General features: G+C 38.2%; 2 protein-coding genes and 1 non-coding gene across 3 annotated transcripts; 2 read left to right on the top strand and 1 right to left on the bottom strand.

The window, feature by feature from the left end:
• Positions 1-17,152: 17,152 nt before the first annotated feature.
• On the top strand, positions 17,153-17,259 carry LOC111909546 (small nucleolar RNA R71). The gene has a single exon (XR_002856231.1). It is a non-coding gene; the product is annotated as a small nucleolar RNA R71 (small nucleolar RNA).
• An 18,135-nt stretch (positions 17,260-35,394) lies between these two features.
• On the bottom strand, positions 35,395-35,850 carry LOC111909543 (uncharacterized). The gene has a single exon (XM_023905343.2). The coding sequence runs from the start codon at positions 35,848-35,850 to the stop codon at positions 35,395-35,397; it is 456 nt and encodes a 151-aa protein (XP_023761111.2).
• Positions 35,851-50,753: 14,903 nt separating this feature from the next.
• Positions 50,754-54,993, top strand: LOC111909544 (uncharacterized). The gene is made up of 11 exons (XM_023905344.3): positions 50,754-51,098; positions 51,320-51,367; positions 51,747-51,914; positions 51,985-52,051; positions 52,642-52,706; positions 53,464-53,539; positions 53,843-53,961; positions 54,108-54,187; positions 54,384-54,453; positions 54,583-54,660; positions 54,764-54,993. Exons 1-11 carry the CDS (start codon positions 50,877-50,879, stop codon positions 54,830-54,832), a joined length of 1,062 nt encoding a protein of 353 aa, XP_023761112.2. The 5' UTR covers positions 50,754-50,876; the 3' UTR covers positions 54,833-54,993.
• Positions 54,994-72,089: the final 17,096 nt, after the last annotated feature.

The raw sequence follows: 72,089 nt of genomic DNA, 5'->3' as shown, positions 1-72,089 counted from the left end.
GTGGATATGAAGAATGTAGAAAACGGAGCTCGTAAGCAGAAGATACGGACGAAACTTAGCGGCTACTTTACTATCAAATCCCTATAAATAAAGGGTGAACCCTTCATTATTTCTTCACACCATAAGCATTTCTTTCTCTCTCTAACTTCTCTATAACCTCCCTAAACCCCTCCTAAGTCTAGGGCACCTCCCTAGCACGAGAAGAAAGCCCCGGAGCGCCCGACGGCTCCGAGAAGAAAAGCTTTCGGCTCGGAAACGCTGCTCCAGCGAAGCCCGGTTTTTAATAAAAACCCGCTGTAAGTGAGCTACGCCTATACTATATTTAATATAGCTTTTATTTAATTATATTAACATTATTAGGACCTTAATATATTTATTTGGGCTATTATTATGAGTTATATTGAGTGTTATTTAACGCTTATATAATAGTAATAATAGCTAGACTATTAATTAATCTCGGCGAATAATAGACTAAACTTTACTGGTAATGATACTAGGTTTCGTCGAAGGAAATTAATTTTTTTAAGAAGCGAAGCGCTGTATGAGTTCGGAATCACCACCTTTTCAAGTGAGTGCATGGTCCATTTCATCTTACACATAGATATGAAGTATTTTATATAAACTACGTGCTATGTGTGAAATTTATCAGTATAATTGCTATCTATGCTGGATGGACGATTTTATACATGTTTTAAATGATTTAAACTGTATATGTATTTTATATCTACGATAATGTTGGGGTAAAACATGGGTAGATGTAATAGATGGAGTATGAGTTGGATGATGAGTTGAGAGGTGAAATAGACCGTGAGGTGAGGGTGAGAGGTGGATGATGTGAGAAGCCTTTTTCCTAAATGATGGGCCCGTCATTCAGCAGAGTATGGATGACAACCACAGACTATTCTAGACGGTCCAGTGGAACACTAGCAGGCTCGCAACCTGTAGGTGTTGTGAACGATGTGTTCACCGGTGTACTCTAAAAACCCATTGACATGTATTGCGAGTGGATACTGTCGATAAACGAAATAGCCCTGGCAGCTATGGATTTAGTGCCTGTTGAGAAAATCCTGGCAGTTATGGATTTAGTGCCCGTTGAGTAAACCCTGGAAACGATGGATTTCGTGCCGATTCCTTAGGACAATCCTTAGGAATGAATTAACGAGGAGTAGCTGACTCTTAGGGTAGAGCCTTAAGAGTAAAGAAGATAATGGGGATGGGTAATTGGGTTAACTGTTTGACGATTAAACATAATAATTATATTATTGTGGGTTGAAAACCCTATGTACTCACCAGGTTTCCCAACCTGACCCACTCAGTTCATTTATATCACAGGTGTTGATATGAAGTCACATTACACTGAGCGATTAAGGAGATATAGATCACTAGTGATAATGAATGTAGGTTCTGTTTATGCTTATGTTTATGTATTGACGATGACATCCCAAATGTTTTAAAATGAATAAAAATACATTTCTTCATAAATGCTTCGATAACATATTTATCATGTTTTACTGGGAACAAATTCCACAACATTTTTATTAAAAGAAGTACTCTGATTTTATAAAGCATAAACAAAATCGGTCTTTTCTGGCCGTGAAAAATGGGGATGTCACAGTTGGTATCAGAGCATTAGTTTAAGCGAATTAGGAATATGGATTTATTTCTAGACTTAAACTGAGAATGCTAAGCAATGATTGTGAGGAGTGTGTCTAATAGATTTAGGTAATACACCTGAATGGACACAAGCACTAGACTATTTTAGGAATGATACCTAAATTGCTTTTACGTGCTAAATGATTTGTTATGCTTTACGCTGTCGTTTGATCGGATCTATGGTCTGTTGTCGACTGGATCTGGAAACCTTATGTGTTCAGGATTCTAAGCATATGATTACGATATTAGAACTAGCATGTAACGTTTCGGAGGAATAAGGAGATTTATATGTCCGTCGTAAATAAGATCTTTCTTATCTTAAATTCTCGTCTCGGTACACCGAACGTCTGCTTGGGTGTACAAAATAAGAGGAAGATGACACCCTGAGCCTAAGAATGTGATGGGTCATGCATCGGTCGTTGCGCCTGCACCCGAACCTATCACAATGGCAGAAGATCAGGAAGTGATGTGAACCATGATAGACTGAGAAAATAGAGGAAATGAGATGGCTTACGATAGTGAATGATACCTATCGGAAGATATCATAAGAGAGGTATGTTGCCTTTAGAATACGTCTGATAAAATAGCAGTACGTCTATAGAAGTAGGGTACATCTGAATGTACACATTTGATTGGCGGGATGATATAACGATTGATGTAATTCCTAAAGTTTTCCTATCATCTGGAATGTCCATCACCAACCGAGGTGAAGCAGAATTGATGATTGAAGATATGCATGGAAGAAGTCCTAGTAGAGTCTAGGGAAATTTTTATGATTATTTGGACACACTCGTATGTGAAAAATTGTTTTGTGATTTTAGGACTTGGGGACTGCGAGACAATACTTGGGACGAGTATGAGTAGGTGTGAAAGGTAGTAGATGCATATACTACCGGAAGCACATGACTCACACTTGGATCAGGGAAAGTCACAAGGTTACCAAGAAGCTAGTAATTGATACCGTTTTATTCAAATATGTTGTTACCATTGTTTCGGTAAAGACTAAGAAGATGATTGTTATTCCGACCCTAGTGGTCATATTGAATTGAGTCCGACTACAATAAGTATGTTACGTGGTTCAGAGAACCAAGTTCGATGTAACATCTGACTTAAGCCATAGGATTGAAGTAAAAGATAATCAAAGTGATCGGTAGAGGTATCGCGATGGTTGCTTGTAGCTAGAAATGCTATCTTTTAAAATGTGGTCATCTCACATTAGAACATGAAGGCAGGTATAGTCTGTTCTGGAAATTCGACTCTAAAAGACCTGAGTCTAAACGTTACAACATACGATGTTAGGTTATTACAATACGACACATCGGTCCATGGTAGTAACCCTAAGATTGTTAAGAGGAAGAAGCAGTCTCTAGTAAGGATCGAGATTGTGACTTGAAGGTCATAATTGGGAGTCCAACGTGAGATAGGGAGCGGGTCCAAGATCAGGCACCGCCTGTAGTCAGGAAATCTTAGAGTTAGATACTCGTTTGAAAAAACATCAAAGTTACGGTTATTACTTAGGATGAAGAGATAACGTATGGAGTCATCATGTGAGCCCTGTTTTTTTGATGATTCCGGGATGTAATCATCCTAAGGGGAGATACTTGTAACACCCGTAAATCCGGGCTAGTCAATTTAGAGATAATAGGGGTCGAAAATGACTTTTCGGAAAAATATTATTTAGAATAAATAATCTTAACCAATTTGTATTATATTTTACAAGGTTTTCGTACATATAAAGAGCGCCGAAATCCGAGTTATAACGAAGAAGTTATGACCCGTCGAAGTTTCGCGACGGAACCGGCACGGCACCGGGATAGTGTAAATAGTGAATTTACGATAGAGTGACTTTTAGCCTTAACGATCTAAACAAAATTCATAGAAAATGTTCAAGCGAGAGTGTCCATAAAAAGAACGTCCAAGTCTGACTTCGTATGAGGAAGTTATGATTTTTCTTAGATTTAGCATAGCAGTGCACAGCCCGAAAATTCGAATTTTAGATCGGTCGATTTTCAGCCAAAATAATCTAAACGAAAAATGAAGATATCGTTAATAGGAGTTAAACGATAAAAAGACAGTAAAAAACGGAGCTCGTATGCGAAAGTTATGGACGAAGCTTAGTCTCTACTTTTCGGGAGCGACAAATTCGATACAGTTTTGTAAATACGAGATAGATTGAGAATTAGCCAACGAGGTCTAAATGAAAGTTGTAGTACTCGTAAATACCAACGCATGGATATAAATAATGTCAGAAACGAAGCTCGTATGCGAAAGATATGGACGAAGCTTAGTCGCTACTCTTCGTGCGCGATAAATACGATACAGTTTTTGTAAATCGGAGATAGAAGGGGAATTAGCCGACGAGGTCTAAATGAAAGTTGAAGTCCTCGTAAATACCAATGCGTGGATATGAAGAATGTAGAAAACGGAGCTCGTAAGCAGAAGATACGGACGAAACTTAGCGGCTACTTTACTATCAAATCCCTATAAATAAAGGGTGAACCCTTCATTATTTCTTCACACCATAAGCATTTCTTTCTCTCTCTAACTTCTCTATAACCTCCCTAAACCCCTCCCAAGTCTAGGGCACCTCCCTAGCACGAGAAGAAAGCCCCAGAGCAAGGCAAACTTGTTCATCAGATGAAGGTGAACTCGACGAGTTGTTCATACAACTCGGTGAGTCGGATGAAAGATCATTCGATGTTATTATAGAAGAGGAACTCGTCGAGTCATCGCCAAAATCGACGAGTCGAGTCTGGGATAAGGACGTGTGAGGGCTAGGGACTCGACGAGTTGACAGCCCAACTCGGCGAGTCGGGTCAACTTGAAGTTGACTTTGACTTGGACTGGATTGGGGGTAAAATGGTCATTTTACCCTAAGAGTAGATGTCAGTTTTTGACTAAGTGTTTTGTGGGGATTGTAGCCGGAGGATTTCCGGAGCAGCAGCAGGCAGATACTTCTCACACGGATTATCAGCAGCTACTTGTTTGAGGTGAGTTACCTTCTAGTAGCGGTGGGTCTACGGCCACAATATCGGCCCACCAGTAGGAGTTGTATGATTAGATGATTGTCTTTGTGATATCATCTAGGTTTGCTACTACCTGATATGTTATATGTTGGCATGATATGTTATATGTGATAGTAATTGAGTTCGGTTGTTACGACCGAAGGGTAGGTCAGACACCCCATATATGTTTGATGATATGTTTATATGCTGGCATGATATGTTATATCTGATAGCGGTAGTAGGAGGCGAATAGTCCCCAAGTTCGGGTTTTAGGACCGAAGGGTAGTTCGGACACCCCATATATGTCCGATAGTATGTTTTTGTTATGATATATGCGATAGTAGCAGTAAGGGGTGGAATAGTCCCTGAGGGTTGGTTGTTAGGACCGACGGGTAGGTCAGCACCCCAGAATGGATTGACATGGATAGGATGGCACCCCATAATGGCCGTACAGGTGGGTCGGCATCCCAGAATGGCTGTACCAGGTAGGTTGGGCTCCCCAGAATTGCCCGGCAGTATGTATGCTATGTGATTGTGTGGTATGTGGTACGATGGGGGAACTCACTAAGCTTTGAGCTTACAGTTTACAGTTTTGGTTTCAGGTACCTCTTCAGCAAAGGGGAAGGAGCTGGCGTGGTAGCGGCATATCACACACACATGTTGGTTTTCCGCACTAGAGTTTCTTGGGATTGTACTCTGACATTATTCTTACTTTCGTGAATGGTTTCAGACATGAGTTGTGGTTTTTATGAAAAGTTATGTTTAGATGGTGATTCCTTATAAAAAATTTTACTGGTCAATTAATTAAAAACGAAATTTTCGGACATGAAATTTGGGTCGTTACAAGTTGGTATCAGAGCCCTGGTTTGAGGGATTCAGACACACCCTTGGGGGTGTCTGGACTCACATCGAGGGATTAAAAGATTTTTTTACAAGAAAATGATTTTTTTTCTAAAAGCTAAGTGAAAGAGTTTTAAGAAAGATCAAAGTGTGTGATGTGCGCAACCGGCCGAGCTCAAGTAAGTATTCCCCAAAGTACCCATTCAAGTTTATATTATGTTTATCAGTTTCAGTAGAACAACATGCTAGAATAGGAATAAGGATCTAGGAATGATGCCTTATGTGCCTACTTTATGTGCTCCAGCTTATGAGAATTGCATGCTAGTATTGAGCAGACAGTAATAGGATAGCCTGTTTAGGTTATGCCTGGTAGTATGAGCTCAACATTGTATGCTAGTACGATTTCTCATTATGAGAACAGATTCGCTTGAGTAGTTTTCCTGCGTCCAAATGCTGCTTCATTTGTGCTTGGTGGGACTCTGAATGATGAGAGTTAGCCATTAGGTGAACACGTCACGTCACATGTGATCAGGGTTGAATAATCTCAGAGTGCTGGATTTGGCACTATTGCGCAGCTCTCGTTTGAGTCTAACCGTTGTAGGGACGAGTCTTTTACTCGAAGGATTATATGAGCCTCATTACATGTGATGGTATTCAAGTAATGGCTAATTGACATTACAAGGAGGCCTTCAGTAGCTGAGGACCGGATTGGGTGAAGTCAGAGATTTTCCATAGGGTAAGCCTAGGATGGGAATAGCAGAGATCAACAGTAGTAAAAGGGACCTGGTGGAGTCGAGGCAGTTCTTGAGGATGGTACGGATAGATGTGGAAGGTAGTATGGGCCCGTACTACTGAAAGCAAAGGATCCGTACCCGAATTGAGGAAGGCTGAGGCAAGGCCGGGGAACTTATGGTGGATGTGATCCCTCTGGATATATCAGTATCACTAACGGTTGTCACTATTTGTTCGAAAATGGTGGTACTACGCCAGATGCCAGTAGTTGGTAGCTCAGGAGAGGGATCAGGTTCGGGTTCGGGTTCAGGCTCCGAACCAGTGGATGAAAGGTTACGCGAGTTCATCGCGTCTGAGATCACCAGAGGCATCCTTGATGTGACCCCGGTCATATTCGGGTCGATCAATGAGGGGATTGTCGAGCTGATGGAGGATCGCCTTAGGGCGTTCAGGAGTGACATGGCGACCAGCCAGTCGGGGTCCCGCACACTGTCCTTTAAGGAATTCGGGGGCAATGTTGTGCCTGATTTCCATGGGACGAAGGATCCCATCGCTGCCAGACGATGGATTATGGACATTGAGTCCGTGCAGCTGACCAACTTCTGCCCCGAGGGGTCGAAGGTGAGATATGCAACAGGGTGTTTGAGAGACAGAGCTAGAGACTGGTGGGAGTCTATTGGTGACTCATTGGGAGCCTCGGCTGCTGAGGCTATGACCTGGTTAGACTTTGTGACCAGATTCAGGGCAGATTTTGCACCAGCTGTAGAGCTTCAGCAGCTGGCCAGGGAGTTTCTGGACATGAGGCAGACTATGGAGACTGTGGTGGAGATCGCCGCTAAGTTCTGGGAGAGGGCATTGCTAGTGCCCCAATATGCGGGGGATGAGGATATGAGGAGGACCTGCTATCATGACATGCTGCGAGCCAACATTCGGGAGCATGTTAGTTTTTTTGTTTTCCCTACCCTGGATTCCATGATTGTCGGGGCAAGGGAGAGGGAGGTCGATCTAGAGCATGTCCGAAAGAGGAAGATAGAGGAGGGGCAGATGGCTGGAGCTTCGGGGAAGAAGCCCAAGGGAACAGATGGTAGGCCGAAAGGCCAATCAGGGCAGGGCTGCTACAGGAAATGCGGCAAGCCACATGGGGGGACGTGTAGATTGGGATCGTCGGGCTGCTACAAGTGCGGCAAGACGGGGAACTTTAGCAGGGATTGTACTGCCCCTACACTAGTTATTCAGACGTCTGAGCTGTTGTGTTTCCACTGCAACCAGAGGGGCCACAAGAAGGCCAACTGCCCCCAGTTGACAGCATCAACGCCAGTGAAGGCGCCCGCTTCAGCGACCCTGCGGATTACTGATGGCCGAAAGGGCAAGGCAGAGGCTCCAGTGGTGAGGAGCCGGGCATTCCAGTTGACTGCCGAGGAGGCACGCACTGCACCCGATGTGGTGACAGGATCGTTCCATGTGAACGGTATCCCAGTTCAGGTATTGTTTGATTCGGGTGCTACCCTATCATTTGTCTATCTTGCGCTTAGCAAGAAGTTCCCTGAGTCTTCGGGCATGTTGGATTGCCCTCTAGTGGTCGAGATTGCGGACGAACGGACAGTGCCAGCAGCGAAGGTCTTTCGAGATTGTGTTTTGAGATTGTTCGAGGAGTGTTACCTGGTAGACTTGGTTCCCATACCTTGCGAGGGAACAAGGTGATTATCGGTATGGATTGATTGAGCCCTAATGGGGCAGTGATAGATTGCGCACAACAGTTGTTGCAAGTCAGGGTCTCAGGAGGGGGAGCGTTGGTGATTCAGGGCGAGAGACCACAGTGAGGGCCAGCCTTATGTTCGGCAGTAAGGGCAAGGCGTTACCTTCAGTAGGGTTGCGCAGGATATGTTGCTTATGTCATGGACACTCGGGAGGCGGGTAAGGCGACAGTGGACGATGTGCCCGTGGTACGAGATTTTGCGGATGTATTCCCCGAGGAGTTGCCTGGGATACCTCCGGAGCGACAGGTGGAGTTCAGGATCGACCTAGTCCCTGGTGCGTCTTCGATAGCCAAGGCACTGTATCGGTTGGCTCCTCCTTAGATGTAGGAGTTGTCTACATAGCTACAAGAGCTGTTAGACAAGGGATTCATTAGACCGAGTAGTTCACCCTGGGGAGCCCCGATTCTGTTTGTGAAGAAGAAGGAGGGTCGCATCGGATGTGTATAGATTATCGGGAGTTGAATAAGGTAATGGTGAAGAACCGTTACCCACTCCCAAGGATTGATGACCTCTTTGATCAACTACAGGGAACATCTTGGTTCTCCAAGATTGACCTGCGTTAAGGGTATCATCAAATGAGGGTCAGAGAGGGGGATGTACAGAAGACAACGTTCCGGACACGCTATGGCCATTACGAGTTTGTGGTGATGCCCTTCGGGCTCACCAATGCTCCTGCCGCATTCATGGATCTCATGAATCGCGTGTATAGACCGATGTTAGACCGGTCGGTGATAATGTTTATTGATGATATCTTGGTTTATTCCAAGACGCAGGAGGAGCACGAGGAGCACCTGCGGGAGGTGCTGGAGACTTTGAGGAGGGAGAACTTGTATGCTAAGTTCTCCAAGTGTGAGTTTTGGTTGCGCGAGGTGCAGTTCCTTGGGCACCTCGTCAACCAGAACGGGATTTCGGTGGACCCGGCCAAGGTAGAGGCCGTGATGAGATGGGAGGTTCTGAAGTCTCCATCTGAGATTTGGAGTTTCCTAGGATTAGCCGACTACTATCGTAGATTCATCTAGGATTTCTCCAAGATAGCCGTACCCCTGACTTGGCTAACAAGGAAGGTCGTGGTCTTTCGTTGGGGGCCTGAGCAGCAGGACACATTCGAGACACTGAGACAGAGATTGTGTGAGGTGCAAATATTAGCCCTGCCGGAGGGCATGAAGGATTTTATGGTGTATTGCGATGCATCCATCTCGGGTTTGGGCGCAGTACTGATGCATAAAGGACATGTCATCGCCTACGCGTTAAGGCACCTGAAGCCTCACCAGGCAAATTACCTGACGCATGATTTGGAGCTGGGGGCTGGGGTTTTTGCCCTCAAGATTTGGCGTCATACCTCTATGGGGTTTGGTGTACCATCTACACGGACCAAAAGAGTTTGAGGTACCTCATGGATCAGCCGAATCTAAACATGAGGCAGCGTCGGTGGTTGGGCGTGGTGAAGGATTACGATTGCGAGATCCTTTACCATCCGGGGAAGGCCAATGTGGTGGCTGACGCGCTTAGCCGTAAGGCAGCACCGATTAGGGATATCTAACTTAGGATGACAGTGGTGACTCCGTTGTTAGAGTAGATTCGGGAGGCCCAGCGGGAGGCTATGAAAGAGGAACATCGGAAGAGCGAGCGGATAGTGGGGCAGGTCTCCTCCTTCGACTATGACAGCCGAGGATTACTGACACTACACCGTAGGGTGTGGGTGCCGTACCACGGGGGTGTGCGCCAGGTTCTGATGGAGGAGGCGCACAAATCCCGATTTTCCATTCATCCCGAGGCGATGAAGATGTATAGGGACCTTCGTCTGGACTATTGGTAGCCCTGCAAGAAGCAGGATGTGGCATGGTACGTGGAGTGGTGCTTGACCTACAGGAAGGTCAAGGCCGAGCATTAAAGACCTCACGGCAAGATGCAGCCGTTGGATATTTCGCTGTGGAAATGGGAAGACATCACGATGGATTTTATCACAAAGCTTCCTAGGACCGCGCGGGGAGTGGATTCGATTTGGGTCATCATCGATCGATTGACCAAGAGTGCCCATTTTATCCCGATTCAGGAGAGCATTCTGGCCGAAAAGTTGGCCGACATCTATATCAGGGAGGTGGTGGTGCGACACGGGGAGCCAGTTTTGGTGATTTCAGACAGGGATGTGTGGTTCACTTCCAGGTTTTGGAAGAAGTTTCATGATGAGTTGGGTACTCGTTTGCACTTTAGCACCGCCTTTCACCCACAAACGGATGGTCAGAGCGAGCGGACCATCCAGAATCTGGAGGATATGCTGCGAGCGTGCGTGTTAGACTTCGGAGGTAGTTGAGATACCTACCTTCTAATGGCAGAGTTCTCCTATAACAATAGTGATCATGTGAGCATTGACCGCCCTCCCTTCGAGATGCTGTATGGGAGGAGGTGCAGGACCCCGATATATTGGGGCGAGGTTGGATAGAGGGTAATGGGGAGCACTGAAGTAGTGCTCAAGACGACAGAGAGGATTCAGCAGGTCCGGAGCAGGCTTCAGACTGCTCGGAGTCGGCAGAAAAGTTATGCCGATAAGCGTCGATTAGACCTAGAGTTCCGGGTCGGGGATATGGTTCTCCTGAAGGTGTCACCATGGAAGGGCGTTATCCGATTCAGGAAACAGGGCAAATTGGGCCCCATGTATATTGGACCGTTCAGGGTTATAGCCCGGGTGGGCAAGGTGGCGTATAGGTTGGATCTGCCAGCCGAACTCAACCAGATTCACAACACTTTCCACATCTCCCAGCTGTGGAAGTGCCTGGTGGACGACTCAGCAGTGGTACCCTTAGAGGATATTCAGGTCGATGACAGCTTGAATTACATTGAGCGGCCAATAGCAATCCTCGACCGGAAATCGAAGGATCTGAGGAGCAAGAGGGTGGAGCTTGTGAAGGTGCAATGGCAGCACCGGAAACGCTCGGAATGGACTTGGGAGCCGGTGGACGAGATGATGGAGCATTACCCAAAGCTGTTTTTAGGAACAAGCAGCAGAATTCAAGGACGAAGTCTAAAATAAGTGGGGAAGATTTGTAGCACCCGGTTCTTGGTACGTATTTCTTTTTATTTTATCTAAGTGTTTTACATTTTTGGCCTTGGACTCGGCGAGTTGAAGGACCAACTCGCCGAGCAGAAGCAGGACGGAACGCGGGACTTAAGTGATGGACTCGGCGAGTCAAGTCCCAGACTCGACGAGTAGGTCCTGGCTGGACAAAAACCCTAATATGAGGGTTTTCACCATATTTAAACATCTCATTCAGTCACCCATCGCCCCATTTGCTCCCAAAAGACCCCCATAGCGAACCCCAATCGTGTGAGTGAAGATCTAAGGCATTTTGAGTGATTTTGGTGCTTTTGTGATCTAATAAAGGAAGGAAAAGCTTGAAGAAACAAGAAGAGGTTAGAGGGATCCGAGTTTGAGCATCTTCCTCAGTGCATTTGAGGTATAAAGCTTATACCTTGCTCATTATTATTATAGATCTACTCTTGAAGGAAGTTAAGGCTTCTAAGAGCCATTTTGGCTACCAACCATGATTGCAAGCATGGTTGAGGGCTAGGGTTTCGGATCTAGGATTCGTAAGGGGCCCAAAGGCAGAAAGCAATTGTTTTAGAACCCATGGAAAGCCTCATGCATGTTGGGAGTTCCTTTTTGAGCCATTTGGGCTCATTCTTCCATGCACACATGTAAAGCTTGTAACTTTACATGCTAGATAGAGTCTAGGGGCTTGGATCTACCTTTTGATCAAAGGTTGTATATCAGAAATCGAGGATTTAGAGTTTGGATGTGACCGAATCGGCGAGTCCAAGGCATAAAGTCCCATATCTGTTAAGGGTCTAAAGAACTCAGTTGGGTGTTAGAATGACTGTAGAAGGTCAGAAAGAGTGACCCGACGCATTGGACTTAGTTTTAGACTTGGAATTCATGGGACTCAACGAGTGCAAGAACAGACTCGGCGAGTCCAAGGCAATCTCCTTAAGATTAAAGACGAACTCGACGAGTCGAGTTCAAACTTGTTCATCAGATGAAGGTGAACTCGACGAGTTGTTCATACAACTCGACGAGTTGGATGAAGTATCATTCGACGTTCTTATAGAAGAGGAACTCGTCGAGTCATTGCCAAACTCGATGAGTCGAGTTGGGGATGAGGACGTGTAAGGGCTAGGGACTCGACAAGTTGACGGCCCAACTCGGCGAGTCGGGTCAACTTGAAGTTGACTTTGACTTGGACTGGATTGGGGTAAAATGGTCATTTTACCCTAAGAGTAGATGTCAGTTTCTGACTAAGTGTTTTGTGGGGATTATAGCTGGAGGATTTTTGGAGCAGCAGCAGGCAGATACTTCCCACACGGATTATCAGCAGCTACTTGTTCGAGGTGAGTTACCTTCTAGTAGCGGTGGGTCTACGACCACAATGCCAGCCCACCAGTAGGAGTTGTATGATTAGATGATTGTCTTTGTGATATCATCTAGGTTTGCTACTACCTGATATGTTCTATGCTGGCATGATATATTATATGTAATAGTAGTAGAGTTCGGTTGTTACGACCGAAGGGTAGGTCAGACAACCCAGATATGTCTGATGATATGTGCTGATATGTTTATATGCTGGCATGATATGTTATATGTGATAGCGGTAGTAGGAGGCGAATAGTCCCCAAGTTCGGGTTTTAGGACCGAAGGGTAGTTCGGACACCCCATATATGTCCGATAGTATGTTTTTGTTATGATATATGCGATAGTAGCAGTAAGGGGGGAATAGTCCCTGAGGGTTGGTTGTTAGGACCGACGGGTAGGTCAGCACCCCATAATGGATTGACATGGGTAGGACGGCACCCCAGAATGGCCACATGGGTAGGTCGGCATCCCAGAATGGCCGTAAGGGTAGGTCGGCACCCCAGAATGGCCGTACGGGTAGGTCGGGCACCCCAGAATTGCCTGATAGTATGTATGCTATGTGATTGTGTGGTATGTGGTACGATGGGGGAACTCACTAAGCTTCGTGCTTACAGTTTACAGTTTTGGTTTCAGGTACCTCTTCAGCGAAGGGGAAGGAGCTGGCGCGGTAGCGACATATCACACACACATGTTGGTTTTCCGCACTTGAGTTTCTTGGGATTGTACTCTGACATTATTCTTACTTTCATGAATGGTTTCAGACATGAGTTGTGGTTTTTATGAAAAGTTATGTTTAGATGGTGATTCCTTATAAATAATTTTACTAGTCGATTAATTAAAAACGAAATTTTCGGACTTGAAATTTTGGTCATTACACCCAGCCATTGGTCAAACATGTGCACATATTAGATAATCACATAACAGTCTACAGACAGTCAAACAGATCTTGCAGACCACTAAGCATAGCATTATTCTATCTACCAAGATAATGATCTAACAGACCACTACAACATAGCAACATCATGTCTTCCAGGATACCGATCTAACAGATCATAACAACATATGCATAATCAGAATATCAATCCATTGGGCCGGTGTTGGTGCCTTCGACCCACAAGTATAGTGAGGAAAACTCACCTCGCAAGTAGCACTGGCTGATAAGATCCAACTCTAGAATCACAGCTCCGAACTCAACTGCCTACAACCACCATGTGACTAATTTCATTAAGATCCCAAATTACCAAAAATACGCTTAAAGTCAAACTTAGTCAACCTTGGTCAAAGTCAAAGTCAACAGTCAAGGTCAATAGTCCATGTTGACCCAACTCGTCGAGTGCATCTTCTGACTCGTCGAGTTCCTTCATGTCTCAGAAAATTATGAAAAGCTCGAGGCAACTCGTCAAGTTCTTCACCGTCCAGAAAGCGGGAAAACCCGAACCAACTTGTCGAGTTAACAGAGCAACTTGTCGTGTTTTCCTAACCTTAATACATTCAAACACTTCCAAGCAAAACCAAAGCCCCAAACTATAGATATGGTCCCTTAGGACTGAAATACCACGTAAAGTTGCTAGCTTTACATCCATGCATGGCATCAAGAGAGCTAAAACACTCAAATAAGGCTTATCAAGGGACATTGGGCATGAAGGAAGGCCAAGATAAAGTTGGCAACTTTAAGTTCATGGATGCCATGAGATGTCCAGATCTGAAACCATGGCTTCATAACATGCTCAAATCCAAGAATGGTCCCAAAATAAGCTAATAGTGGCCATAACTTTCTATACAATTGCTTTTTGAAAAGTTCAATTGCTTAGCTATTTTAGAAAAATCTTTTATGAAACGGCCGTAAAAACCCGTGTGTCCTAAAAAAACTCCTAATGCCCTTTACATTAGTTGGTGGAGGTAATTTAGCAATTGTATCTATTTTTTCCCGATTCACCTCAATTCCCGATTTGGATACCTTGTGGCCCAAAACTATACCCTCTTTAACTATAAAGTGAGATTTTTCCCAATTAAGGACTAAATCGGTTTTTTCACACCTTGCAAGCATTTAATCAAGGTTAGTAAGACAATCATGGAAGGAAGATCCAAAAACAGAAAAGTCGTCCATAAATACTTCCATGAATTTTTCCACCATGTCGTGGAATATGGCCGTCATGCACCTTTTAAATGTCGCAGGTGCATTGCATAACCCAAAAGGCATGCGGCGATAGACAAAAGTCCCACTCGGGCAAGTGAAAGTGGTCTTTTCTTGGTCAATTGGGTCTATGGGTATTTGGAAGTAACCCGAAAATCCGTCTAAGAAACAATAATAACTATGGCCGAACAATATTTCAAGCATTTGATCAATAAATGGTAAAGGAAAATGGTCTTTACGAGTGGCATCGTTTAGCTTTCGATAATTGATGCACACTCGGCAACCGGTTACCGTTCGGGTCGGAATAAGCTCGTTCTTCTTGTTTGTCACGACCGTCATTCCTCCTTTCTTGGGCACCACTTGAACAGGACTAACCCATGGACTATCGGAAATAGAATAAATGATCCCCGCATCTAAAAGCTTGACTACTTCCTTCTTGACCACTTCTTGCATGTTTGGGTTCAATCTTCTTTGGTGTTGCACTACCGGCTTTGCTGCTTCTTCCAGGTTGATCTTGTGAGAGCAATAAGAGGGGTTTATTCCCTTGATATCGGTGATACTCCATGCAATGGCACTCTTTCTCTTCTTCAAGACTTGAACGAATTCTTCTTTCTCAGATTTGGAGAGGTCAGAAGCTATTATAACAGGTTTTTGTTGACCATCTTCAAGGAATGCATACTCCAAGTGATCTGGTAGTGCCTTGAGCTTATTTTTTACGTTCTGCATGTTGAACACATCGAGTACATTTAAGGGACTCGTCGAGTCCTGTGCAGAATTCGCGATACCTCGGGATTCTTCAAATGAACTCGGCAAGTAGGTCGCGTCTACTCGGCGAGTAGGTTGCTCCTTGGTCTTCATTAACTCATCATAATCAGCTTCTTCTAGCAGTCTCTCTATTTCCAGTGGGTCTTTTTCAGCATCAAGTTCTTCAGTAAAGGTGATGGTGGGCTTGTTTGGATCTTCATTATGCCATTTCTCCATCAATTCATCCAACATATCAATTGAAAATGTTGTGTCATCACTATGCCTTGCGTGCTTCATGGCTTGATCAACCCCAAAAGTGACTGAATCATCCCCCACCCGTAGAGTAAGTTTTGAATCTCGCATGTCAACTATAGCACTTGCGGTGTTAAGGAAAGGTCTTCCAAGGATGATCGGGACTTGAGGATCCGCTTCCATGTCTAGAATTATAAAGTCCGCTGGAAACACGAACTTATCTACCTTCACCAATAGATCTTCACATATTCCTCTTGGGAATGTAATAGTTTTGTTTGCTAAGTGGATTGCCATTCGGATTGGCCTCGGTTCTGGGAGATCTAGTTTCTTGAAAAATGAATAAGGCATGAGGTTTACACTTGCTCCTGAATCGGCCAAAGCATAAATGGTGGCCAAATTCCCAAATTGACAAGGCAATGTTAAGCTTCCCAGGTCACCCTTCTTCTTTGGTAGTTTGTTCAACATGGCAGCTAAGCAATTCTTATTAAGAACTACTTCACTCACTTCTTCCATCTTCCTTCTATTAGTTAGAAGCTCTTTGAGAAACTTGGCGTATTTTGGCATTTGGGCAACCGCTTCTATGAATGGTATGTTGATTTGAAGAGCCTTTATGTGTTCTAGAAACTTCTGGTAGTCTTCTTCATTCTTTTATTTCTTAGCCTTGGTTGGATATGGCAATGGAGGCTGAAATGGCTTTGCAGGAATCTGACTTTTCTGATTAGGCAATGGACTCGTCGAGTCCATATTCTGGACTCGACGAGTAGGGTCTGTGTCCAGCAGATTTTGACTTTGGATCGGTTTTTCTGCATCCTCCTTTTGTGACTGCTTGGGCTCTTCGTTCTGAATAGGTGCCAGAGGGGTAATTATCTTCCCACTTCTAGTTGTCACAATATTTATATGTGCGCCTCGTGGGTTGTTTTCGGTTTTACTAGGAAGTTCTCCCGGTGATCTTTGATTAATTTGTTGAGCAAGTTGCCCCAGCTGTGTCTCAATGTTGTGGATAGATGCTTGCTGATTCCTAAGCATTGTTCTTGTCTCTTGTATTGCAACATCATGGTCATTGTGTCTCTTTTCTGAAGCAGCTACAAAATTAGTAAGCATCTCCTCCAAACTTGGTTTCCTTTCTTGCGTCGGCTCCTCCTTTTGGTAAAAACCTCTTCCTTTTTGTTTAAACTTCTCCTCCTTAGCCCTCTTGTACTCATCATAAGGAAGCCACTCTTTCTTGGGTTTCCACCAATCTTCATCATATCGGTCACCACTTGAGTAACATACTTGCACCTTCTTATTCCCATTCTCGTCCAAGTCACAATCTCTAGTAAGATGGGGTCCATTGCAATTCTCACAACCCACCCGAATAGCATGTATCGTTTGATCCACTTTATCCATCCTCCTATCCATGGTTTTCAACATAGCCATGATTACTGACAAATCTTCTGAAGCTACATAAGCTGATCCCCTTGTCACATCATTCCTTGGGTTGTGGTATTCTCTAGAATGCTTAGAGAATTCTTCAATTAGTTGCTTTATCATCGGGGGTGCCTTCTTTGTTAGTGGACCTTGCGAGTCAAGTAATTGCCTTGTTGTAACATTTACTCCATCATAAAAAATGGAGACTTCTTGTTGACTATTAAGGTCATGATGTGGGCAATTCCTTAGCAAACTCTTGTACCTCTCCCAAGCTTCATAAAGTGACTCTCCAGCTTGTTGTTCAAAGTTGGCTATGGCTTTCCTTAACTTAGATATCATGGAGGGTGGGCAAAATTGATCAATAAACTCTTCTTTCAACTTGGCCCATGTAGTGATGGATCCAGGGGGAAGTGACTTGAGTCAATCCTTTGCAGCACCCTTCAATGTAACCGGAAGCATGCGAAGTAGCTGAGTTTCGTGAGGCACGTTTGGAACATTAAAATAATCAGCTACATCATTGACTTCATCCAAGTGTTTGTAAGCATCTTCGTGGTCTTTTCCGTAGAAGGGGATCTCCTTGAGTAGAGCAAGAATGTGACCCTTAAGCTCAAAAGTGGCAGTTGCGGGAATTGCGGGTTGCACAAGTCTCGACCCGGTATCATCGCGTATCCTCTTATTCTATTCCCCCATGGGGACGTCATCGATGTTAGCCATAGGAATAGCTAATTCGTCGTCGGAATCGGAAACATGCCCGAATGTAGGGTCTTCTTCTCCTTCGTTTTCGTACTTGGTGTCCTCTTTGATTGGGTCTTCGCTTGCTAAAGAGGCGTTGGATGCTCCTGATTTGCTGTTCTTCTTCTTCCCAAAAATAGTCTTTAAGTTAGACAAAGGCGACTTCTTAGGTGTATTCAAGCTTTCAACGTCTTTGCCTTTGTTTTTCCTCAACGCGGATTCCGGGTCTTCAAAAGGGGGAACCAGTGGAGTGTTGGATCCTCTGGTCATGAAAATCCTGCAACAAAACAAGCAAAACGCGTAAAAGGAACAAAAAGATGAAAATGAACGAAAATAAAAAATTAAATTGTCAAACAGCGGGGTACTCACTGAGTAGGGTCGAGTGCACTCGGCGAGTAGACTGTCTAAAACTCAAAAATAAATAAAATTAAATAAAAACGAATAAAGATTAATAAAAACTAAAACTTATCCTACTGACTGAATTACAAAAAAAATAACTTTGTGCAAGATAAACTCACACAAAGGATCGATAAAACTAGGAATTAGATTTAATTTTTGAACCGTTCCCCGGCAACGGCGCCAAAAACTTGATGTGTGTAAAATGCACTGGTTTTATTCCTACTTTAAAAATATAAATTTAGCACACAAAGGCAGTGAACCTGTCTTGTAGTGGTATAGTTGGATAAGTAGGGTGTCGAACTCAGGGAACGGAAATTAAACTAATGACTAATTTTAACTAAACAAGTAATAAAAGTAAAGGGTTTTTCTCTAGTTTTACAAGACTAGAAACTTAAACACACCACCTAACAAGTAATTAACTAAACAACTAAAAACAAGTAAAAATTCGCCAAATTTAATAAAGGGTTTCTGTTTAGGTCCAACCAGTTCACTCCTATGGTTAATGTTATGATAAAGTGATAAATTAATTGACATTGGTTACCAACTACAGTGGTTAGGTTCGCATTCACTATTACTAACCCTTAGAAAATTAATCAATTCAAGCAGTGGCCAATTGTTTAAACTAATTAACTCCCTAGTTCAATTATTTGGATTAAATAAGATTTGTAATTGGTTAATCAAATTGGTAATTCAACTAACCTCTTGTTTGTTGGTTTCTCAAACAAGCTCACACATTAATTTACCCATTCTCTAGTTAATCCTAGTTTCATATTCACTAATCCTAGGCATATAATGAAGTGTTCACATAAATCATATGAGGTTAACAATTAAGAGATGTTCATGCAGCCTAATTGTCTTCCAATTAACAGATAATAGTTATGGTTAATGCATAAGGTTCTTTAACAAACTTAATTTAATAAAATCACCAATAATCAATCAATAAAAGTATAAATCAAACCATAGGAGTAACTTGGTCTTTCCTAAACAGAAACTACGAAAATTCAGCTCATGATTGCAGTAAGAACAAGCTCAAAAACGAATTTAGTTAATCTAAACATGATTCACTTCTAAGATTAAGCGGAAAATTTAACCCAATTCGCCTTGAGTCTTCAAAAAATCAAAGATTAGGGTTCTTCAGGTCTCCAAAGGTTTCTTCAATTACAGGTTATCCTCTCTAAAATCCAGAAAGTCCCTCAATTCGGAATAAGATCCTTTATTTATACTTATCTCAAAACAGGGGCAACTCGGCGAGTAGCTCCCCAACTCGTCGAGTACCTTCGTTAAATCCGTGTGCGGTAAGTGTTGGATTAGTGTCTAAATCCATAACTATTTTGGTATGTACTTGACCCGATGGTGCATGGTCCTTTTGGGTTGTCTTCCCCAAAGCAACTTGATAGGATGCATTATGGAGAGAAAGGATTAAATATGATTTATTAATATATTATGAGAATAATATATTAAAGGAGAAATCATATTGTTTAATTAATATTAGTCAAGAATTAATAAGAATTAAGTTTGTGACTAAAAGACATTAATTAAACTTAAGGGACTAGAACTGTCAATTGTATGATAGTTGAATATTGAGCTAATGGACTCCATATTAAAGGGGTGGATGAATTCTATGGGGAAACCCATTAGAAATCGTCCAAAGGCCTTTAAGGAGGGAGCCCATGGGTTGCTTAGGGCTTAAGCATCCAAATTAGGGTTTCCTTGTTAGATAACCTAATAGCCTCACTATTTAAGAACCCTTATGCCCAAAAACGTGGACAAGACTTCTTCTAGGGTTTCCACACGTTTTGGGCAGCCTCCTTCTCTTCTCCTCTTCATCCTCTTGCTCTTGGTGTTTGTGAACCATTAGAGGAGTGACATTTGTGACTCTAAGCTTTCTAAAGTCAATACAAGAAGGATTTGAGATGGTTATTGCTACATAACAATCAAGGTATGATCTAAACCCTAATTTATATGTTATATTGATTATCATATGCTAGATCTAGGGTTTATAGTCTTGGATGAATTGCATGTGCAATAGAGAAACCTAGATCCAAGCATTAGGGTTTGTATGAGCACATAGGATGTTCTTTTGGCCAAAACCCATCAATGGTATCAAAGCCTTGATTGGTTTCTATTGTATTGATGCATATTTGATCGAAATCAGCACTGAAAATCGAATTTTTTGGCTTATGAGTGTTTGACTCGCCGAGTTACTTGTTGAACTCGCCGAGTCAGCTGTACTCGACGAGTCCAGGTCCAGACTCGACGAGTCAAAGGGTCTGACATATCAGATTCGCGATTTTCTTCCTGTTTTGGCTTTGGATAATTACCATAAACATGTTTTTGTTATAAAATCCAAATTTTATCAATATTTGGTGATTATCCTTACCTAAATAGAACATAATTTTCAAAATTTAGATAATCATTTGTTTTATTAGATAAAATTTGATTATTTGTAATTTAGATTTGAATTATCTTGTATGAAAAGTTTCAGTTTTCCCCCTTTAGGTTTTATAGTTTAAATTTGAACTTAAAAGTTTTGTTTTGAAATTTAAATAGTTGAAACCCTAATGTTTTGAAAAGGTTTCAAAACTTGCCCTCAAGTTTTGGAATTTAATATTTTGATTAAAAGTTTAATTTTGATGTACATTTAAATTCTAAACCCTAATGTTTTGAAATGTTTCAAAACTTGCCCTCAAGTTTTGGAATTTAAAAGTTGATTAAAGGTTTAATTTAGGAATGTTAAATTCTAAAACCCTAGTATTGTTTTGAAAAGTTCAAATCACACCCTTATGGTTTTATTAATTAATTAAGGTGTATAATTAAAAGAGGTTTAATAAATCCATAAAGTTTTGGTTTACAATTTAATTGAATTAAAAGTATAATTGTTAAATTTGACCACCTAGTATTTTAAAAGTGTAAAATACACCCTATACTATATATAACATTAAAACTCTAACATTATATATATGTATGAGTAAAAGTCAGTCTTACCGTTAGTAGGCCTCATTCACGAAGCTGGTCTATAAAGGGTGTTTAAGGAAATTGCCTATAAAATAGCGATTGAATGGGTATCCACTCTTACCCACCACACTCTTGACTAGTGGAGGGTCGTTAGCCGAACGGGTAGGATAGGACAAGACTTTCCATTATAAGTATAATGAAGTACAAAAGTAACTAAATGTTTTAAAAATTCCCAATCTTAGTTACTTTAGGCAAAAGTGAATTGATGCAATTCCATGAAATTACACTTTGTACCCTTGCGAAGATGTTAGTGGAGCGTGTGTGGTTTACCAGCACACTAAATGGTTCTAAGCAAAGGTAGCAAAGGGTGACTCAGTGTTTGTCATAGTTCGGTGGAGCGTGTGTGGTTTACCAGCACATCGAATAGGTGACTGTAACATGTGGGGGCACCATGTAAGTTTGCATGGTTATTCACACCCGCTTTGTGATCCTCGGCATCCCAGTCACAAACTAGAGGGGCATATCGAGATTTAAACATGTCGTTGAAATGTTCAATGAATCTCAAAGGATCTAGGAGTTTTCATAGATTTAAAACTTAAATTTCTTTTTCGTTTTTCATGGTGGAAATTAGTGAATCGTCATTCACTTACCTTCAAATATTCTGCAACTAGATTACGGCATCCTTTTTCTAGGTTGTAGCGTATTGTGTTGGGTCCTAGCCTTAATATCTCATTTGGGTGATTTATTAAGGACTCAATCAATCAACTAACTTGAATTCGTTTTCTCCCGTATTGTAGATGTCAAAGTTCGACAACTATGGTCTTCCCAAATCCCGTGGAACAAGCATTCCACATGATTATGATATTCCACGATTCGATCGAGGAACAAGAAATCATGCTTCACTTCCTCCACCTCCTCCAATTATTCTCCTTAACCCACAAGATCGAAGAATTGAAAAGTTCAATGTCACTAAAGCCCTATTGGGAATGAAACATGAAGATGGTAAACTCGTGTGTGCCCACGTTCTAGGAATGAAATCACACATCGATAGGTTGATAATGTTGGGTGCGTCATTCCCGGATAAGTTGGCTGTGAACTAGGTTCTGCAGTCACTTCCCGAATCATATAATGAGTTCAAAAGAAAGTATTATATGATGGATCATGACGAAAACCTCATTGACCTAACTTACGTGCTCGCTGCTGCTAAATCAGAAATGATTTGGCAAAGCAATGGAGCGTATTTGTTGGGAAAGTCAACCAACCATGCTTCTGAAGACGTTCTAGGAGAATCGACCTGCGTTTGCTGCCAAGAGAAAGGGCGTTGGATACAAGTCTGCCCTAAGAGCCTGAAGAGTCCAGAGATGGGAGAGTCAAAGAGTATGGTTGCGCTTCAGGTAAAATCCACTATCTAACTCCATTAAGTTCCTATTCGTTGATTCTTTATACATGATGTGATAAGATTACATTTGAATGTTTTGCAGGATCAGTGAAAAGAGAGGAAGCTTGATGAAAGAGCAAGATGAATCTAATCACAAAGAAATGGATCTCGATCGCATGGATTTGAAGATTAGATTTTGAGCTTAGGAAGTTATGATAGAGTTGTTAGGAATTTTTCTTTTTGGCTACATAGTTTTTCAGTTGATTTTGCATTGTAAGGACAAATGTTTTCCGCTGCTTTTATGAATAAAATAAATTTTTGATATGACTTATTTATTTATTTATTTATTTCCTTGCAATGAAATCATTATGAAAATTGATGTTTGCATATTTCTACAACGAATGGATAAGATTCTTAATTATGTTAATAGTGGAAATGTCAAGAATTTACCAAATAGGGAGAGTTTCTCATCGCCCAAGTTTCAATTGGACAGAAACTTGGAATCATGCAACTTGGTTGCACGATGAATGAGAAATTTCATATTTGGAAATTAGACTAATTCGTTGACAAAGTGTTAAGTGAAGGACTAGGAGATCGAGTACACAAAGTTGTGTGTTGATCAAGTCCACCACAAGGGTAACAAAGATATCCGTCATGATTTACTAAAGGATTAGTAAATATGATTATGCTTATAAGATTAAGTGTAATTCTGAATTGATTGAAAAAGGTTTAAATCAATAGCAGAACTAATAAGAAGAATCAAGTAGGCAGAAAGATAAAAGTTTCTCTATTCTAAGAAGAAGGGAGAGTACCTTTTATGCTTTATGATATGACTTAATGATTAAGAGCCATATCTCAATTGATCCTCTAAATAAATCTTAGTATAGGTGTATGTATAAGAAGAGGAATCAAGAATTGAAGAAATGGTTAAATCAAGAAGTCAATCAATCATGCTTCATTCCAAAATAAGTCTTAGAGTTAAGATTGTGACATTAAGTGACAAGTCTTAGGAAGGTTTATAACATTCATCAAATGTAGAATTTGGAAAAAGGCTTTCCTATTCTCACACATTTGAAAATGGAAAGTTGTGATGTCTTGGATAAGACAAAGACCAACTAGAATAGAGAACACACTATGTATCCTTGAGGCCATATGGGATTAGTATTATTCTTATGTTCAACTTTGCATGTTTTCACTTCCTAAATAATTTAATTGGTTGAGAACAGTCAAATTATTCAAACGGGCCACAGTCGTTCATATGTTGGAAGTAGATATGAATGAAGACTGTCATGAATTGGTGTGTGGATTGTCTAAAGAGAATTAGACATAAGCAAATGTTTGTTGCAACGTTCATGAGTGCTTATGAATATGATTTAAGCATTGGATTAAACCCACGCTCACTTGGATCACTTCATGGATTTGTATCACGAGTGATTGGTGAGACGATAATATCTTATATTCTTGAAACCGAGATGTGTGAGTTGTATCTTGCGAGTCGGTTACACATTGATAGTATGTAAACGCACCAGTAACTTGGTGTTATAAAACATATTGTTGTGTGTGATTTGGTGAGTGAGTGCAAGCGAGCATTGAGTCAAAGTTTATCCGTTCCTTTTATCCAAAGTAGGATAAAAGCGATATCTATGGGCCCCTCGATGATTTAGTGATGACATCTAAGCGCTTGGCCAAGCCGAGACTAATTTGATGTGTTCAAATTGTAGTCTGTTGTCAGTCGTCATAAATCTGAATTTGGGAAATAGCACATAGACAGAGAGAATGATTTAGATCCATGTCTCAGTCTATACGATATCTAGAATGGAGGAATATATGATCCCTTATCTTAAGGACATGCATATCTGAAAAGATCAGAGTTGACAACGGCTTTGGAAAGCTACGATTGCAGATTAGGATCTGAAGTCATACGCATAATAGTTATTAGACTTATCCAAGTGGGAGACTGTAGGATTAGTGTCTAAATCCATAACTATTTTGGTATGTACTTGACCCGATGGTGCATGGTTCTTTTGGGTTGCCTTCCCCAAAGCAACTTGATAGGATGCATTATGGAGAGAAAGGATTAAATATGATTTATTAATATATTATGAGAATAATATATTAAAGGAGAAATCATATTGTTTAATTAATATTAGTCAAGAATTAATAAGAATTAAGTTTGTGACTAAAAGACATTAATTAAACTTAAGGGACTAGAACTGTCAATTGTATGATAGTTGAATATTGAGCTAATGGACTCCATATTGATGTGTGTAAAATGCACTGGTTTTATTCCTACTTTAAAAATATAAATTTAGCACACAAAGGCAGTGAACCTGTCTTGTAGTGGTATAGTTGGATAAGTAGGGTGTCGAACTCAGGGAACGGAAATTAAACTAATGACTAATTTTAACTAAACAAGTAATAAAAGTAAAGGGTTTTTCTCTAGTTTTACAAGACTAGAAACTTAAACACACCACCTAACAAGTAATTAACTAAACAACTAAAAACAAGTAAAAATTCGCCAAATTTAATAAAGGGTTTCTGTTTAGGTCCAACCAGTTCACTCCTATGGTTAATGTTATGATAAAGTGATAAATTAATTGACATTGGTTACCAACTACAGTGGTTAGGTTCGCATTCACTATTACTAACCCTTAGAAAATTAATCAATTCAAGCAGTGGCCAATTGTTTAAACTAATTAACTCCCTAGTTCAATTATTTGGATTAAATAAGATTTGTAATTGGTTAATCAAATTGGTAATTCAACTAACCTCTTGTTTGTTGGTTTCTCAAACAAGCTCACACATTAATTTACCCATTCTCTAGTTAATCCTAGTTTCATATTCACTAATCCTAGGCATATAATGAAGTGTTCACATAAATCATATGAGGTTAACAATTAAGAGATGTTCATGCAGCCTAATTGTCTTCCAATTAACAGATAATAGTTATGGTTAATGCATAAGGTTCTTTAACAAACTTAATTTAATAAAATCACCAATAATCAATCAATAAAAGTATAAATCAAACCATAGGAGTAACTTGGTCTTTCCTAAACAGAAACTACGAAAATTCAGCTCATGATTGCAGTAAGAACAAGCTCAAAAACGAATTTAGTTAATCTAAACATGATTCACTTCTAAGATTAAGCGGAAAATTTAACCCAATTCGCCTTGAGTCTTCAAAAAATCAAAGATTAGGGTTCTTCAGGTCTCCAAAGGTTTCTTCAATTACAGGTTATCCTCTCTAAAATCCAGAAAGTCCCTCAATTCGGAATAAGATCCTTTATTTATACTTATCTCAAAACAGGGGCAACTCGGCGAGTAGCTCCCCAACTCGTCGAGTACCTTCGTTAAATCCGTGTGCGGTAAGTGTTGGATTAGTGTCTAAATCCATAACTATTTTGGTATGTACTTGACCCGATGGTGCATGGTCCTTTTGGGTTGTCTTCCCCAAAGCAACTTGATAGGATGCATTATGGAGAGAAAGGATTAAATATGATTTATTAATATATTATGAGAATAATATATTAAAGGAGAAATCATATTGTTTAATTAATATTAGTCAAGAATTAATAAGAATTAAGTTTGTGACTAAAAGACATTAATTAAACTTAAGGGACTAGAACTGTCAATTGTATGATAGTTGAATATTGAGCTAATGGACTCCATATTGATGTGTGTAAAATGCACTGGTTTTATTCCTACTTTAAAAATATAAATTTAGCACACAAAGGCAGTGAACCTGTCTTGTAGTGGTATAGTTGGATAAGTAGGGTGTCGAACTCAGGGAACGGAAATTAAACTAATGACTAATTTTAACTAAACAAGTAATAAAAGTAAAGGGTTTTTCTCTAGTTTTACAAGACTAGAAACTTAAACACACCACCTAACAAGTAATTAACTAAACAACTAAAAACAAGTAAAAATTCGCCAAATTTAATAAAGGGTTTCTGTTTAGGTCCAACCAGTTCACTCCTATGGTTAATGTTATGATAAAGTGATAAATTAATTGACATTGGTTACCAACTACAGTGGTTAGGTTCGCATTCACTATTACTAACCCTTAGAAAATTAATCAATTCAAGCAGTGGCCAATTGTTTAAACTAATTAACTCCCTAGTTCAATTATTTGGATTAAATAAGATTTGTAATTGGTTAATCAAATTGGTAATTCAACTAACCTCTTGTTTGTTGGTTTCTCAAACAAGCTCACACATTAATTTACCCATTCTCTAGTTAATCCTAGTTTCATATTCACTAATCCTAGGCATATAATGAAGTGTTCACATAAATCATATGAGGTTAACAATTAAGAGATGTTCATGCAGCCTAATTGTCTTCCAATTAACAGATAATAGTTATGGTTAATGCATAAGGTTCTTTAACAAACTTAATTTAATAAAATCACCAATAATCAATCAATAAAAGTATAAATCAAACCATAGGAGTAACTTGGTCTTTCCTAAACAGAAACTACGAAAATTCAGCTCATGATTGCAGTAAGAACAAGCTCAAAAACGAATTTAGTTAATCTAAACATGATTCACTTCTAAGATTAAGCGGAAAATTTAACCCAATTCGCCTTGAGTCTTCAAAAAATCAAAGATTAGGGTTCTTCAGGTCTCCAAAGGTTTCTTCAATTACAGGTTATCCTCTCTAAAATCCAGAAAGTCCCTCAATTCGGAATAAGATCCTTTATTTATACTTATCTCAAAACAGGGGCAACTCGGCGAGTAGCTCCCCAACTCGTCGAGTACCTTCGTTAAATCCGTGTGCGGTAAGTGTTGGATTAGTGTCTAAATCCATAACTATTTTGGTATGTACTTGACCCGATGGTGCATGGTCCTTTTGGGTTGTCTTCCCCAAAGCAACTTGATAGGATGCATTATGGAGAGAAAGGATTAAATATGATTTATTAATATATTATGAGAATAATATATTAAAGGAGAAATCATATTGTTTAATTAATATTAGTCAAGAATTAATAAGAATTAAGTTTGTGACTAAAAGACATTAATTAAACTTAAGGGACTAGAACTGTCAATTGTATGATAGTTGAATATTGAGCTAATGGACTCCATATTAAAGGGGTGGATGAATTCTATGGGGAAACCCATTAGAAATCGTCCAAAGGCCTTTAAGGAGGGAGCCCATGGGTTGCTTAGGGCTTAAGCATCCAAATTAGGGTTTCCTTGTTAGATAACCTAATAGTCTCACTATTTAAGAACCCTTATGCCCAAAAACGTGGACAAGACTTCTTCTAGGGTTTCCACACGTTTTGGGCAGCCTCCTTCTCTTCTCCTCTTCATCCTCTTGCTCTTGGTGTTTGTGAACCATTAGAGGAGTGACATTTGTGACTCTAAGCTTTCTAAAGTCAATACAAGAAGGATTTGAGATGGTTATTGCTACATAACAATCAAGGTATGATCTAAACCCTAATTTATATGTTATATTGATTATCATATGCTAGATCTAGGGTTTATAGTCTTGGATGAATTGCATGTTCAATAGAGAAACCTAGATCCAAGCATTAGGGTTTGTATGAGCACATAGGATGTTCTTTTGGCCAAAACCCATCAGTAAGGATTCTGGACATGACTTCGTGAACATTCTTCGGAACTCGCCGAGTAGCTTCATGGACTCGCCGAGTATCTCTAGGATTTCTCTTCTTTCTTCATTCTCCAGCTTCTAATTGCTTCTCCTTCTTCCTTTTTGCTTCCAAGCATGTCTTCTAGACTAAAAATATAATTTAGACCTTATTAAGTACCTTTTGTCCATATTATGCAAATAATTAGCTAAACATTAATAGAAATCTATACTAATCATATGGCTAATTATGCATATATCAGTGGGTTGGTCATGGAGTGGGTATGGGTGGTTGCTTGTGTCATAAATCAAAGAAAAGTCAACACTCCACCCTTTGTACTTCACCCACTAATTCTTGGATAAGGTTGACACTAAAACGTGATTAATTATGTATTTTGGGGCTTCATATATTAGAATAAAGTTTTGGGTGAAAATCCCACGTTAAAATGATGGAAAACGGGTTGTAAATGAAGTCGTAGTCGAAAACCGGGAAGTTGAGGCGAAGCTGCGAGGCTTCTCGCATGAAGGAGCGAAGGTGCGAGGGTTCGGTCCCTCCTGGTGCTGGACCCGAAGGCCAAATGGGCCAGGAAGCAAAATGGGGCGAAACTGGTCGGAAGCGAAATGGACCGAAAGTAGGGTTCGGGTTCGCATGCGAGGTTCGGGTCCGAGAGAGAGGGTTCGGTTCCTGGAGTTTCGGGTTCGGTTCTTGGGGCTTCGGCTCAGCAGTTCGGTCCCAATAAGGAACCTTCGGCCCTAAGAGGGTTGCCCCTAAATAGTAGGTTTCGGGTCCTTAAGGCTATTTTACCCGTTTTTACCCCGTTTTAAGCGGTTTTTGACCCGGTTAAGGATCGGGATGGCCCGAAAAGACTATAAAAAGTTCAAGGAACTTTTGAGAGAGATTTGGGAGAGATTTCAGATACTTGGAGAGATTTATCATACTTAGAGAGATTTGGGAGAGATTTCACATACTTGGAGAGATTTCTCATACTTAGAGAGATTTGGGAGAGATTTCACATACTTGAAGAGATTTGGGAGAGATTTGAGAGAGATTTTAAATAGAGAGAGAGATAGAGTGAAAGAGATTGGGAGAGGCTTCTTTTGCGACCTTTTTGAGTGTTTGGCTTCGCAACGCAAGGTTCGTAAACCCCGTTAAGCCATGTTTAAGGATCTTACACACTCCCGATGAGTATGCAACATTGTTTCATCGGTTTGGTTCATTACTTACCAGAGTTTTAGGTTAAGGAATTCTAGATATACGAACTTTTAATTGATGATTTCTCATTAGAATAGCGAGTTGTATAGTAATTACCTAACGTAAGCCCTAGTACACAAGGGTTAATTGAGTCGACCGGTTTGACTTGTTGATTTTAGTTGACTTTGACTTGACCGGAAATTGGCAGTTGTCACAAACAGGAACGAAGAGGTTAAAAATTAGAAAATGGTTAACAATTTCATTTACACCTTGTAACTTGTTGAGCAAGGTATGTATCATTATGTGCATATATGTGTTATACTATATGTCATTTTGTCTTGGTAAATAGACATACATCAGAAAACAAATGTCACACCCCCAAACCAGAACAGCGGAAACATTTGGGGGCGGAGGACATCATGAACAGTATCATAACAATTGTAAAATAGTAATCAAAGCAAAAACAACCATTGTATTGATAATAAAGTGTTTACATTGAATACATAAAGTAGATAATGTGATTTCTAAAGTAGATAACCAAAACAAAGACTTGAAGCTACTATGCTCCAACTTCTTGATACTTGCACGAGTACCTGCTTATAAGTTTCCTGAGAATACAAGTGATTTGGAAAGTGTATCAACATTTAAGTTGGTGAGTTCATAAGCATTTGATTTAGAAAGAAAGTTTAGTGTTCCTTTGAAAATGTTCATATGATATTACAAAAAATCCTATATTTTATTAATAGTTTGAAGTGTAACCCTTAGCCTTGATGGTAAATATATTTGATTCTTACGCTTAAAGAGTGATAAATGATACTTCGAATTTGTATATGAAAAGTAACCAAATCTAGTTCCTACCATGATTACTTAGTGTATATAAGTTATATAAAATCAAAGATCGAACTAACAGTCGAATGAGTGGATCTGCCCCAAGCTCACAACCAAACAAGGAACAAGAAATGAGGCGGAACCCACATATTCCACCATCTATCGAGTCTTCATTTTATATAACCCAAACATATGCACTAAGTGATCACATCAATATGAAAATACTTGTATATGTTCCCAGAAAATCCGATATTTTCTAATGAAAAGTGTTATGATTCGTTGAGTTGTAAAATGAACGTATTAGGTCCAGAAAATCCCATATTTTACTAATAAAATAGTTGTGATTCTTTGTGTTTAAAGTAAACGTATTAGATCCAGAAAATCCCATATTTTCCCTAATAAAATATTTGTGATTCGTTGTGTTTAAAGTAAACGTATTAGATCCAGAAAATCCCATATTTTCCCTAATAAAATAGTTGTGATTCGTTGTGTTTAAAGTAAACGTATTAGATCCAGAAAATCTCATATTTTCCCTAATAAAATAGTTGTGATTCGTTGTGTTTAAAGTAAACGTATTAGATCCAGAAAATCCCATATTTTCCCTAATAAAATAGTTGTGATTCGTTGTGTTTAAAGTAAACGTATTAGATCCAGAAAATCCCATATTTTCCCTAATAAAATAGTTGTGATTCGTTGTGTTTAGACTATGTTGATAATACCCTATCATGATTACTTAGTCCCTACAAGTTATATATGACTAAGACTAGAACCAACAGTCGTTTGAGTGATTCTACCCTAAATCCACAACCAAACAAGGAACAGAAAACGAAGCTGAAATCATACATCCCACTGTTTATCAAATGAAAACCATATATGACCCTGATGTAAATACTAAGTGATCATATAGTTATTATCCCCCAGTATGATAGAGTAGTACATTAGTTCGTGTATGAGTTATTGTTTCCACGTGGCGAGTTCCTATAACCATACTAATATGACGGATATTCTTCCAGTAAATGACATTTGTAACCCTAGAACTTTCGTTCCAACTGTAGCTAACAGTCAGGGCATGGGATTGTCTGTCCCGTATAGATCTATACACAAACTCACACTCTCTAAACGTGAGACTCTGGTTTAGGGAAGGACTCTCATTTAATACTAAACAAAGCCACTGTCTCACAAATTGTATGCTAACAATAAGATCATTAAAATCGTTGATACATCCCTTTTAGTAAATAAAAATAACGATTTTTATTTATAACTTTGTGCGATATAAAAGTGTATTTGATTTGTAAATTATAACCGATATAATCTATATGATTTTGGTATGAAAATATTATCCTTTTGACGGTGTTGATAATGGCATTAATTAAGTTGTATTTACTTGGATACACAAATTGTTGTAGTTGAAATAGCTAGCATAGATATAACGTAATTTGTAAACATATAAATAAAACGGATTTCTATTTATAACCTATATAGCATTCAGATAGGGTAAAGTAGTGTCATGAGGTGTTTTGCATGTTATTAGTTTCATAAAATGGTTGTAGCAATAGTAAGAAAAGCTTATCAAAAGATTCATGTTTTCACTCGGGATTAACCGGGTGTGTACTTGTATTCCCCCCCCCCCCCTATAAAACATATAAAAAGTTTGGAAAAGGCGTAAGGGTATGAACTCGCTTGGTTGAAGTGGTTGTTTTGAAGTAGTCGAGAGAATTATCGAGCAGAACTTCGACTAGAGAGAGTTGAAATCTCGGGATTCTCGGGGATCTCGGGAGTATAGAATTGCCTTCGGGACTCGAGTATGAAAAAACGGGGCTTCGGGAAGGCTTATCGAGGTAATCATGCAGAGTAACGACACTTAGAAGGAAAGAAATGAGCACCAATCCCGGCACCCTTAAGCTTCTATTTATAAGGGCTGATTTGGGGTCTCACGTCATGAGTTTGGGTTGCTCACGTCGTGAGGCTTAGGTAGCATGATCCTCTTTGACGAGTTGATGTGGCTGACACACTGGAACCCATCAGTCACGAGCTCACGTCGTGAGCATGGTTCCCTCACGCCGTGAGGCTGTGTCAGCCTCGGGTTTTGTGTCCCGAACTTGTAAAATTCGTAACTTTCGTGTACGAGCTCCGATTTCGACGTTCTTTATATGCACGCGTAGGTGTGAAAAGGCTCTACAACTCTTGTTTAGACTCTGTCGGCAAATTTTGAATTTATTTTTATTATATTATTTTTAACAGGTCGGGCCTGGAAAAGTCCATTTAAAAATCCATAACTTCTTCATCTGAAGTCCGTTTTCATCTGTCTTTTTACCGTTGCATTAGTATTGATAAGACCTTCGATTCTTGTTTAGGTTGTGTTGGCTAAAAATCGCTCGATCTCTATTTCGAGTTTTTTAGCTGTCTACCGCTATACTGAAACTTCGAAAATCATAACTTACTCATACGAAGTCAGATTTGGGCTTTCTTTTTATGTATGCTCACTGTTTAATGATATCTACGACTTTCATTTAGATACTTAAGGCTAAAAAGTATTTTATTGGAATTTTGCATTTTACGTCTAACAGTGTTTTACCGGTTTCGTCGCTGATCTTCGATTGATCATAACTTCTTCGTTATAACTCGGATTTTAGTGTTCTTTATATTTTCAGAAACCTCGTAACGATATCTACCACTTGGTATATCCCAATTATGGTTTTATAAAAGTTTTAAATTTTGACCTAAATTTTGCTGTTGTTACAACAAATGAATTCTTACCTCCACAAGTATGGTAATTAATTATAATAAACAAATTTTATATCCATTGCATACAAACATTTTGATAAACTATTGTAAGTATAGTTTATGTTGACGACCACTACCGCTATGTGATAAACTATAATATGTATAGTTTATGATTCATTTACATGACAAACACTACTTTTACAAGAAAACTATACATTACAAACGTTTTGATAAACTATAATAGGTATAGTTTATGTTCATTTACATTAGAAACAATTTGATAAACTATGACAAAGATAGTTTATGTTATACGAGCAAACTTCCTACAAAAGGTTTCATTTCTACACAAAAGAGTTTTCGGTTCACCTCACGTAAATCTGTTAATGAATAACTTTGTGAGACATTCGCTTCACATTACTTTTAAAGTAGCGCATCAAAAGTCCTGTAATTGTAACCAAAGTCTCTTAAAGGGAGAGCGTGATAGTTGTGTATAGATCTATATTGGGATTGACACCCCACACCTTGTTGTTAGCTGTAGTAGGACCTCGAGGTCTACGGGTGACAAATGTCATTAACGTCCGACGCCTGAAGATCGTCGTATACAAGGCCGACTGGGTCATAGCATGGTTATAATAACTCACTTACGGTATTCACAAAACATAAGATTTACATGGTGTTCTATCACTAAATCATATTTATGACAACCTAAACTTGTGCATGTCTTCATAAGTACAGAAAACATGGATACAGCTCTAGTCTTAGGATAGCTAAGACTACATCTTAACTAGAGTTGTAGGTTTCGGGTATAATTGATGAGTGTATAAGTTGGAGTTATATAAGAGTTCAGTCACAAATCGACTTAGCATTGGTGGGCCCTCCCTATTTCCTGTTCCTTGTTTGGTTGTGGGCCTAGGGCAGACCCATTATATTCGACAGTTTATTTAACTTAAATTTTATATAACTTATATACATTGGGTGATTATAGAAGGAATCTATGGATCTTCTAGAGTACATTATTTCCTAACATAGAAACTTTCATTTCACATCTCATAAATAAAAATATTCGATTTTCTGGAATCACACTCATTCTCTTTTACAAAGGAAAAACGATTTCTTTCTCAAATAAAAATCTTATGAACTCACCAACTTAATTGTTGACACTTTTTCAAAACTACTTGTATTCTCGGGAAATCAGTGATACAAGAAATCAACAGCATTTTGAGGATGGGACGTAAAATCGTCAAACAGTTCATTTTGTCATCATAATGTAATTGATTTTGAACATGTAAACATATACTATGATGTAACCTTTTCAAATATATTTATGATGGTTGTATTTACTTTGAGCACTATTATACTCGTTGTTGTGATACTATACATGAAGTCCTCTACCCTCGGACGTTTCCGCCATCCTTGGTTTGGGGGTGTGACAGGTTTGTCATTTTGGGCTTTTTTATCAGGTTGTAAACAAATAGCCGGTCACCTTAGGGCTTTTATGTAAATATAAGGGCAACCTTGGTGGCTAAAATGCTACATTTGTGACAATATTGACGAGTAAGTTGTAGTTATATAGTAAACGTTTTGCACACACGACCTAAAAAATCAACAATGAAATAACATTTGGCTTAGAAATATACTTTTTGCAACAAATCAACAAAATCCTCTTAAATTATATATGATATAAATGACATCTTTATGATTACAGCAATGATTTTTATTACATAAAATAATAAAAAGTTCCAAAAATGATATATAAATAATCATTATTGTGTTTTTAATAAAAAAAATATCTTTATTTTGAGTTTATAATAAATAAATATAAGTTTTTTTCAAATAAATTTAGTATATATAATAAAAAAATCTCTAGAAAAATCTTTAAACTTTAACCTACTAACGAAAAAGTCATCCACGATTTTTGTTTTTGTAATTTAACCTTTAAAATCGATACTCACTAGGTACATATATATTTTTGTAAGTGTTTATGTGTTTGAATGGTTAAATTAAAAAAAAAAGTAAAAACATAAAAATTAAAAGAAATTTTATATAGATTTCCCAAACACGTAAACCGTAAAACACATAAGCTTTCCAGTTACTCTTTTAATTTCAAACCTAGTGGGTGTTTGGCTTAGCTTTTGTGTGGCAAAAGTCCTTTTTGTAAAAGGACTTTTTGGAAAATGACTTTTTGAAAAAGTTATTTTTTAAAATGTGTTTGGATTAGCTTTTGAAGAGAAAAGTCAAAAGTTAAAGTGTTTGGTTTAACTTTTACATGTAAAATGACAAAAAATGACATGTTTCCATATTTACATTGATTTACTACTTTACATATATTATTTTATACTTAAATTTTTTTTAAACACATATTATAATTTTATAAACATTTTATTAAAAAATATACAATATAAATTTCTTTTAAAATATTTCTAATTTTATAGATTATACCATGACAATATTAAAATTACTACATTCATATAAATTGTAAATAATTCATAAGAGGACTTTTTGTATTAGACCATGACAATATTAGAATTACGTTCATACAAATGTAAAATATAAATTACGTTCATACAAATTAAAATATTTCTAATTTTTTGGATTAGACCATGACAATATTAAAATTACGTTCATACAAATTGTAAATAATTCATAAAAAATATCATAGATAATATTACATTCATCTACGTAATGTGATTATATCTTGTGCAATAATATCCCGTATCGCTGCCATATATAAATCATCCTCGCTCGTGCGACGTGTACTTGAACCTTCTTCGTAAACATCACTACCGGTATCACCTCGTACGGGATTGTAGGATTCTTGTTGTGCCCTATTAAACGCTTCATCAAACCTACCAACCTTTCTAATGTAGTTATGGATCGCCATCGATGCTATCATAATTTTCACTTGGTTCTTGTACTTGTAATTAACATGCATGTCTCTTAATAACGCCCACCTAGCTTTCCACACTCCAAAATTTCGTTCAATGATATTTTGCAATGATGAATGGAGATAGTTAAATTTCTCTTTCGGTCCACGAGTTTCACGAATAGCAGTCGTATGTCCACGTTGAAAATCTGGTAAATGATAACGAATATTTGTGCCTTTGTATGGAGCAAGATACCCTCTCATATTTGGATATCCAGCATCAACAACTTAATATTTATCTGTAAATAAAACTAACATTTATTATTCGTTTCAAACAAGTAGTAAAAACATAAAACTTGTGTTCCAAAAAAAAAATGCTAACCACCCGTTGGATAGGGAAAATTAAGATCAGGTCTATGTAAGGCTTTATTGAAAATTCTTGTATCGTGTGCAGTCCCCTCCCAACCGGCCCAAACAAATGTAAAACACATGTTAAAATCACAAACAACCATTATATTTTGTGTTGCATATCCCTTTCAACCAATGTACTTCACTTCATCTTTTTGTGGAACCGATGCCCTGAAGTGTGTCCCATCTATAGCACCAATGCAATCCTTCAAATTCAAAGATATATCATAAATAAATTATTTGTTAAAGTTTGACTACCAAGAAAATAAACATTGGATAATACCTTGAACATTGGATAATACCGAGGGTTATTTAATATATATTCGGGAACATCATCATTATAGTTTGCGTCTGGTTTGATGATGTCGGCACTCAGTTTTAGCACGGCTTCCAAAACTGTATGGAAATTGTCACAACCAGGAAATTCGATGCCTTGTAAACATTTAACAATGATAACAAATGTGAACCAACAATGTGAAAGCATGTAGGATGCTTATTCAATAACAACAGAATTTCAATCAAACACTTCATACAACCACTGCAAATAGTCAACAAAGAATTGGAAACCCTAGAAAATCCCAGTTTAAGTCCATTCTCGACTAGGATTTCCTTATTGGGCCCAATGGGCCAATAAGCTTCCAACTTGACTATCTTGGGCTTAGAACTCTTAAATGGGGTCTAATTGGACCCACTTCCATTTATTTTAAAATTTTGGGCCATATTAGGCCTAGAATGAAATAAAATACCAAAATGGACCTTATTGGGCCATAACTAACCTAATTTAGCCCTAATAGGTCATAAAAATCATATTTATATTTATTTGGGCCAAAAATCACTTAACTTAACCATAAAATAGACTTAAGCATTCAAGGCCCAAATATTCTTTTCTTCCCTCTCCATTCTCGGCCCAAGTCCAACCCAAGAAGAGGAGTTGACTCTTGGATGCCATCTCACTTTTACCCATAGGACTTCCATGCTTATAACTCATATTCCCATGCAACCATCTCATCAATGTCTCTCTTCCTCTCTCTCTTTCTTGCTCTCGGCCGAATGCAAACACAGACACACCCACACTTTACTCAAAAATCCTCTCAAGAAAACTCTCTCCACTCCTCTCCATACTTTCGAGATTCAAGGGCTTTTCAAGGAGGATTCTTCACAAAAATCATCATCTTAGAACCCTCTAAGTTCGAGATCCATCCAAGAAACTTGCTAGGGCCTAAAATAGCAACAAACTCTTCTCTTTTCTTCTTCAAATCGAAAACAACAAGCAAAGATGAGTTTCATACCCCTTTCTTTTTGGTTTTTATGAGTTTTATGGGGGAGAATACAAGAAAATGTGTAGATCTATGTGTATATGTATGCTATGTGTGATTTGATACATGTATGTGTGTGATTTCATGTGTTTTGTGATGAATATGTTACCAAAAAGGGTGTAAACCTGAGATCTATGACATGAGTAAGGAAACAAACATAATCTAAGCTATCTTACACTAAACAAGTCTAGAATAATAGCTTATAAGGTCATGATGAACATGTTTTAACATAAAACCCATTTTTGGGCTTAAATTGTCAAAAATATAAACTTGGGGTACAAATCAATAAGTCACGGTTTCTTGAAGGTTAAAAGGGTCAAAATAGGTTCTATAAATATTTTTCTGAACATTAGAAATTTCAAGGGACTTAAAATGTAAATTTTTGGCCTAATGGGCTATTTATGGGCTTCTCGGCCCAATAAGCCTCAAAAATGCGAAAATGATAAGTTGAGGGGCTGGAAATGTAACTTCCTGTAAAACAGGGGGTGATTACCATAACAAAATGTTTATAAGGGTCAAAAATGCTTTTCACTAACAAAAAGGACCAAAAATGTAAACTTTTTAGATTTTGGGCCAAAACTGTAAAAGTTGTGAAAAATGGGTCCCTAACCGAGAATCACTACTCTGAAGGGGCTGAAGCTGTCAACAGAGTAAATTTTGGGTTAAAATTGTGTTTTCATCAAATAAATAATACAAAAGTGTCAAGAAAAGGGTTTTAAGGACTAAAAATGAAATTCTTTTATATAAAAAGGACTAAAAGTGTTATTTTTATAAAAGAAGGATAGTGAAAAGGGTCAAATTCCACTTTTAAACAAATTAATTCATTAATACAAAATACAAGATCCACTACTACCGATGAAATGGAAAACAAATACACTCTCAACAACAAATATCGTTACAAAACGAATTGATTCGGTCTCGAATCAATAACAAAACAAAATCGTAAAACCAAAGCATTTCAATAAACACGCGATAACTATGATGAGCTAACTTACAAACTTTGGGCTTGGAAGTTTCAAATCATGCTTGTTGGGCCTTGCTAGCCCATTAACATGATCTTTGGGCCCAAAGGGAATATGCTTACGTGTTATTGGGCCTTCTATGACCCAATTCCATGTAAAAGGACTTTCAATAGCTCTAATGTGCTATTGGGCCCTAGTGGCCCATTAGTACTGCTAGTGAGGTCGAGAAGTCAAATGCGAGTTGGGCCAAGTGTCTTTCGCATTCCCGATAGCCTTGAATAACTAATGGAAATAAAGGGACTTCGTACTCTCCTATCTCCTCGATTGTTGGGCATATGAGAAATCGAAGTAAACAGATTCAGGACGATAAACAAGAGTAATCATGGTGGGTGGATTAAGTGAATAGTAACGGCCGACGCCTTTAAGGATCGTTCGTAATCTGTAGTTATAAACTAATCATTTTCTTTAATGCGTGATTATAACAACTCACAAACCCTAATTAATCCAACGCCACCCGGGTAATCAAAATCATTCGACGTATCGGTATAACAATAGACAAGTCATTGTATTTTATGTATTGGGAAAACATTTGGTTTTTTCCTAGGAAGTTCAACATTTTCACTTGCGTGATTTATACAAAGGTTCAACAATTATACATGTTTTGAAAATCAACAAGCATATATTCCGGATCTTCACACTTTTTATAAACAATGATCTTTTCAGAAAATATCGGATTTTCTGGGTTTTACAAACTACACCAAATCATTTTACCACAACATTACTTATGAACTCACTAACATTTCATATGTTGACGTTTTTCAAAATAACTTGTATTCTCAGGTAATAGGTAAGCCGAAGACTAAGTACCAAGTAATGTCATGGTGTTTTGCTTAGATTATCTATCAGACAGTCTATGTTATGAAATTGTAATGTCTAAAACAATGTATTGGATGTAAACAATATCAGTTGTAATATTTCAATGCATGGTGATTAATTATGTTATGATTCATGTATATTCATTGTGATGACATTCAATTTAAGTCACAAGAGCCCTCGGACGTTTCCGCCGTCTGGTTCAGGGGTGTGACAGGTTGGTATCAGAGCTCTGTTTATAGTGAACTAGGATATCTAACCACACATTGATATGCAACTATAAACCAAAAAGAGGGACTAACACAACTCTGAACAAAACAAGTAAAACATAATGATAAAACATTTTTGCTTGTGTGAATTAGGATAAAGAACATAACACCGAACCAAACAAGATAATGCTAGCATCTCGGTTAAGCCAGGACTGTTCATAGTCGTAATCAAGGAGTGGATGTAGCCTGATCAACTACATTTCCTCCAAGGTACAACTATCACACGTCCCAAGGAAATCGTGATGGCTAGGGAACTTAAAAGCATACCCCTTTATCACCAAGAAGAGAACATCCGCTCAATCTATACAATAATTGTAGAGTCATAGGAGTAATGATAGTTTATTCGTATACCTCCTCTCAGTCGCTATGGAAGGGGAGCAACAGGGCATTCAGTTTCATAAGGTCTTAGTGGCTCACGGGATGATTGAAGATGAGCCTGAAGAAGATCAAGGGGGAGCACACGACGTTGGGCCTGACGAGTACACAGACACTAACTACGAGTTCGATGAGGCCGAGGATGACATAGAAGAAGGACAAGACTTAGGTGAGGACTCCGCCACATCATCTGACAGCGAGGCGCAACAAGACCATCCCACCCCACCAGTGAATCCTGCAAGGGATAATCGCTCCCCCGAAGCTGAGATTGCCGCCTTACGGCAACAACTATTCGCCATGGAAGCACGTGCAGTGCGAGCTGAGCATGAGAGGGACGAGGTCATTGGAGAAATGACTGAGATGGCTCAGTTGTTGGCTCAGCATTTCGGCATATGATCTCGCTACTGTTATAGGGCGCTCCATAGAGTGTTAAGAATAGACTTATCTTACTAGTACTATGATCTATGCTATGTATCCCGACTCTATGTTTAAGTGATTACACTACTCATAGAGCCGTTATGCTGCCGAACTTGTACCGCTTATGTATGCTCTTTCAAGCAAAATTTTCATGTATCAAAGTGCGGATAATAGTAATGAGAAATCTTATATGTTTACTGTGATGTTTTAATTTGCTATGTGTTACATATCTATGTTTGTGTGCTAAATTGTGAAATTACTTAAGTTTGTGCCACACACCTAGTTTATAGGATCACAACCTCACAAAAATCACAGACACTCAACATCTTTCCATTCCATGACAGAAAGATGCCTCAACGACCCACCCGCAGAAACCCTAGGCCAACCCCACCCGAAGTCAACTCAGCTACATTCCAAGCAGCCGTATCTGCTGCGGTCACCGCAGCGATGGCACAAATTCACCAAGGGAACAATGGAGGAGTCAACGGACAAGGGGCTAGAAGTTTGAACAATGGAATGATTCAAGGACCTACCAAGACATGCTCCTACAAAGACTTCACCAACGCCAAACCACGGACCTTTAACGGCACTGGAGGAATGATCACCCTGAAATAATGGATCGAGAAGGTGGAATCGGTGTTCGAGATATGTGATTGCCCAGAGGAGATAAAGGTGAAGTTTTCCGCATGCACTTTCGTTGAACAAGCGCTCACTTGGTGGAATGGATACGTGGAAGCCATGACACTCCCCGTAGCCAATTCCATGCCATGGACAGAGATGAAAGAAATGTTGATGGTCGAGTACTGCCCTCGTGGCGAAATTCAGAAAATGGAACAAGAGCTGTGGAATCTCACCGTCCGGAACGCTGATATAGATGCATACATATCAAGGTTTAGCGAACTGTCTCTGCTATGCCCTGGCATGATCACCTCAGAAGGAAAGAAGATCGAACGATTCATTTGGAGACTAACCTCCCCGATCCAAGGAAACGTGATAGCTGCAAATCCCGAAACTTTCGACAGTGCCAAGAGATTGGCCAAGAAGCTGTATGACCACAACAACAAGAAGGGCGAGAAGCCAGTGGAGGCTGAAGGTAAGAAGGAAAACGACAACAAAAAGGGGAAGAACAACAAGAGGAAGGGATGTCAAGGCTCCGAATCATCCAAGAAGCAACAAACAGTGGCAGTTAATGCTGCAACCACTCAAGTTCCACCCACACCACATGCTCCAGCCTCAGCTGCTCCAAGTGCTCCTAGGCCTTATTCCGGTAATCTTCCTAAGTGCAACAAGTGCGGTCTCCATCATAATGGAGAACGCAGAGAGATGCAGTGCACCAGTTGCAATCGGAAGGGTCACACGGTAAAGTATTGCAGAACCTACCCTCCTCAGAACCAACAACAGGGAAACAACAACAACAACAACAATAACCGAAACAACAACAACACCAACAATGGCGACAACAATGCAGGACCTAGCCACACCTGCTATGGATGTGGAAGGACTGGGCATTTCCGTCGAAACTGCCCCAACAACAACAATCCCGGAAACGGAGGAACAGGAAGGGTGCTGACCATGGGTCAGGGAGAAGCGGTTCAGGATCCCGCTGTCGTTACCGGTACGTTCCTCCTAAACCATACTTATGCATGCATCCTATTTGATACCGGAGCAGAACGAAGTTTTGTGAGCAATAAGTTTAAGCATTTGTTAAAACAACAACCCCAGAAGCTCAATGAAACATTTACGGTGGAAATGGCCAATGGGAAAACAGAATCTACTGGGGAGATCTATATCGGATGTACCCTAACCCTAAATCAACATGTCTTTCAAATAAACTTAATGCCTGTTTCCATTAGGAGTTTTGATGTGACTGTTGGCATGGACTGGTTAAACCCCAACCATGCTGAAATTATGTGTCGCGAGAAGGCCGTTCGCCTTCACCTTCCAAATCATGAAACCCTAGTTATTTACGGAGACAAACCCAACACGAACCTTTGTCTCATCTCGTGCGTCCAGGCGCAGAAGCATCTACGAAAGAACGATTTGACGTTCCTGGCGCACATAGTGGATAAAACCAAGGAAGAGGTTAACGTTGAAGACATTCCTGTGGCATGTGAATTCCCAGACATATTTCCTGAAGATCTTCCTGGAGTACCCCCAAAAAGACAAGTTGAATTTCAAATTGATCTTGTTCCAGGAGCTACTCCCATCGCTAAATCGCCTTACCGATTAGCTCCTGCTAAGATGCAGGAATTGTCCAGCCAACTCAGTGAACTCCTGAACAAGGGATTCATCCGACCCAGCTTCTCGCCATGGGGAGCTCCAGTCCTCTTTGTCAAGAAGAAGGACGGATCTTTTAGGATGTGCATTGATTACAGAGAACTGAATAAGCTCACTGTCAAAAATCGCTATCCACTCCCACGAATCGACGATCTATTTGACCAGCTCCAAGGAGCTAGTTACTTCTCTAAGATAGATCTGCGATCCGGGTACCATCAACTCAAGGTCCGGGAAGAGGATATTCCCAAACCGCTTTCCGAACTTGTTACGAACATTATGAATTTGTTGTAATGCCCTTCGGTCTAACGAATGCCCCTGCCACATTCATGGACCTAATGAATCAAATCTGCCGACCATTCCTCGACAACTTTGTTATTGTTTTCATTGACGACATTCTAGTTTATTCTCGAAGCGAAAAAGAGCATGGCCAACATCTCCAACAAATCCTGGAAACCCTGCGAACTGAGAAGTTATACGCAAAACTCTCCAAGTGTGAGTTCTGGCTCCGTAGCATGAACTTTTTGGGTCATGTTGTTAGTCGGGAAGGGATACATGTGGATCCTTCTAAGGTGCAAGCCATCGAAGGATGGGCAGTCCCGACAACACCCACAGAAATTCGCCAATTCTTAGGTCTAGCAGGTTACTACAGGAGGTTCATTCAAAACTTCTCTAAGATCGCCAAGCCACTTACCTCGCTTACACAAAAGAGTGTACCATTCAAATGGACAGACAGACAAGAAGCTGCATTCCGAACTCTGAAGCAAGCACTCTGTAGTGCCCCAGTACTATCACTACTAGAGGGAACGGAAGATTTCGTAGTCTACTGTGACACGTCAAATCAGGGTTTAGGTTGCGTTCTCATGCAGCGTGGAAATGTGATAGCTTACACGTCCCGACAACTAAAGACATACGAAGTGAATTATACAACCCACGATCTGGAATTGGGAGCACTGGTCTCCGCCCTAAAGATTTAGAGGCACTACCTTTATGGTACAAAGTGCACCATCTTCACGGACCACAAGAGTCTCCAACACATCTTGAATAAAAAAGAGTTGAATATGAGGCAACGAAGATGGGTTGAACTATTAAACAATTATGAGTGTGAAATCAAGTGTCACCCAGGCAAGGCTAATGTGGTAGCTGATGCCTTGAGCCGGAAAGAGTACTCCAATCGTTGTGAAAAAACTCTCTCAATAACCATCCAATCTCACCTAACCACTCAGATCAGGGCAGCCCAATCAGATGCCATGAAGGCGGAGAACAAAACAAGCGAAGCTTTACGTGGAATGGAGAAGAATATTGAGATGAATGGGGGCGGAGTATATTATTTCAAGAACCATATTTGGGTCCCTAAACTTGGAGGATTTAGGGAGGTAGTCATGAATGAAGCTCACAAGACGCGATACTCCATCCATCCGGGTTCGGACAAAATGTACTTGGATATTAAACAACATTATTGGTGGCCTAACACGAAGGCAGAGATTGCCACCTATGTTAGCAAATGCCTTACTTGCGCCAAAGTAAAGGTGGAATACTAGAAGCCCTCGGGGTTATTACAACAACCAGTAATTCCCGAGTGGAAATGGGAAAGGATTACTATGGATTTTGTGACCAAGCTGCCCAAGACGTCAGATGGATTGGACACTATATGGGTAATAGTTGACAGACTGACGAAATTCGCTCATTTCCTGCCAATAAAAGAATCCTACAAGATGGAGAGATTGACAAGAATATACATTCGAGAAATCGTGAGACTTCACGGAGTGCCAGTGTCTATCATCTCAGACAGAGATAGTAGGTTCACTTCATGTTTTTGGTAATCACTTCAGAAAGCACTGGGAACCCATCTCGACATGAGCACTGTTTATCACCCACAAACGGATGGTCAAAGCGAACGAACCATTCAGATGCTTGAAGACATGCTTCGTGCATGTGTGATAGACTTTGGGAAGTCCTGGGATACCCACTTACCCTTAGTTGAATTCGCATACAACAACAGTTACCATTCGAGCATCAAAGTTGCTCCTTTCGAGGCACTATATGGACGTAAGTGTAGATCACCGTTGTGTTGGGCTAAGGTAGGCGACACCCAGCTAGCGAGGGAACTAGCATCAGACAATACGTTAACGGGATCGGAGATCATACGTGAAACCATGGAAAAGATAGTTCAAATCAGAGCTCGACTACAAGCATCACGCGACCGACAAAAGAGCTACGCCGATAAACAGCGAAAGCCCTTAGAGTTTCAGGTCGGGGATCGAGTACTGTTAAAAGTTTCTCCTTGGAAAGGAGTTATTCGTTTTAGAAAACGGGGAAAATTGAATCCACAATACATTGGACCTTTCGAGATTCTTGCCCGAATTGGTCCAGTAGCGTACAGACTGCAGCTACCCGCTGAGCTCAGCAGCGTACACCCCGTGTTCCATGTTTCCAATATAGAGAAGCGCCTATCCGATGAAACTCTCGTCATTCCCATTGATGAAATTGAAATCAATGAGAATCTCCTGTTCGTCGAAGAACCAGTCGAAATCATGGACAGGGAGGTGAAGCGTACCAAGCAAAGTCACATTCCGATTGTGAAGGTACGGTGGAACTCGAAGCGTGGGCCCGAATTCACGTGGGAACGTGAAGATCAAATGAGGCAGAAGTACCCTCATCTATTCTAGCATTCTCAAATCTAGCTTTCAAAAGAATTTCGGGACGAAATTCCATCTAACGGGGGGATGATGTCACAACCAGTAAATTCGATGCCTTGTAAACATTTAACAATGATAACAAATGTGAACCAACAATGTGAAATCATGTAGGATGCTTATTCAATAACAACAAAATTTCAATCAAACACTTCATACAAGCACTGCAAATAGTCAACAAAGAATTGGAAACCCTAGAAAATCCCAGTTTAAGTCCATTCTCGACTAGGATTTCCTTATTGGGCCCAATGGGAAAATAAGCTTCCAACTTGACTATCTTGGCTTAGAACTCTTAAATGGGGTCTAATTGGACCCACTTCCATTTATTTTAAAATTTTGGGCCATATTAGGCCTAGAATGAAATAAAATACCTAAATGGACCTTATTGGGCCATAACTAACCTAATTTAGCCATAATAGGTCATAAAAATCATATTTATATTTATTTGGGCCAAAAATCACTCAACTTAACCATAAAATAGACTTAAGCATTCAAGGCCCAAATATTCTTTTCTTCCCTTTCCATTCTCAGCCCAAGTCCAACCCAAGAAGATGAGTTGACTCTTGGATGCCACCTCACTTTTACCCATAGGACTTCCATGCTTATAACTCATATTCCCATGCAACCATCTCATCAAAGTCTCTCTTCTTCTCTCTCTTTCTTGCTCTCGGCCGAATCCAAACACACACACCCACACTTTACTAAAAAATCCTCTCAAGAAAACTCTCTCCACTCCTATCCATACTTTCGAGATTCAAGGGCTTTGCAAGGAGGATTCTTCACAAAAATCATCATCTTAGAACCCTCTAAGTTCGAGATCCATCCAAGAAACTTGCTAGGGCCTAAAATAGCAACAAACTCTTTTCTTTTCTTCTTCAAATCGAAAAAAACAAGCAAAGATGAGTTTCATACCCCTTTCTTTTTGGTTTTTATGAGTTTTATGGGGGAGAATACAAGAAAATGTGTAGATCTATGTGTATATGTATGCTATGTGTGATTTGATGCATGTATGTGTGTGATTTCATGTGTTTTGTGATGAATATGTTACCAAAAAGGGTGTAAACCTGAGATCTATGACATGAGAAAGGAAACAAACATAATCTAAGCTATCTTACACTAAACAAGTCTAGAATAATAGCTTATAAGGTCATGATGAACATGTTTTAACATAAAACCCATTTTTGGGCTTAAATTGTCAAAAATATAAACTTGGGGTACAAATCAATAAGTCACGGTTTCTTGAAGGTTAAAAGGGTCAAAATAGTTTCTATAAATATTTTTCTGAACATTATAAATTTCAAGGGACTTAAAATGTAAATTTTTGGCCTAATGGGCTATTTATAGGCTTCTCGGCCCAATAAGCCTCAAAAATGCGAAAATGATAAGTTGAGGGGCTGGAAATGTAATTTCCTGTAAAACAGGAGGTAATTACCATAACAAAATGTTTATAAGGGTCAAAAATGCTTTTCACTAACAAAAAGGACCAAAAATGTGAACTTTTTAGATTTTGGGCCAAAACTGTAAAAGTTGTGAAAAATGGGTCCCTAACCTAGAATCACTATTCTGGAGGGGCTGAAGCTGTCAACAAAGTAAATTTTGGGTTAAAGTCGTGTTTTCATAAAATAAATAATACAAAAGTGTCAAGAAAAGGGTTTTAAGGACTAAAAATGAAATTCTTTTATATAAAAAGGACTAAAAGTGTTATTTTTATAAAAGAAGGGTAGTGAAAAGGGTCAAATTCCACTTTCAAACAAATTAATTCGTTAATACAAAATACAAGATCCACTACTACCGACGAAACGGAAAACAAATACACTCTCAACAACAAATATCATTACAAAACGAATTGATTCGGTCTCGAATCAATAACAAAACAAAATCGTAAAACCAAAGCATTTCAATAAACACGCGATAACTATGATGAACTAACTTACAAACTTTGGGCTTGGAAGTTTCAAATCATGCTTGTTGGGCCTTGCTAGCCCATTAACATGATCTTTGGGCCCAAATGGAATATGCTTACGTGTTATTGGGCCTTCTATGACCCAATTCCATGTAAAAGGACTTTCAATAGTTCTAATGTGCTATTGGGCCCTAGTAGCCCAATAGTATTGCTAGTGAGGTCGAGAAGTCAAATGCGAGTTGGGCCAAGTGTCTTTCGCATTCCCGATAGCCTTGAATAACTCATGGAAATAAAGGGACTTCGTACTCTCCTATCTCCTCGGTTGTTGGGCTTATGAGAAATCATAGTAAACAGATTCAGGACGATAAACAAGAGTAATCATGGTGGGTGGATTAAGTAAGTAGTAACGACCGACGCCTTTAAGGATCGTTCGTAATATGTAGTTATAAACTAGTCATTTTCTTTAATGCGTGATTATAACAACTCACAAACCCTAATTAATCCAACGCCACCCAGGTAATCAAAATCATTCGACGTATCGGTATAACAATAGACAAGTCATTGTATTTTATGTATTGGGAAAACATCGGGTTTTCCTGGGAAGTTCAACATTTTCACTTGCGTGATTTATACAAAGGTTCAACAATTATACATGTTTTGAAAATCAACAAGCATATATTCACGGATCTTCACACTTTTTATAAACAATGATATTTTCAGAAAATTTCGGATTTTCTGGGTTTTACAAACTACACCAAATCATTTTACCACAACATTACGTATGAATTCACCAACATTTCATATGTTGACGTTTTTCAAAATAACTTGTATTCTCAGGTAACAGGTAAGCCGAAGAATAAGTACCAAGTAATGTCATGTTGTTTTGCTTAGATTATCTATCAGACAGTCTATGTTATGAAATTGTAATGTCTAAAACAATGTACTGGATATAAACAATATCAATTGTAATATTTCAATGCATGGTGATGAATTATGTTATGATTCATGTATATTCATTGTGATGATATTCAATTTAAGTCACAAGAGCCCTCGGACGTTTCCGCCGTCTGGTTCGGGGGTGTGACAGAAATGTCTTTGAATCGTTTCCCCCGAATGATTAAAAAACTCTTGCACAAATCTATTGCTACACCCATGCGCCAAAGTCATCAAGAATATTCCTACAGACTCCTCTATAGATACTTTTCGTGTTTGTTGTAGCCCGTAATTTGTAGCAAGATCTAAGCATAACTGTCTAAAAACCGGTAAGTTGAGTCTAAACATCTCATAACAACGTCTAGGATGGCCATTTAGTACTTCTGTAATAAACATGTGCCCCGTGCGATCTGAAGTGTGACATGACGTACGTAAGTTACGCGCGAGTATTATCCCTTTCAAAGCCAATCCACATAACATTTCAAATTCTCTACCCTCTTCCATTACACATTCTTCATTATCATTGGATGAATTAGAATCATCACTATCCATCCTACATAATACAAATAAAATGATGTCAACCATTAACACATAACATAAAGACAAACAATAACACATAATATAAAATGTCAAATACATAATGTCAAAGGACAACACATAATGTCAAAACATAAAACTTAATGTCAAAGCATATCACATATTGTCAAAGGATAAAACATAAATGTCAAAGCATAACACATATGGCTAAATCATTATTTCATAAGTAACTTAAGGAACTCCATCTTGGCTTCGTCGGTCGTTGGAAACATAAAAGCTTCACAATTTTGCTTTTTGGTGAAGACAAACAATGCTTGTGAAAAATTGTTGGACCCTTCACGAAAATCGGGGAACTTGATGACGATGGCCATGCAATCTGCTATTGTTGGGGACAGATTATTTTGTGGATAAGTTTGTGTGCTTTTTGATGATATGGCATCCAATAAAGCATCGACTTTTTCTTCATAAATTGAATTTTTACTCTTGGTTGGACGGTTGTTGGAAACAGACTTAGACCTCTTCCTTTTACTTGAACTACTTTCATGTAGACTAGTAAAAAGAGGCTCATCATCATCTAAATTGATTTCATCACTATCTCCTTTGCCCTCCATATTCTCTTCGTTTGGATTGCTATTGTTTTGAAATTGTAATGGAGTCATAGTCCGATCTCCAACGGCAACAGAATCCCGAAACAAAATAACATATTTCTCATCAAATATGCTCAAATCTGTGTTCCTAAATTTGGCATAATCTTTATTCTCCTGCAAGACAAAAAGATATTGTAAATCAAATATGTTCAATCTATATGCAATCATAACTTAAAATAATTAAAAAGAATAGTAATCATACCTTTATTTTCTCCTCCCACCACTCGGGGGACGCATCTACTAGGCTTCTCGTCCCACCGAGTCCGGTTTCAAGCCTCATTAAGCGGTCATAAAGCTTCCACTCCTTTTTCATGTTCTCCCATTTGTTTGTTAGTTGTTTTTTTTCAAGGCTATAACCTGTTTTCTCCTTAATGCATTTTTGTATATTTTCCCACCCAATTTTATCAAAGGAGGAAGTGGGTTTACGACATTTTTTTTCCAATCAAGCACGAATCAACAAACACCATGAAGCTACGATTATCCCACCCAAATTTTGGTTTTTTCATTTTTAAAGATGTTTCACAATCAATAATTGTAGTGTTGTTTTCATCCATTATTTGTGAATTAATATCAACATTTAAGCAACAAACTAATTTCATTAACCTTTCTAAATGATTTCATTAATTTATCAAAATTCTAATCAAAACAGAAAAAATAGATTATCACATCATATCAATTTCACAAATCAATCATCTGTTAACACAAATATCATCATTGAACAAAAAATTTCATCGACTTCATATTTCATCAATTTCACTAATATTTCACATTTCATCAGTTTCACAGTGTAACAAATCAGTTATCTGTTAATTCATTTTTCATCAAGTTTACAAAATTTTTGGACTATTTCACAGCATATTTCAGAAATCGGGAGGAACAAATTACTATTTCACAACACATCAATTACACATTTCACAGCACATCAATTACAAATTTCACAGCATCAATTTCAGAGGCTAGAGAGAAGAACAGTTCAAGGAAAATTCGAAATCGGGAGGAGCACATTTCACAGCACATCAATTTCACAACATATCAATTACACATCATATCAATTTCACAAATCGGGAGGAACACTTTTCTTTGCTACTAAAAATCGGAAATAGACAAGAAGAGATTGTAGCATTTGAGATCGGAAGTCGACTGGGAAAGAAAACAAACCTGATCGTCGGTGTCGCCGATGTTGCAGGTTGCTGGTGTCGCCGGTGGATGTTGCAGGTCGAGATGCGAGAGAGATCTGTGGGTGAGCAGAGAGAACGAGGAGGAGGAGAAGTAATGAGATTCGTATCTGTGAAATGTGAATGAAGTTAATTAGGATAGATAAGGGGTATATTGGTAATTTTTAATTTTTAGCTTGTGAAAAATTGAGAAAAATCAGGTAAACGTGACTTTTCAAAAAACTTTAAATTATTCTATGGAAAAAATCATTTTCACCTTACCAAACATTTTTTGGATTTTTTTCTAAAGATAAAATCAAAAGTAATTTTAAAAACGAAGCCAAACGCCCGTAATTACCTAAACCGTAAAACACACATGTGTGCAAGGTCAAGTATTCTCATGTTTGCCCGAACAAATTGATTGCCATAGAAATTAGAAACTTTGGCAGCAGGCTCGCCTCGTCGCCCTTTCTACCCAAATTAAAAAGACAAGTTCTCTACATACAGACACGATCTTTGCATAATAATGGCTAAAAAGAAGAGAGACGAAGTGGAGGCCGAACCCCAAGTACTCAACCACGGCAATGGCGGCTCTCATGAAACAAAAAAGAAGAAAAAGAACAAGACAAGAGACAAAGAGCAGAAGAAAGTGTTTGTAGATGACGATGATATCAGTAGGCCTACTGTCAGCATCGCCTTACCTGGCTCTATTATCGATAACACTCAATCATTCGAGCTCGCTACTCGGGTAATAAAGGATTTTTGTTGTAGCCCTTGAAACTGGTTTAATTTAAAATTACAAAGGAATAAGAGTTGTGCACATCAACTGCTTGATAATTTGTCACAGTGAAAGAAACTAAAACTCTTCACTGTCTATTTTGTGGGTGGTAGTTTTTCAGTTTGATGGGCTCTCAGTGATATTTTGGTATGATTAAATTTTTTGGGTGCCATTTTTCTCTTTGTTTGCAGCTTGCTGGCCAAATTGCCCGTGCCGCCACTATTTTCAGAATTGATGAGGTTTAATTCTTAGTTACCTTTTTCTTTTGAGTACTTGATTATGATTGTAGAATAAGTAGTGTGAGTCAATAGGATGTTTCCACCACTAGATTCTTGGTTGACATTCTACTATTTATATTACAACAAGAACAAGCCTTCCATCATTAACTAGAAGGGATAGAGTGAGTAGTTTCATGATCAACATTCAACAACAAAAGGCAGGAATACTGTGTTCTAGTTCTGTTATTTTCTTTCAAAAAACTATAAAAACAGATGAGGCCTATGAACTCTGTGAAGTCTACTATTACCTTCCTTCCTCCGCCCCCCTCCCCCCCTTTTTTTTATATATATTGAAAGTTGTGAATGATTTACTGGTGTGTATTTGGGCTTGTATTTATAGGTGGTTGTATTTGATAACCAAAGGGAATCATCCAATTTGACAGCTGAGGATACTTGTGATGAAAATGAGAGTGGTACTGCTTTCCTAATAAGGATCTTGAAGTATCTGGAGACACCGCAATATCTGAGAAAGGCTCTTTTCCCCAAGCATAACAGCTTAAGATTTGTGGTACATTTTCAAATTGCATGCAATATTGTGTACAGCAGCAGCAGTTATTTATTTATTTGACCTTTTGTAGGGTCTGCTGCCACCGCTTGATGCCCCACATCATCTTCGAAAGCATGAATGGGCTCCATACAGAGAAGGTTGTTTTCTCTCTCTTACATATAAACATAAACATATCATTTTAAATGCATTATTTATGTTCATGAATGTCAAAACGCTTGTAGAATTTAGAACACAGAAAATAAAGAGCAAAGCCACAAAGTAATTGTTGAGGGAGGGTGAATACAAAGAGAAAAAGTTTACAATGAAGTACAAGGCTTGTTTGCGGAATGAACACTAAGACAAGACCCCCACCCCCCTTTAACACTCAAATAGGAGTCAAACTCATACTCATGCCATTTTCTATTTTATTTTTATTTTTTGTTGAAAAAACTGAAATGATGTGCATTCTGACTTGTGCTCTTGTTAAAAGGCTTGACAGCAGTGATCCTGTTTTCACTCACACATACACATGGGATTCTTCATGGTCATTGTAATTACTAAATCTTGTCACCGAGTATTCAGGAAAATAATAATAATAATAATAATCGCAAACCCCCCTAGTTAGTTAGCAGAAAGACAGTCAAAGAAAAGAAGCTGTTCTTTCTAACGAATAACAAAAAAAATTGTTATCCTGATTTAATCATTCATTGTCATTGTAATTACTAAATCTTAACTCATCACTTGATAGGTGTCACACTCGCGCTACAACCTCCAACTTCTGCCACCACTCTTGTGGATGTGGGGCTTAGTAAGGTATCAATATCTATCTGCATGTTATACTACTTGTGTTACATGCATCTGATGTCAATGATAGATAATTAAATTGATCATATTATTATTATCAGTGTATTTTAGTTGTAAACATAATAACCTACCTACTGATGCAGTGTAGAGTTTACCCATGCCTAATAATAGTCAAGCCATTTAGAGGCTGATTTAGACTACTAGAGACCCTAATTAACCTTGTGCATATAAATAAATATTTGGTTAAATAATGAAAGGAGTAGACGCCTTGTGCCCAGTTTTCTTATCCCTCCAATCCATCTCTAAAGCTAGCTTGAAATTTCATTTTATATATATATATATATATATATATATATATATATATATATATATATATATATATATATATATATATATATTAAAGTGTGAATTGGAGTAACTTTTACAAATTGTGATGCGACACCATCTTTAATGTAGTTTTCTCAAGTGACATATTTTCTGTTTCGTGGGACAATTAATAGGGTCTAAGCATGAAATGTGAAGAGATGCAGTTCTGCGTAAGAATATAAAGTTAGATAGATATTACTTGATAAATTAAGAGAAAATAGGACTAAAAGTCAAATTATCATGTTGTACTTATTTGTAATTGAATAGACATTAGACAAGTTGCAAGATCCTTAACATGAAAAGACCTTTAGGTTTTGATTTTTGAATGAAGGCCTTTAAGTGTTTTCAATCATTATCATTATGTATTATTATATTTAATATTTGATTTGATTCCCTGCAGAATGTGGTGATTGATGAAGCAGTTGAGCCTGGAAAAAGAGTTACTGTAGCCATGGGAACCAATCGACAACTGGATGGTATAAATATTAATAAATCCAGTCCTTTCATGCAATGTGTAATTGTGTATACGTTAGGGTTAGGATGAAACTTGAAAGACTAGTGAGTTGCATATATATATATATATATATATATATATATATATATATATATATATATATATATATATATATATATAAAATTTAAAGTTTAAACACATCATAGTATAATAATATTAGGATATTTTCACTAAAAAACCTGTCCTACACTAATTCCAAAAACACGTGAGTTTGAAACCATGTACAATCTAAAAAAGAATCCAAATATAATATCTGGTTTTGTAGATGAGGCACACGAGGTTGTGTCATGGTGGAAGCCTAGGGAAGAAGCAGGAATGTATTGGGGCTATAAAGTCAGATATGCTCCCAACATCAGTTCAGTACTTAAACAATGCCCGTATAAGGTAGGTATAGATATTTTGTTCTATCATTCATGACACTGTATTATTATTATTATTATTATTATTATTATTATTATTCAAAGTAGAATAGAAAAAGTTGAGTAATGTATTTGGTTTTTGTTTCATCTAACGAAAATTATATTTTGCAGGGTGGGTATGATTATCTTATTGGCACCTCAGAGCATGGTCATATTGTGAAGTCGTCAGAGCTTGAGCTACCATCTTTTAGGTATTGTCTGTTGTACAACTCTGCTGCTCTTTCATTTTTTTTTTTTTTTTTTTTTTTCTAAACCTACCAATTACCATACACCATGATTAGTTAGACAAGATGATTATTCCCTTAAAACTCTTAGTTGCAGACAGTGGTTAATGTTATGTGGAAATAAAACTGATCTATTAATATTTTGATCTGCACTGCACTGCAGGCATCTACTGATTGCTTTTGGTGGACTTGCTGGATTGGAAGAGTGCATTGAAGAAGACAAAAACCTCAAGGTTTCAAGATTCCTTCTAACATTTCTACTATTTTTATTCCATTATAGCATCAACATCCTACTTTGAGAAATATTCCATACACAACTATATGAAACAAATTTCATTTTTCTATAATTGGAATTATTTCAGGGAAAAGATCCACGGGAGGTATTTAGTACGTATCTCAACATATGTCCACATCAAGGAAGTAGAACAATACGAACAGAGGTATGTATGGTCTTTCTTGCTAAATAAATTAAGACAATTTCTTAATTCTTTCTCAAACGTTATTTTTTGAGAATTTATTCATTGATTGTGTTGATGCCAACAGGAAGCGCTCTTCATTTCTCTTCAATATTTCCAAGAACCAATTGATCGTGTATTAAACAGTTCTAAATAACATGGTTACGGATTCACCCGTTTCGGTTGTTCATCTTGGACTATTTGCCATGTTTTCTAATCATTTTCTTTTCGAGGTTTAGTTGTCAAACTTTTTTTCTTAATGGTTTAACTAATATTCACAGATGTTTGAGGCAATATATTTGATTTTTTAGCTTGTGATTTTATTTTCTTTAAAACCTATTTTATGTTTGGATGCTGATTTGGTATTTGTATTGCAAGCTCACATAAGCAAGAAAAAAAAAAAACTTAAATTAGTAACTGGCTACCATTCTCCAAGATAAAAGTTGCTATAATTGGTAAAAATGATAGTTATATTCTTATTATGGATCAAATTTAGAGGATATTGTCTATTAGTAAAAAAAATAGAAATTATGTAGCTGTTTTTTGCAAATTGCATTTTTTTAAGTAACTATATATCTTTTCTGGTAGGATAATTGTGAATAATAATTAGTGAAAAGAGCATCTATACACTATAATTCGTTGCAAGGAGCTGTTTTTAGGCCACTTTACATGCATAATTTAACATGATTTGCGAATAACAACTTTGGGAGGTCTTTGTTTTCCGATGTGGGATTCGATTAGGTGATACTCTTTTGTTGACTATTGCTATGGGTTGTATTTAGCCGTTTAATGGTAGTAATTGATCTTGTATTTGTCAATGTAACAACCGTTTTTTTTGCATGCATAAATGAGGCATCTTGATCAATTTGTTTAGCAAATAATGCTTACTGCGATTATCGTAAGATTTTATAATATCTTATTGATTTTGTTCATGTTTATAGTATATTGGTTGTTGATTTGTGTATTTTGGTTTAGATGAAACATCATAATCATCATTGTTCTTTGTTGTGCAAGCAATATGCGTACGTGAACGTGTTGGAATTGAACAATGTTGATATGGTTATAATTGAGCATAAGGTAGCTATGTGAAATAAATATGTTTTCTCACTTGACTTTGTATTTGTTTTGGTCAAAAAACAATCAAACGAATGTCAACCAAGTTGTATGAAAGGCTGTTGTGTTGTAGCTATTACAAGAATCAAATTGAAGTTAAAAAGACAAAAGTGGTTTACAAGGAAAGCCTTTGATCCTTGTTAGGATCTTCGACATAAAACCTTGGGAAGTGATAATCATCACCTGCCTTGTTTGATTTTATTGACTGAAGAATGAATTACAGAGATAAAATTGATAATACGATTAGAAATGATAAAGTGAGATCAAATGGGTAAGGTGTCAGATAATTGTGTCCGTTGTGTGTGTTTTACAGATGTATATATAATCTAGGTTAAGTAACTAAAAATCTGATATTTTCGGGATCCTGCTGAACTAGTATTTGCAACGTGCTTTGACTTGACATTCCCGGGTTTTAAGCCTGGTTGAAGTGATTCTTCGTTGTGAATGAGTCTTATGTTGACCATTTCTGCACATGTGAGAAATAAACAAGAAATATAATCATTAAACTTGTAAGGAAATAATAATGACAATGTTCAGGATCCTGATGTATGTTCGGTGATCCTGAGACTCTTTTAAGATCCGGGATCCTGAAAAGGTTTAAGGATCCTTGGATACCTTTGAGATCCGGGATCCTGGATAGGATTGATGATATTGGCCTTAACAATTGCCCCCAAATTATACCTGCAAAATATTTGAATTAATTTTAAGTATTTGAAGTGTATAATTTAATTAATTGGAAATAAAGGATTTAAAATTCAAACTCTAATGGTTAAAACTGTATTCGTTCAAAAGATATGATTATGTTGTCAAATCTCTTCTATATCCTCTGCGATCCACATAAATAGGGGTTAATGGTTATTGATCTTCTATTACTTCTTTTAGCTCTCTTTCAAGCGTTATCGGTTATCTTGAAGGTAAATTTCTTGTTCTTTTCTTCTCATTTTTCTTGTTTGATGAACATAGGTAAAAAGGCACTCCATTTTTGCTCGGGCATCCTTACTTTTTTCTCGACGAGGACTTCCTCGATCAGAAGATCCTATCTTACGAGGGGATTTGCTCTTTTGATGATAACGACACCGAGTCCTTGAAATCGATCGGAGTTTTTCCCGCCGACGTCGTTTTCAAGCTTTCAAGCTTTTTGATGTTGAGACCCATCCTGACTTCGTCTCTCCTACTTGGGTTTGCTTTCATCCAAACTATGCTTGTGATCTAGAGGATCCTATTTTTAGGTTGATCGATTGAATCAATCTAAGGATCTACACATGGGATTAGTTGATTTGGCCCATGTTTATGATCTCCAAACTTTTGGGTCTTCTCGTTCCCTGCTCAAAGTCAAAACAAATAAATCACATCTTATTTTGAAATCGAAACAAAATGATGGTTCTTAGAAAGACAAATATTTCTTTGTGAAACGTGAATTCATCCCTAATGGTGATCTCCAGCTAAGAAATTGGGTTAGAAAGGGTAGGATTTTATTTTATTTCATTGAGGATCTGAAACTCACACTTCCTTATTTTATTTGTTTTGATGTAACTTTCAAGTCCAAGGAAGTTGTTCCAATTGCTGAAGATACTGATGAGAAGGTTGAAACCTTTCTGAGGCTGAATGAAATTTCAAGTTAGACCATTCTAGCTTCCTAGAAGGTTCTTCCACCACTGCTCTGATGTCTACTGGTACAGATCCTTCTTTTTAGTTGTTTCATTTTAGGGATCCCAAACCGATGAGGCTTCTTTGTAATTTTCAGGATCCAAGGCTATACATTCGCTCACTTCTCCTTCTTGAAAGTTGATGAGGCCATGTATAGCAGTTAGCTCGTGGTTAGTAAGGATTTAAAATTCAAACTCTAATGGTTAAAACTGTATTCGTTCAAAAGATATGATTATGTTGTCAAATCTCTTCTATATCCTCTGCGATCCACATAAATAGGGGTTAATGGTTATTGATCTTCTATTACTTCTTTTAGCTCTCTTTCAAGCGTTATCGGTTATCTTGAAGGTAAATTTCTTGTTCTTTTCTTCTCATTTTTCTTGTTTGATGAACATGGGTAAAAAGGCACTCCATTTTTGCTCGGGCATCCTTACTTTTTTCTCGACGAGGACTTCCTCGATCAGAAGATCCTATCTTACGAGGGGATTTGCTCTTTTGATGATAACGACACCGAGTCCTTGAAATCGATCGGAGTTTTTCCCGCCGACGTCGTTTTCAAGCTTTCAAGCTTTTTGATGTTGAGACCCATCCTGACTTCGTCTCTCCTACTTGGGTTTGCTTTCATCCAAACTATGCTTGTGATCTAGAGGATCCTATTTTTAGGTTGATCGATTGAATCAATCTAAGGATCTACACATGGGATTAGTTGATTTGGCCCATGTTTATGATCTCCAAACTTTTGGGTCTTCTCGTTCCCTGCTCAAAGTCAAAACAAATAAATCACATCTTATTTTGAAATCGAAACAAAATGATGGTTCTTAGAAAGACAAATATTTCTTTGTGAAACGTGAATTCATCCCTAATGGTGATCTCCAGCTAAGAAATTGGGTTAGAAAGGGTAGGATTTTATTTTATTTCATTGAGGATCTGAAACTCACACTTCCTTATTTTATTTGTTTTGATGTAACTTTCAAGTCCAAGGAAGTTGTTCCAATTGCTGAAGATACTGATGAGAAGGTTGAAACCTTTCTGAGGCTGAATGAAATTTCAAGTTAGACCATTCTAGCTTCCTAGAAGGTTCTTCCACCACTGCTCTGATGTCTACTGGTACAGATCCTTCTTTTTAGTTGTTTCATTTTAGGGATCCCAAACCGATGAGGCTTCTTTGTAATTTTCAGGATCCAAGGCTATACATTCGCTCACTTCTCCTTCTTGAAAGTTGATGAGGCCATGTATAGCAGTTAGCTCGTGGTTAGTAAGGATTTAAAATTCAAACTCTAATGGTTAAAACTGTATTCGTTCAAAAGATATGATTATGTTGTCAAATCTCTTCTATATCCTCTGCGATCCACATAAATAGGGGTTAATGGTTATTGATCTTCTATTACTTCTTTTAGCTCTCTTTCAAGCGTTATCGGTTATCTTGAAGGTAAATTTCTTGTTCTTTTCTTCTCATTTTTCTTGTTTGATGAACATGGGTAAAAAGGCACTCCATTTTTGCTCGGGCATCCTTACTTTTTTCTCGACGAGGACTTCCTCGATCAGAAGATCCTATCTTACGAGGGGATTTGCTCTTTTGATGATAACGACACCGAGTCCTTGAAATCGATCGGAGTTTTTCCCGCCGACGTCGTTTTCAAGCTTTCAAGCTTTTTGATGTTGAGACCCATCCTGACTTCGTCTCTCCTACTTGGGTTTGCTTTCATCCAAACTATGCTTGTGATCTAGAGGATCCTATTTTTAGGTTGATCGATTGAATCAATCTAAGGATCTACACATGGGATTAGTTGATTTGGCCCATGTTTATGATCTCCAAACTTTTGGGTCTTCTCGTTCCCTGCTCAAAGTCAAAACAAATAAATCACATCTTATTTTGAAATCGAAACAAAATGATGGTTCTTAGAAAGACAAATATTTCTTTGTGAAACGTGAATTCATCCCTAATGGTGATCTCCAGCTAAGAAATTGGGTTAGAAAGGGTAGGATTTTATTTTATTTCATTGAGGATCTGAAACTCACACTTCCTTATTTTATTTGTTTTGATGTAACTTTCAAGTCCAAGGAAGTTGTTCCAATTGCTGAAGATACTGATGAGAAGGTTGAAACCTTTCTGAGGCTGAATGAAATTTCAAGTTAGACCATTCTAGCTTCCTAGAAGGTTCTTCCACCACTGCTCTGATGTCTACTGGTACAGATCCTTCTTTTTAGTTGTTTCATTTTAGGGATCCCAAACCGATGAGGCTTCTTTGTAATTTTCAGGATCCAAGGCTATACATTCGCTCACTTCTCCTTCTTGAAAGTTGATGAGGCCATGTATAGCAGTTAGCTCGTGGTTAGTAAGGATTTAAAATTCAAACTCTAATGGTTAAAACTGTATTCGTTCAAAAGATATGATTATGTTGTCAAATCTCTTCTATATCCTCTGCGATCCACATAAATAGGGGTTAATGGTTATTGATCTTCTATTACTTCTTTTAGCTCTCTTTCAAGCGTTATCGGTTATCTTGAAGGTAAATTTCTTGTTCTTTTCTTCTCATTTTTCTTGTTTGATGAACATGGGTAAAAAGGCACTCCATTTTTGCTCGGGCATCCTTACTTTTTTCTCGACGAGGACTTCCTCGATCAGAAGATCCTATCTTACGAGGGGATTTGCTCTTTTGATGATAACGACACCGAGTCCTTGAAATCGATCGGAGTTTTTCCCGCCGACGTCGTTTTCAAGCTTTCAAGCTTTTTGATGTTGAGACCCATCCTGACTTCGTCTCTCCTACTTGGGTTTGCTTTCATCCAAACTATGCTTGTGATCTAGAGGATCCTATTTTTAGGTTGATCGATTGAATCAATCTAAGGATCTACACATGGGATTAGTTGATTTGGCCCATGTTTATGATCTCCAAACTTTTGGGTCTTCTCGTTCCCTGCTCAAAGTCAAAACAAATAAATCACATCTTATTTTGAAATCGAAACAAAATGATGGTTCTTAGAAAGACAAATATTTCTTTGTGAAACGTGAATTCATCCCTAATGGTGATCTCCAGCTAAGAAATTGGGTTAGAAAGGGTAGGATTTTATTTTATTTCATTGAGGATCTGAAACTCACACTTCCTTATTTTATTTGTTTTGATGTAACTTTCAAGTCCAAGGAAGTTGTTCCAATTGCTGAAGATACTGATGAGAAGGTTGAAACCTTTCTGAGGCTGAATGAAATTTCAAGTTAGACCATTCTAGCTTCCTAGAAGGTTCTTCCACCACTGCTCTGATGTCTACTGGTACAGATCCTTCTTTTTAGTTGTTTCATTTTAGGGATCCCAAACCGATGAGGCTTCTTTGTAATTTTCAGGATCCAAGGCTATACATTCGCTCACTTCTCCTTCTTGAAAGTTGATGAGGCCATGTATAGCAGTTAGCTCGTGGTTAGTAAGGATTTAAAATTCAAACTCTAATGGTTAAAACTGTATTCGTTCAAAAGATATGATTATGTTGTCAAATCTCTTCTATATCCTCTGCGATCCACATAAATAGGGGTTAATGGTTATTGATCTTCTATTACTTCTTTTAGCTCTCTTTCAAGCGTTATCGGTTATCTTGAAGGTAAATTTCTTGTTCTTTTCTTCTCATTTTTCTTGTTTGATGAACATGGGTAAAAAGGCACTCCATTTTTGCTCGGGCATCCTTACTTTTTTCTCGACGAGGACTTCCTCGATCAGAAGATCCTATCTTACGAGGGGATTTGCTCTTTTGATGATAACGACACCGAGTCCTTGAAATCGATCGGAGTTTTTCCCGCCGACGTCGTTTTCAAGCTTTCAAGCTTTTTGATGTTGAGACCCATCCTGACTTCGTCTCTCCTACTTGGGTTTGCTTTCATCCAAACTATGCTTGTGATCTAGAGGATCCTATTTTTAGGTTGATCGATTGAATCAATCTAAGGATCTACACATGGGATTAGTTGATTTGGCCCATGTTTATGATCTCCAAACTTTTGGGTCTTCTCGTTCCCTGCTCAAAGTCAAAACAAATAAATCACATCTTATTTTGAAATCGAAACAAAATGATGGTTCTTAGAAAGACAAATATTTCTTTGTGAAACGTGAATTCATCCCTAATGGTGATCTCCAGCTAAGAAATTGGGTTAGAAAGGGTAGGATTTTATTTTATTTCATTGAGGATCTGAAACTCACACTTCCTTATTTTATTTGTTTTGATGTAACTTTCAAGTCCAAGGAAGTTGTTCCAATTGCTGAAGATACTGATGAGAAGGTTGAAACCTTTCTGAGGCTGAATGAAATTTCAAGTTAGACCATTCTAGCTTCCTAGAAGGTTCTTCCACCACTGCTCTGATGTCTACTGGTACAGATCCTTCTTTTTAGTTGTTTCATTTTAGGGATCCCAAACCGATGAGGCTTCTTTGTAATTTTCAGGATCCAAGGCTATACATTCGCTCACTTCTCCTTCTTGAAAGTTGATGAGGCCATGTATAGCAGTTAGCTCGTGGTTAGTAAGGATTTAAAATTCAAACTCTAATGGTTAAAACTGTATTCGTTCAAAAGATATGATTATGTTGTCAAATCTCTTCTATATCCTCTGCGATCCACATAAATAGGGGTTAATGGTTATTGATCTTCTATTACTTCTTTTAGCTCTCTTTCAAGCGTTATCGGTTATCTTGAAGGTAAATTTCTTGTTCTTTTCTTCTCATTTTTCTTGTTTGATGAACATGGGTAAAAAGGCACTCCATTTTTGCTCGGGCATCCTTACTTTTTTCTCGACGAGGACTTCCTCGATCAGAAGATCCTATCTTACGAGGGGATTTGCTCTTTTGATGATAACGACACCGAGTCCTTGAAATCGATCGGAGTTTTTCCCGCCGACGTCGTTTTCAAGCTTTCAAGCTTTTTGATGTTGAGACCCATCCTGACTTCGTCTCTCCTACTTGGGTTTGCTTTCATCCAAACTATGCTTGTGATCTAGAGGATCCTATTTTTAGGTTGATCGATTGAATCAATCTAAGGATCTACACATGGGATTAGTTGATTTGGCCCATGTTTATGATCTCCAAACTTTTGGGTCTTCTCGTTCCCTGCTCAAAGTCAAAACAAATAAATCACATCTTATTTTGAAATCGAAACAAAATGATGGTTCTTAGAAAGACAAATATTTCTTTGTGAAACGTGAATTCATCCCTAATGGTGATCTCCAGCTAAGAAATTGGGTTAGAAAGGGTAGGATTTTATTTTATTTCATTGAGGATCTGAAACTCACACTTCCTTATTTTATTTGTTTTGATGTAACTTTCAAGTCCAAGGAAGTTGTTCCAATTGCTGAAGATACTGATGAGAAGGTTGAAACCTTTCTGAGGCTGAATGAAATTTCAAGTTAGACCATTCTAGCTTCCTAGAAGGTTCTTCCACCACTGCTCTGATGTCTACTGGTACAGATCCTTCTTTTTAGTTGTTTCATTTTAGGGATCCCAAACCGATGAGGCTTCTTTGTAATTTTCAGGATCCAAGGCTATACATTCGCTCACTTCTCCTTCTTGAAAGTTGATGAGGCCATGTATAGCAGTTAGCTCGTGGTTAGTAAGGATTTAAAATTCAAACTCTAATGGTTAAAACTGTATTCGTTCAAAAGATATGATTATGTTGTCAAATCTCTTCTATATCCTCTGCGATCCACATAAATAGGGGTTAATGGTTATTGATCTTCTATTACTTCTTTTAGCTCTCTTTCAAGCGTTATCGGTTATCTTGAAGGTAAATTTCTTGTTCTTTTCTTCTCATTTTTCTTGTTTGATGAACATGGGTAAAAAGGCACTCCATTTTTGCTCGGGCATCCTTACTTTTTTCTCGACGAGGACTTCCTCGATCAGAAGATCCTATCTTACGAGGGGATTTGCTCTTTTGATGATAACGACACCGAGTCCTTGAAATCGATCGGAGTTTTTCCCGCCGACGTCGTTTTCAAGCTTTCAAGCTTTTTGATGTTGAGACCCATCCTGACTTCGTCTCTCCTACTTGGGTTTGCTTTCATCCAAACTATGCTTGTGATCTAGAGGATCCTATTTTTAGGTTGATCGATTGAATCAATCTAAGGATCTACACATGGGATTAGTTGATTTGGCCCATGTTTATGATCTCCAAACTTTTGGGTCTTCTCGTTCCCTGCTCAAAGTCAAAACAAATAAATCACATCTTATTTTGAAATCGAAACAAAATGATGGTTCTTAGAAAGACAAATATTTCTTTGTGAAACGTGAATTCATCCCTAATGGTGATCTCCAGCTAAGAAATTGGGTTAGAAAGGGTAGGATTTTATTTTATTTCATTGAGGATCTGAAACTCACACTTCCTTATTTTATTTGTTTTGATGTAACTTTCAAGTCCAAGGAAGTTGTTCCAATTGCTGAAGATACTGATGAGAAGGTTGAAACCTTTCTGAGGCTGAATGAAATTTCAAGTTAGACCATTCTAGCTTCCTAGAAGGTTCTTCCACCACTGCTCTGATGTCTACTGGTACAGATCCTTCTTTTTAGTTGTTTCATTTTAGGGATCCCAAACCGATGAGGCTTCTTTGTAATTTTCAGGATCCAAGGCTATACATTCGCTCACTTCTCCTTCTTGAAAGTTGATGAGGCCATGTATAGCAGTTAGCTCGTGGTTAGTAAGGATTTAAAATTCAAACTCTAATGGTTAAAACTGTATTCGTTCAAAAGATATGATTATGTTGTCAAATCTCTTCTATATCCTCTGCGATCCACATAAATAGGGGTTAATGGTTATTGATCTTCTATTACTTCTTTTAGCTCTCTTTCAAGCGTTATCGGTTATCTTGAAGGTAAATTTCTTGTTCTTTTCTTCTCATTCTTCTTGTTTGATGAACATGGGTAAAAAGGCACTCCATTTTTGCTCGGGCATCCTTACTTTTTTCTCGACGAGGACTTCCTCGATCAGAAGATCCTATCTTACGAGGGGATTTGCTCTTTTGATGATAACGACACCGAGTCCTTGAAATCGATCGGAGTTTTTCCCGCCGACGTCGTTTTCAAGCTTTCAAGCTTTTTGATGTTGAGACCCATCCTGACTTCGTCTCTCCTACTTGGGTTGGCTTTCATCCAAACTATGCTTGTGATCTAGAGGATCCTATTTTTAGGTTGATCGATTGAATCAATCTAAGGATCTACACATGGGATTAGTTGATTTGGCCCATGTTTATGATCTCCAAACTTTTGGGTCTTCTCGTTCCCTGCTCAAAGTCAAAACAAATAAATCACATCTTATTTTGAAATCGAAACAAAATGATGGTTCTTAGAAAGACAAATATTTCTTTGTGAAACGTGAATTCATCCCTAATGGTGATCTCCAGCTAAGAAATTGGGTTAGAAAGGGTAGGATTTTATTTTATTTCATTGAGGATCTGAAACTCACACTTCCTTATTTTATTTGTTTTGATGTAACTTTCAAGTCCAAGGAAGTTGTTCCAATTGCTGAAGATACTGATGAGAAGGTTGAAACCTTTCTGAGGCTGAATGAAATTTCAAGTTAGACCATTCTAGCTTCCTAGAAGGTTATTCCACCACTGCTCTGATGTCTACTGGTACAGATCCTTCTTTTTAGTTGTTTCATTTTAGGGATCCCAAACCGATGAGGCTTCTTTGTAATTTTCAGGATCCAAGGCTATACATTCGCTCACTTCTCCTTCTTGAAAGTTGATGAGGCCATGTATAGCAGTTAGCTCGTGGTTAGTAAGGATTTAAAATTCAAACTCTAATGGTTAAAACTGTATTCGTTCAAAAGATATGATTATGTTGTCAAATCTCTTCTATATCCTCTGCGATCCACATAAATAGGGGTTAATGGTTATTGATCTTCTATTACTTCTTTTAGCTCTCTTTCAAGCGTTATCGGTTATCTTGAAGGTAAATTTCTTGTTCTTTTCTTCTCATTCTTCTTGTTTGATGAACATGGGTAAAAAGGCACTCCATTTTTGCTCGGGCATCCTTACTTTTTTCTCGACGAGGACTTCCTCGATCAGAAGATCCTATCTTACGAGGGGATTTGCTCTTTTGATGATAACGACACCGAGTCCTTGAAATCGATCGGAGTTTTTCCCGCCGACGTCGTTTTCAAGCTTTCAAGCTTTTTGATGTTGAGACCCATCCTGACTTCGTCTCTCCTACTTGGGTTGGCTTTCATCCAAACTATGCTTGTGATCTAGAGGATCCTATTTTTAGGTTGATCGATTGAATCAATCTAAGGATCTACACATGGGATTAGTTGATTTGGCCCATGTTTATGATCTCCAAACTTTTGGGTCTTCTCGTTCCCTGCTCAAAGTCAAAACAAATAAATCACATCTTATTTTGAAATCGAAACAAAATGATGGTTCTTAGAAAGACAAATATTTCTTTGTGAAACGTGAATTCATCCCTAATGGTGATCTCCAGCTAAGAAATTGGGTTAGAAAGGGTAGGATTTTATTTTATTTCATTGAGGATCTGAAACTCACACTTCCTTATTTTATTTGTTTTGATGTAACTTTCAAGTCCAAGGAAGTTGTTCCAATTGCTGAAGATACTGATGAGAAGGTTGAAACCTTTCTGAGGCTGAATGAAATTTCAAGTTAGACCATTCTAGCTTCCTAGAAGGTTCTTCCACCACTGCTCTGATGTCTACTGGTACAGATCCTTCTTTTTAGTTGTTTCATTTTAGGGATCCCAAACCGATGAGGCTTCTTTGTAATTTTCAGGATCCAAGGCTATACATTCGCTCACTTCTCCTTCTTGAAAGTTGATGAGGCCATGTATAGCAGTTAGCTCGTGGTTAGTAAGGATTTAAAATTCAAACTCTAATGGTTAAAACTGTATTCGTTCAAAAGATATGATTATGTTGTCAAATCTCTTCTATATCCTCTGCGATCCACATAAATAGGGGTTAATGGTTATTGATCTTCTATTACTTCTTTTAGCTCTCTTTCAAGCGTTATCGGTTATCTTGAAGGTAAATTTCTGGTTCTTTTCTTCTCATTTTTCTTGTTTGATGAACATGGGTAAAAAGGCACTCCATTTTTGCTCGGGCATCCTTACTTTTTTCTCGACGAGGACTTCCTCGATCAGAAGATCCTATCTTACGAGGGGATTTGCTCTTTTGATGATAACGACACCGAGTCCTTGAAATCGATCGGAGTTTTTCCCGCCGACGTCGTTTTCAAGCTTTCAAGCTTTTTGATGTTGAGACCCATCCTGACTTCGTCTCTCCTACTTGGGTTGGCTTTCATCCAAACTATGCTTGTGATCTAGAGGATCCTATTTTTAGGTTGATCGATTGAATCAATCTAAGGATCTACACATGGGATTAGTTGATTTGGCCCATGTTTATGATCTCCAAACTTTTGGGTCTTCTCGTTCCCTGCTCAAAGTCAAAACAAATAAATCACATCTTATTTTGAAATCGAAACAAAATGATGGTTCTTAGAAAGACAAATATTTCTTTGTGAAACGTGAATTCATCCCTAATGGTGATCTCCAGCTAAGAAATTGGGTTAGAAAGGGTAGGATTTTATTTTATTTCATTGAGGATCTGAAACTCACACTTCCTTATTTTATTTGTTTTGATGTAACTTTCAAGTCCAAGGAAGTTGTTCCAATTGCTGAAGATACTGATGAGAAGGTTGAAACCTTTCTGAGGCTGAATGAAATTTCAAGTTAGACCATTCTAGCTTCCTAGAAGGTTCTTCCACCACTGCTCTGATGTCTACTGGTACAGATCCTTCTTTTTAGTTGTTTCATTTTAGGGATCCCAAACCGATGAGGCTTCTTTGTAATTTTCAGGATCCAAGGCTATACATTCGCTCACTTCTCCTTCTTGAAAGTTGATGAGGCCATGTATAGCAGTTAGCTCGTGGTTAGTAAGGATTTAAAATTCAAACTCTAATGGTTAAAACTGTATTCGTTCAAAAGATATGATTATGTTGTCAAATCTCTTCTATATCCTCTGCGATCCACATAAATAGGGGTTAATGGTTATTGATCTTCTATTACTTCTTTTAGCTCTCTTTCAAGCGTTATCGGTTATCTTGAAGGTAAATTTCTTGTTCTTTTCTTCTCATTCTTCTTGTTTGATGAACATGGGTAAAAAGGCACTCCATTTTTGCTCGGGCATCCTTACTTTTTTCTCGACGAGGACTTCCTCGATCAGAAGATCCTATCTTACGAGGGGATTTGCTCTTTTGATGATAACGACACCGAGTCCTTGAAATCGATCGGAGTTTTTCCCGCCGACGTCGTTTTCAAGCTTTCAAGCTTTTTGATGTTGAGACCCATCCTGACTTCGTCTCTCCTACTTGGGTTGGCTTTCATCCAAACTATGCTTGTGATCTAGAGGATCCTATTTTTAGGTTGATCGATTGAATCAATCTAAGGATCTACACATGGGATTAGTTGATTTGGCCCATGTTTATGATCTCCAAACTTTTGGGTCTTCTCGTTCCCTGCTCAAAGTCAAAACAAATAAATCACATCTTATTTTGAAATCGAAACAAAATGATGGTTCTTAGAAAGACAAATATTTCTTTGTGAAACGTGAATTCATCCCTAATGGTGATCTCCAGCTAAGAAATTGGGTTAGAAAGGGTAGGATTTTATTTTATTTCATTGAGGATCTGAAACTCACACTTCCTTATTTTATTTGTTTTGATGTAACTTTCAAGTCCAAGGAAGTTGTTCCAATTGCTGAAGATACTGATGAGAAGGTTGAAACCTTTCTGAGGCTGAATGAAATTTCAAGTTAGACCATTCTAGCTTCCTAGAAGGTTATTCCACCACTGCTCTGATGTCTACTGGTACAGATCCTTCTTTTTAGTTGTTTCATTTTAGGGATCCCAAACCGATGAGGCTTCTTTGTAATTTTCAGGATCCAAGGCTATACATTCGCTCACTTCTCCTTCTTGAAAGTTGATGAGGCCATGTATAGCAGTTAGCTCGTGGTTAGTAAGGATTTAAAATTCAAACTCTAATGGTTAAAACTGTATTCGTTCAAAAGATATGATTATGTTGTCAAATCTCTTCTATATCCTCTGCGATCCACATAAATAGGGGTTAATGGTTATTGATCTTCTATTACTTCTTTTAGCTCTCTTTCAAGCGTTATCGGTTATCTTGAAGGTAAATTTCTTGTTCTTTTCTTCTCATTCTTCTTGTTTGATGAACATGGGTAAAAAGGCACTCCATTTTTGCTCGGGCATCCTTACTTTTTTCTCGACGAGGACTTCCTCGATCAGAAGATCCTATCTTACGAGGGGATTTGCTCTTTTGATGATAACGACACCGAGTCCTTGAAATCGATCGGAGTTTTTCCCGCCGACGTCGTTTTCAAGCTTTCAAGCTTTTTGATGTTGAGACCCATCCTGACTTCGTCTCTCCTACTTGGGTTGGCTTTCATCCAAACTATGCTTGTGATCTAGAGGATCCTATTTTTAGGTTGATCGATTGAATCAATCTAAGGATCTACACATGGGATTAGTTGATTTGGCCCATGTTTATGATCTCCAAACTTTTGGGTCTTCTCGTTCCCTGCTCAAAGTCAAAACAAATAAATCACATCTTATTTTGAAATCGAAACAAAATGATGGTTCTTAGAAAGACAAATATTTCTTTGTGAAACGTGAATTCATCCCTAATGGTGATCTCCAGCTAAGAAATTGGGTTAGAAAGGGTAGGATTTTATTTTATTTCATTGAGGATCTGAAACTCACACTTCCTTATTTTATTTGTTTTGATGTAACTTTCAAGTCCAAGGAAGTTGTTCCAATTGCTGAAGATACTGATGAGAAGGTTGAAACCTTTCTGAGGCTGAATGAAATTTCAAGTTAGACCATTCTAGCTTCCTAGAAGGTTCTTCCACCACTGCTCTGATGTCTACTGGTACAGATCCTTCTTTTTAGTTGTTTCATTTTAGGGATCCCAAACCGATGAGGCTTCTTTGTAATTTTCAGGATCCAAGGCTATACATTCGCTCACTTCTCCTTCTTGAAAGTTGATGAGGCCATGTATAGCAGTTAGCTCGTGGTTAGTAAGGATTTAAAATTCAAACTCTAATGGTTAAAACTGTATTCGTTCAAAAGATATGATTATGTTGTCAAATCTCTTCTATATCCTCTGCGATCCACATAAATAGGGGTTAATGGTTATTGATCTTCTATTACTTCTTTTAGCTCTCTTTCAAGCGTTATCGGTTATCTTGAAGGTAAATTTCTTGTTCTTTTCTTCTCATTTTTCTTGTTTGATGAACATGGGTAAAAAGGCACTCCATTTTTGCTCGGGCATCCTTACTTTTTTCTCGACGAGGACTTCCTCGATCAGAAGATCCTATCTTACGAGGGGATTTGCTCTTTTGATGATAACGACACCGAGTCCTTGAAATCGATCGGAGTTTTTCCCGCCGACGTCGTTTTCAAGCTTTCAAGCTTTTTGATGTTGAGACCCATCCTGACTTCGTCTCTCCTACTTGGGTTTGCTTTCATCCAAACTATGCTTGTGATCTAGAGGATCCTATTTTTAGGTTGATCGATTGAATCAATCTAAGGATCTACACATGGGATTAGTTGATTTGGCCCATGTTTATGATCTCCAAACTTTTGGGTCTTCTCGTTCCCTGCTCAAAGTCAAAACAAATAAATCACATCTTATTTTGAAATCGAAACAAAATGATGGTTCTTAGAAAGACAAATATTTCTTTGTGAAACGTGAATTCATCCCTAATGGTGATCTCCAGCTAAGAAATTGGGTTAGAAAGGGTAGGATTTTATTTTATTTCATTGAGGATCTGAAACTCACACTTCCTTATTTTATTTGTTTTGATGTAACTTTCAAGTCCAAGGAAGTTGTTCCAATTGCTGAAGATACTGATGAGAAGGTTGAAACCTTTCTGAGGCTGAATGAAATTTCAAGTTAGACCATTCTAGCTTCCTAGAAGGTTCTTCCACCACTGCTCTGATGTCTACTGGTACAGATCCTTCTTTTTAGTTGTTTCATTTTAGGGATCCCAAACCGATGAGGCTTCTTTGTAATTTTCAGGATCCAAGGCTATACATTCGCTCACTTCTCCTTCTTGAAAGTTGATGAGGCCATGTATAGCAGTTAGCTCGTGGTTAGTAAGGATTTAAAATTCAAACTCTAATGGTTAAAACTGTATTCGTTCAAAAGATATGATTATGTTGTCAAATCTCTTCTATATCCTCTGCGATCCACATAAATAGGGGTTAATGGTTATTGATCTTCTATTACTTCTTTTAGCTCTCTTTCAAGCGTTATCGGTTATCTTGAAGGTAAATTTCTTGTTCTTTTCTTCTCATTTTTCTTGTTTGATGAACATGGGTAAAAAGGCACTCCATTTTTGCTCGGGCATCCTTACTTTTTTCTCGACGAGGACTTCCTCGATCAGAAGATCCTATCTTACGAGGGAATTTGCTCTTTTGATGATAACGACACCGAGTCCTTGAAATCGATCGGAGTTTTTCCCGCCGACGTCGTTTTCAAGCTTTCAAGCTTTTTGATGTTGAGACCCATCCTGACTTCGTCTCTCCTACTTGGGTTTGCTTTCATCCAAACTATGCTTGTGATCTAGAGGATCCTATTTTTAGGTTGATCGATTGAATCAATCTAAGGATCTACACATGGGATTAGTTGATTTGGCCCATGTTTATGATCTCCAAACTTTTGGGTCTTCTCGTTCCCTGCTCAAAGTCAAAACAAATAAATCACATCTTATTTTGAAATCGAAACAAAATGATGGTTCTTAGAAAGACAAATATTTCTTTGTGAAACGTGAATTCATCCCTAATGGTGATCTCCAGCTAAGAAATTGGGTTAGAAAGGGTAGGATTTTATTTTATTTCATTGAGGATCTGAAACTCACACTTCCTTATTTTATTTGTTTTGATGTAACTTTCAAGTCCAAGGAAGTTGTTCCAATTGCTGAAGATACTGATGAGAAGGTTGAAACCTTTCTGAGGCTGAATGAAATTTCAAGTTAGACCATTCTAGCTTCCTAGAAGGTTCTTCCACCACTGCTCTGATGTCTACTGGTACAGATCCTTCTTTTTAGTTGTTTCATTTTAGGGATCCCAAACCGATGAGGCTTCTTTGTAATTTTCAGGATCCAAGGCTATACATTCGCTCACTTCTCCTTCTTGAAAGTTGATGAGGCCATGTATAGCAGTTAGCTCGTGGTTAGTAAGGATTTAAAATTCAAACTCTAATGGTTAAAACTGTATTCGTTCAAAAGATATGATTATGTTGTCAAATCTCTTCTATATCCTCTGCGATCCACATAAATAGGGGTTAATGGTTATTGATCTTCTATTACTTCTTTTAGCTCTCTTTCAAGCGTTATCGGTTATCTTGAAGGTAAATTTCTTGTTCTTTTCTTCTCATTTTTCTTGTTTGATGAACATGGGTAAAAAGGCACTCCATTTTTGCTCGGGCATCCTTACTTTTTTCTCGACGAGGACTTACTCGACCAGAAGATCCTATCTTACGAGGGGATTTGCTCTTTTGATGATAACGACACCGAGTCCTTGAAATCGATCGGAGTTTTTCCCGCCGACGTCGTTTTCAAGCTTTCAAGCTTTTTGATGTTGAGACCCATCCTGACTTCGTC

This window comes from Lactuca sativa, chromosome 9 (genome assembly GCF_002870075.4).
Source record: "Lactuca sativa cultivar Salinas chromosome 9, Lsat_Salinas_v11, whole genome shotgun sequence".
In the NCBI taxonomy this organism is placed as follows: domain Eukaryota; kingdom Viridiplantae; phylum Streptophyta; class Magnoliopsida; order Asterales; family Asteraceae; genus Lactuca; species Lactuca sativa.
Note: the sequence above shows the minus strand (reverse complement) of the source record. Positions and strands in the feature narration are given on the sequence as shown.

Coding starts and splice junctions, on each gene's coding strand:
- LOC111909543 (XM_023905343.2), bottom strand. CDS start 35,850: ATGAGAGGGTATCTTGCTCCATACAAAGGCACAAATATTCGTTATCAT.
- LOC111909544 (XM_023905344.3), top strand. CDS start 50,877: ATGGCTAAAAAGAAGAGAGACGAAGTGGAGGCCGAACCCCAAGTACTC. Junction 52,052..52,641: donor ATGGGCTCCATACAGAGAAG/GTTGTTTTCTCT, acceptor ATCACTTGATAG/GTGTCACACTCGCGCTACAA. Junction 54,661..54,763: donor GTAGAACAATACGAACAGAG/GTATGTATGGTC, acceptor TGATGCCAACAG/GAAGCGCTCTTCATTTCTCT.